Source organism: Mytilus galloprovincialis, chromosome 8 (assembly GCF_965363235.1).
Source record: "Mytilus galloprovincialis chromosome 8, xbMytGall1.hap1.1, whole genome shotgun sequence".
NCBI lineage: Eukaryota > Metazoa > Mollusca > Bivalvia > Mytilida > Mytilidae > Mytilus > Mytilus galloprovincialis.
In genome coordinates, this window is record NC_134845.1 from 9,484,494 (window position 1) to 9,542,044 (window position 57,551).

A 57,551-nucleotide genomic window follows, 5' to 3' on the forward strand; every position below is an offset into this window, starting at 1 on the left:
AGCATTGCACTTGGTTAAGGTGTTTGATAATTGATAATTACTATCTGTTCTTTTCATAAAAATCACGCGACAATTATTAGTAATATCAAATACTGTTCGCCTCAGTGATAATATGGTTTGTCCAAGAGAAGAATGACAAATCTTTCTATTTTCGTTGTCCTTGATACCTAGAAAATTAAGTGGTAGTTAAGTTCTAAGTAGTAAGTCACCATATCATCGTCACCAACAGATGAGGAAGACGAAGAATTGATGTATTTGGGATAGGAGTAAAAAAATACAACAATTTGGGATGTTTGTTTTTGACAATGTTCATTTAATGTGGTATGGGTGTCTTTCGCCATCTTTGATTGTAAATAACAGAAAAACGTATGTCTCTATTTTAAATCAAATAAGCAATACTTGATGAGGAATGCAGATAACTAACGTGAATTTCATTTAAAGGCTAAATTCATAATATTTTGATTATAAGAACTTAGTCTAGTATATTTACAAGCATAGATTATTTTTCTTGATTGAAATGTTTATTTAAATTGGCATTTAAAGAGGCAGTAGCTAACTCTGAATTAGTGCATTTTCTGAAAGAAACTATATAAAACTTTTACTATTTTGATTTTGGCGGAAGGGGGGGGGGATGTACGGTGACCCTATCTTGTCTTTTGATATTATCAATATATACTGCGTTTTGGCAAAGTGTGAACAACGCATTCTATTATTTTTAATTGATACTCAGATACCACCTTAACAAACCAGAGTGCACACGCTGAAATGTCTCGCCTTCTTTATTAATCATTGATATTATGTTGATAGTCCTAAGTATAAAGCTTTATTACAACTGTCACATAAACTAAACATTAACCAAGATAACTAAATAAAGACCAATGAACCATGAGAATGAGGTCGAGGTGAGATGAACCATGCCAGGCAGACATATACAGTTAACAATGCTTCCATACAACAATTATAGTTGACCTATTACTTATAGTTTAAGAAAAATAGACCAAAACACAAAAACTTAACACTGATCAATGAACCGTGAAAAGGAGGTCAAGGTCAAATAAAACCTGCGCCACTGACATATAGATCATAAAATATTTCTATACACCAAATATAGTTGACCTATGGCTTATAGTATTAGATAAAGAGACCAAAACTCAAAAACTTAACTTTGACCACTGAACCATGAAAATGAGGTCAAGGTCAGATGACATTTGCCCGTTTGACATGTACACCTTACAATCATTCCATACAACAAATATAGTAGACCTATTGCATAAAGTATGAGAAAAACAGACCAAAACACAAAAACTTAACTATAACCACTGAACCATGAAAATGAGGTCAAGGTCAGATGACACCTGCCAGTTGGACATGTACACCTTACAGTCCTTCCATACACCGAATATACCAGCCCTATTGCTTATAGTATCTGAGATATGGACTTGACCACCAAAACTTAACCTTGTTCACTGATCCATGAAATGAGGTCGAGGTCAAGTGAAAACTGTCTGACGGGCATGAAGACCTTGCAAGGTACGCACATACCAAATATAATTATCTTATTACTTATGATAAGAGAGAATTCAACATTACAAAAAATCTGAACTTTTTTTCAAGTGGTCACTGAACCATGAAAATGAGGTCAAGGACATTGGATATGTGACTGACGGAAACTTCGTAACATGAGGCATCTATATACAAAGTATGAAGCATCCAGGTCTTCCACCTTCTAAAATATAAAGCTTTTAAGAAGTTAGTTAACGCCGCCGCCGCCGCCGTAGCCGCCGCCGCCGGATCACTATCCCTATGTCGAGCTTTCTGCAACAAAAGTTGCAGGCTCGACAAAAATACACTTCAGGTGGTAATCATTCATGACTGAAAATATTTGAAATGTATTTCTACCTTTTTCGCTTTGGGCGTACTGGTAAATTTAAAATAAAAAACCAGGCTCTTTCGATGCATTAAAAATATCAAGACTAGTGTTGTTATTTTCTTGCATATACATTTTTTTACACATCTATATTTTTCATAAGGATAGATTTTTAAACACACAATATTAGAAGAATCGATGCCATTATCAACAAATATAAGAATGCAAATTTAACTCATTTAAGTAACTGTAGATAACACAGATTCTTTAATTCTATGGAAATATATCCCTTTCCGAACTCATTGTATAAAAAAAATCAACATGTGGTTGCCGGTGGTCTCAGAAGATGATTGACTGAGTCAAAGGGTCATCACCTTTCTCAGCTCCCTGAAATGATAAAAATGTTCTAACAGGTGTTAATGAAATTGACAACTTCGTGGAAAATGGTAGGCACTCGAAGGGGATTTTGGTATAGAAAAAAAGGAAAATTTTCTTTTAATCATAATAGAAACTGATTATTACATAGTAACGCGTAGATTATCGGATTTATCCACTCTCGATAGTAAATTATAAATATAAAAGTCCTCGCCGAGGCTCGGACTTTAAAATTGATAATTTAACTATCTCGATTGGATAAATCCGATAATCCACTTGTATCAATGTAATAATATATATGTATCTTTTTCTTAACAGATTTGTATCGTGTTCTTCAATAAAGAATGACAGCCTCAAAACAAAGTATTGAGTTAGATGTATAGTTTGTCAGAAGGATAAAGATCAAGGACCATATACATGTGAGTGAATAAATGCAAAACCAATGTAAATTTTTTCCCCATATATTTATAAATTATTATCCTGCAATTGGGTGTCCTACTTTACAGATACAGCCCTAGAGATATCGCTATGCTGTATACTATACAGATATCACTTTAAAGCTACGCCCACTGCCGGACTGAGTATTGTTTGAACCTGCGTGACCTCAGAATGTGTATTGCAGTCGCATTCCAATAACGTATTGTTTGACGTTATGCAAATTAACGATTACTTTTATACGTCTGTTTGTTTTCAAACATTTCTTTAGAGCAATAAGATTACACCAATTTTCTGATAACATACAGCAGTCTTTTCTACGATGACAATTGTCGATTTTAATACTTGAATGTGTATGATGGTGTAGCAAAATCAACTTTGTCAATTTGGGCATGCATGTTTAGTGAATGTCAAGTCTGAAGCGTAAGACAACTCGCACACTTCTGATTCAAATTGGACAATGTTTTGTTGTTTGTTTTTACTGTTGAAATTAGTTGTTATGTTAAAATAGATAATTATTTACCTTGAGCGATGCATTATTGTTGACCATTCGAGATTCTTTTTTTGTAAACCCGTCTTCAGCTGAATTTGTCATTTCAATATTACTACGCGGGCCTGAAGGGATTTCAAATCGATGATAAATGCAAAATATGTGAGTTTTTGTGTCTTTCAAAACACAAACAATATACAGAATTTGAAACAGGAGTAATAGCTCGCTAAAGCTCGCATTACACTTGTTTCTTAGCCTCGTACAAATACAGCTGATTATTTTTAAAAGACACTAAACAGTTATTGTCTATTTAATTGTTGTATTCGATGGTGCATTGTCAGTCTGATTTAATATAACCATCCAAACTATCCAAAGACGCTAGTGGATAGTGGGGACTGGTTTTAATCAGACTGTTGTTATATCTTTATGCTAATATAGATAGATATAGATTCTTACATTGATACCAGCGGATTATCGGATTTATCACATCGAGATAGTTAAATTATCAATTTAAAGTCCGAGCCTGGGCGATGACTTTAAAATTTATAATTAACTATCGAGATTGGATAAATCCGATAATCTACGAGTAACTTTTTGAGAATCTGTTTCTCTAATGATTAAAAAATAAATTGTCTATTTTTGTTGACCAAAAACTACCTTCAAGTAACTTCTACTTTTCACGAAGTTATCAATTTCATTAACACCTGTGAGCATATTTTAATTCATCCAGTAAGCTAAAAAGATTTTGACCCAATGATCTTTTGCGATCACCGGCAACCCGAGTAGTTAATTTTGTTATACAATGGGTTCGGTTCGGAAAGGGATAAATTTCCATAGAATTAGAGAAATTTATATATAAATATTTATTTGAAAGAAAAAAAAAATACATCTTGAATCTTATATTAGATAATTGTACAATTTAAAATTCATTTGTTCAATGCATGATTTACTAAAATAAAGGGGTCCAGTGGAATATTTCAATTTTCAACACAAACTATACTTAAACGTACAATGAAGGTATTGAAATCGACATTATCATCAATGAGAAATTGCTAAAAATGTTCAGGTTTTTAGTTGACTGTCAGGTCTATAACATATTGATAGCGCTTTTATACGCCCGTCAAAAAAATGACGGGACGTATTATGGTTTACAAATGTCCGGTGTCTGAATCCAGTTGTTGAACTCTCGGTTAAATTTTAACCCATGGTTATTTTCTGTTGTTCATCCTGTGGTTAAATTAAACCCGCTATTATATCCTTGGTTAAAGTAGACATATTTAACCCACCTTTAGGGGTTGGGTTAAATATTTAACCAAGGGTTAAAATTTTCAAAACAACTTATTTTCAATATTTTAAATTCTTATGTAAGAAAACCGCCAGAATTTCGGGGAGCAAGTAATCTCACCAACTTAACAGACTCTTCTCTATTATCAGTATATGGGCGTTTTTCAATAAAAGCGTGACTTTCAGACCTAAAAAAAAATGGAAAATCAACTTGTCTAAAATTTTATTTCAAAAGTTATTTTGAATACCTCTACTATAGACCTGTTTGTAAACAAAAAGTGCAATCTTAAATACTCTTTATTATCATAATTTGTGTACTGTTTCGTAGGGGACATTTGTCCACTACAAAACTGCTTCTAAACACACATCTTATTGCAATTTTAAATGTCTTCTATAGACATTCCAGTTTGTTTACTTTATATTCTAGAAAGATCTAATTTTTTTCTGAATTGGAGAACCATTTTTTATCGATAAAGATTAGACAGTACTTCACATATGAAGGTACAACTCATGTTACGTAGTGGACATTTTGATGCGTTTCGTAGTTGACAACTCCGTTTCGTAGTGGACAAAAATTTTCGTAGTTGACATCAACCCTATTCTATGCTAATAAAAACATACTAAAAATTACATGAAACTAACCTTTGTTATTTGTTTTGCACAAATATAGTTGAAAAAAAAGTAAAAAAACTGCATGGTAGTGGTAGTGTCCACTACAAAACGTTTTTCTCCCATACTAGTGTAACGTGTAACCGGGCGGGGACGTTTAGATGTTTTTATCCTCGGGTTCGTACCAGTTTCCTGGGATTTGAAGAGCAATTCAAAAGTTCTAAAGTCAATAAAAAGATTACACTATCACTATCAAATATGAAACAAATACTATTCTACATAAAACGAATTTCAACACCTATCAACTTAACCCGAACTTGTTGAATTAAAACTGTTTAAAACCCTTTCAGTCCAATAATGGTTAAAACCAACTGTTTGAATGTGTAGTTTGAAACCTAAATGTATAGAACTTGTTTGAAACATAAATGTATGAAACTGGTCTGAAACATAAATGTATGGAACGGTTTCGAAACCTAAATGTATGAAACTGGTCTGACGGTTTGGAACTATTGTCTGAAACCTAAATGTTTGGAAATGGTCTGAAACCTAAATGTTTGGAACTAGTCTAAAACCTTAATGTTTAAAACGGGACTATCAAACGGGCTGAACCGAAATGTATCAAACGGGCTGAAACCTGAATAAAACAAATGTATTGAAACTATTCAAACTGTTGTAACTTTCGACGTATAAAACTTTATTAAATAAACATGTCTATAACTGTCTGCACAACAGGGCAGCACTAAGGCATGGTATGTCAGCAAACACTCACTGCAATAGTGAGAGATGTGAGACGCAAAACCTTAGCACCAGCCCTGTTTGGACAATTTGTACCGAACCAACAGTCTCAGCCCCTTTCTATATTCTTTCCGCAGGTTCCAAGCACTTCACTTTACTTATACTAAACCGTATGCCTGCTATTTCACTACTTCCTTTCCAACCTATACGATGTTAACTGTCTGCTGTCTTCGGTACAAATGACGATTTGAACTGAATAGCTACCCACTATTTATACTTCTAACGCGGACCTCGAAGAGAGCACCCTAGTAACAACTGTACAGGTAAAGCGTCTGATAGCAACCAGGGATAAAGGGATGATTTTAGATACAGTTTTCAACGATAAAAAGATGATAAGGGAAACTAATAGAGATATCGGAAAATATATAACTGTAGAACTATTATAACCTTCTTAAACTCCAAATTCGTAACACTACCCACGCCTCCGATTTCATGCGTCCTCGCATGAGTTTTACAATTTTATACTGACTTAATCAAAACACAATCAAAACTGTTCTCGTTAAAACTAGCTGACACCATACCAAGGTTTTACTTTAAACCTCAATGTATCCACTCATTCCGCAGAATATCTCTCCCAGCAACTGTTTGTACACCGAGGGTTATACCATGATAACCAACTAATGGCTTTCCTACAACAATCTGTCGACAAGCGTACGTCAGACCTAGGGTACCTTAGCCTACTCACAGTTCCGGGGTTCCTGTCAGCCTCTTTCGACTAGCATGTTCTTTCTGTTTTGTAAGCTAAGTTTCTATTTTCCAAATACTAGTATCATACTTTTATTTACATTTGTACAAGCAACTGAATACTGAACTTAAATTCAATTTTGACCAGATAAAACCGTTTCAAATATTCTATTTTGAATACCACTTGAAAAGTTGTGTTGCCAAACGCAGGTTTAAAACAATTTTGCCTCACAACAGGCCACTTATGGACCCCTCAATAAGAGTTGTTGTAAAGGGTTCTTTAACGTGCACAATACGTGGTACTCCCTGAACACGGGACCTCGGATTTAACGTCCCTATCCGACGGACGGACAGTCATAGACAATCACAAAATGCTCAACAGGAATGCTCGACAAATCCCACCGCTGCCACCATTTGTAACGTGTAACCGGGCGGGGACGTTTAGATGTTTTTATCCTCGGGTTCGTACCAGTTTCCTGGGATTTGAAGAGCAATTCAAAAGTTCTAAAGTCAATAAAAAGATTACACTATCGCTATCAAATATGAAACAAATACTATTCTACATAAAACGAATTTCAACACCTATCAACTTAACCCGAACTTGTTGAATTAAAACTGTTTAAAACCCTTTCAGTCCAATAATGGTTAAAACCAACTGTTTGAATGTGTAGTTTGAAACCTAAATGTATGGAACTTGTTTGAAACATAAATGTATGAAACTGGTCTGAAACATAAATGTATGGAACGGTTTCGAAACCTAAATGTATGAAACTGGTCTGACGGTTTGGAACTATTGTCTGAAACCTAAATGTTTGGAAATGGTCTGAAACCTAAATGTTTGGAACTAGTCTAAAACCTTAATGTTTGAAACGGGACTATCAAACGGGCTGAACAGAAATGTATCAAACGGGCTGAAACCTGAATAAAACAAATGTATGGAAACTATTCAAACTGTTGTAACTTTCGACGTATAAAACTTTATTAATTAAACATGTCTATAACTGTCTGAACAACAGGGCAGCACTAAGGCATGGTATGTCAGCAAACACTCACTGCAATAGTGAGAGATGTGAGACGCAAAACCTTAGCACCAGCCCTGTTTGGACAATTTGTACCGAACCAACAGTCTCAGCCCTTTCTATATTCTTTCCGCAGGTTCCAAGCACTTCACTTTACTTATACTAAACCGTCTGCCTGCTATTTCACTACTTCCTTTCCAACCTATACGATGTTAACTGTCTGCTGTCTTCGGTACAAATGACGATTTGAACTGAATAGCTACCCACTATTTATACTTCTAACGCGGACCTCGAAGAGAGCACCCTAGTAACAACTGTACAGGTAAAGCGTCTGATAGCAACCAGGGATAAAGGGATGATTTTAGATACAGTTTTCAACGATAAAAAGATGATAAGGGAAACTAATAGAGATATCGGAAAATATATATAACTGTAGAACTATTATAACCTTCTTAAACTCCAAATTCGTAACACTAGTTACTAGGGTAGAACTGTCTTAAACTGTTCTGGGTAGAACTGTCCAAATCAGTTCTAACCGTAGAACTGTCAGCAGAACTGACTAAATCAGTCAGGACTTTAGAACAGTTCTAAATGACGTCACTGCAGTAAAGGCACTTTAGAATTTAGAAGAAAAAAAATCAGTTCCAATTTCTGTACTATATAATATAAGATTTTCTTTATTTTTTTGATAAGTCATGTAGTTAAATAATTTTGCTAAAACGACTCAGTCTGATATATCGAAAATACTGAAATTTGTTTACGATTCAATATTTTGAATAAAAAGAGGACATGCTGGTTCTTTTAATTGATATGAATTTTTGTAATTTATGTGTTTCAACATGTCCAATATTGCTGTCATTTGAATTATACAATCCATTGTGATATGTAACTGTTCCAGACCATATGAGTATTTGGACCGTACGCGTACGGTCCGGACCGTATACGTATACTCGTACGGTCCGACCATACGCGTACGGTCGGACCGTATAAGTATACGCGTATGGTCCAGTACGAGCTGACCATTCATGTTATTGGATCATATGGGTTAGATTTAAACAAACATTTATCACAATCTTTACTTTTAGTTTTACAAGTTGTTATTATTACAATTACTAGTAGATGGATAAAATGAACAAACGAACAATTGATATTAAATATTTGTTTAATTGTATATCTGAATCTTATTTCGGTACTCTCGCCCAAGGTGACACTTGCTTCCACAAGTAACGTTATATTTTTTTACGTTTACATGTTTGCAGTTCATGTATGTTCTTTTGCATTTGCATTTTTTTTGTAAAGTTGCTAAATATTCTAAAACAATTGTCCTTCCACATTATGTTTACCTACGATATCTTCGATTTCAGTGATCATAATTCAATTAATGTATTACTGATTGACATGCTAAATACAATAGATTAACAGAATTAATTAGCGTGAATTTTTGAAATAGTTCAAATATAAAGTTTTTATTTCAGTTACCGTTGAACTTTTTAAAATTAATTTTAGAGTTAAGTTATGTTGATCTGTTATATGCATTTGTATCTAATAAACCTGACCAACTTCCTAATATCAGTCAGACCGTACGCGTACGGTCCGACCGTATGAGTATTTTGAAAAAGTACGCATACGGTCCAGACCGTACGCATACGGTCCAAATACTCATACGGTCTGGAACATAACTATAAGTGATTTACTATGCGGCTATATATATATATTAAGATATCAAAACTACTGAAATTAGTTTACGATTCAAAATTTTGAATAAAAAGAGGACATGCTGGCACTATAAACTGATGCGAGCATACTTTTGTAGTCATTGTTTTCCAATATTACTTTCATTTATATTAAACAATCCATCCTGATATAAAAATAGAAGTGATTTACTTTGCGGCTATTAAGATTTACATTAGGTTCATAATAAAGTGCAAATATGGTCAGTTTTGGTTGATGCGGACAAATAATTTTTTTTATACCAGTCAGTCTGAGGTAAGAAAACTACTGATATTTGTTTATGATGCAATATTTTGAATAAAACGAGGACAGTCACACTCTAAATTGATGCAAACGAAATGAGGTAGCATTGTGTTCCAATGTTTCAATCATTTGTAAATTGTATTATACAATCCATCCTTACATAAAAATATTACAGATTTACTATGAGACTATAAGAGTTACATAAAAAGAGCAAATATGGTCAGTTTTGGTTGATGCGGTCAAATATGGTCAGTTTTGGTTGATGCTGTCAAATATGGTCAGGTTTGATTGATGCAGACAAATAATTTTGTTACATGAGTTAGTCTGAGGTTTGACAACTACTGATATTTGTTTCTGATGCGATATTTTGAATAAAAATGGGAAATGCTGGCACTCTCAATTGATGCGGAAAAAAACTTGTGGTCATTGATTTCCAATATTGCAGTTATTTGTATACTACAGAGCCTTTTGACCTAAAATTATAACTGAATTATTGTGAAGCTATATAGATTTACATAAAAAAAAGAAGCAAATATGGTCAGTTTTGGTTGATGCGGTCAAAAGATTTTATTACACGACTCAGTCTTTAGTATGAAAACTACTGATATTTGTTTACGATTAAATATTTTGAATAAAAAGAGGACATGCTGGCACTATAAATTGATGCATACAAAATTTTGTGGTCATTGTTTTCCAATATTGCTGTAACTTGTATATTACAGTCCCTCTTGACCTAAAATTATAACTGAATTACTGTGCAGCTATATAGATTTGCAGACAAAAAGAGCAAATAATGTCAGTTTAGATTGATGCGGTCAAAAGAGTTTTGTTAAACAGGTCCGTACGAGGTATGAAAACTACTCGTAAACAGATATCACATTTGTTTACGATTCAATACTTTGAATAAAAAGAGGACTTGCTAGTACTTTAAATTGAGTGCAAACAAAATTTTGAAGTGATTGTTTTCCAATAGATTGCTGTCATTTGTACAATACATCCTTGCATAAAAATATAACTGGACTACTGCAGTCTGCGGCTAAATGTATATGAATTTACATGATGAAGAGCAAATATGGTCAGTTTAAGTTTAATTTAAAAACATATCTATTTATAATAGTGGATTGGGAAACAAGTTATTTCATTTGGTTAATGAGGTCAGATAATTTTGTTATGTGAAACGAGCCATCCTGACTCCCGGAAGGACAAATGTAAAACAATTCAATTAATAATGCCCCCCCCCCTAAATAATACTGACTAACGGCCTAATTTATGTACAAAAAATGAACGAAAAACAAATAATTTATGTAACATATCAACAAAAGGAAATCACTGAATTGCATGCTACTGACTTGGAACAGGCACATATAGCAGAATATGGCGGGGTTAAACATGTTCTCTTGATTAAAAATCTGAAATAAAACCGGCAAAGTAGAAAAACTCTATATAATTTTGCCAAAGCCTTTATATATTTAGACAAATGGTTCTTAAAACTTATTTATCAATTCTAGCCGTAGAATTTATAAATCAATTCTAGCCGTAGAATTTGTAATCAATTCTAACCGTAGAACTGTTCTAGATATGCAGGTTGCAGTCTTGTAATTGTCTGCTCCATAGGCTTACATGCAAAACAGCTGATCTTTGAAAATATAAAAATAAAAAATGCTACATAGAAAAAAAAATTCATGTTCATATATATATATTATGTATGTACAAATGTGAAATTATGATTTAATCGAGACAAAAAGTGGGTCATGCCACGAAGAATAAAAAGTTACGTAAACTTATAGTCAAAACATTTTTTTTTCTACTTTCTGTTTGCTGTTTTTACTAGGCCGCACCACTTCCAGTAAACATGATATCCTTCCACTTTCCTGGATTGATATCCCCAAAAATATGCAAGATTTTTTTAAAGGCTATATATGTTTCAATTCAGCATAAACCTATAATCAAACAGAAAAAATTGAGTTCCGAAAAAAATTCCGAAAAAAATGAACTATTTTGTTTCCCTCCATGTTTTGAGTTGTAATACAAGACTGGTACCTAGAAGTAGAACTAGAAGAAGTAGAACTGACCAAAGATTTGGTCAGTTCTAGGTAGAACTGTCTTAACATGTCCTAGGGTAGAACTGTCAGGATCAGTTCTAGGTAGAACTGTCCAAATCAGTTCTAGGTAAAACTGACCAAATCAGTTCTACTAGGTTAGAACTGTTCTAGCTAGAACTGACTTAAAGGTGTCAGGCTAACAGTTCTACGTACTGTCCTAGAACAGTTCTCCTGACAGATTCTGACAAATCTAATGAGAGGTTAGAAGTGATCTCCACTGTACTTTTGAATTATTTAACGTATATTAAGTAAAAATAACATTTATTTCTACATTTTTTTTACGATATTTTAGAGTATGAATATTTGAACAGGTGGTCTAGGGACATGCCGTTTTGGATGTTTTGGACCATTCAGGAATCAATATCTTATCAATCCATCTAAAAAATAGATCGTTTCTTTGCTTAAAATGTTAAATCTTATTCAGTGTACTGACTGCACAAAAAATTACTTGTAAAGATCAAACACATTTTTGTGGCTGGGACAAGAAATCACGTTTTTATTGAAAAACGCCCATATATTCTTTTTGCAACTTTTTTCAGTTTAATCATTTATCTTTAACTTCTTTTTGAGTTCAGGATTGCGTTTTATTTGAGGATTATTTCTATTATTCTATCCGCTGGATAAATTTAGCCGGTACTTTTAGGCTGGTTAAGTTTTTGTCATTGCCAATTGGTTAAACACGGCATTGAGATTGATTTACAATGGGTGTTGCTAAACGGCGGAAACGGAAAACGGAACGGAAATTTTTTATATTAAAAGTTTTATCTATTTTTATATTTCAATATAACAGGCGAACATGCAAGCGAGAAAATTCGTCATAAAAGGTCGATAACTCCTGTAAGAAGTCATTTGACTGTTTTTCCGTGAATGGACATTAGGTAGAGCTCAACATTCTAATAAAATTGAGAATGAAAACGGGGAATATGTCAAAGAGGCAACAACCCGAACAAAGAGCAGACAACATCCGAAGGCCACCAATGGGTCTTCAACGCAGCGAGAAAAATCCCGCACCCGGAGGTGGTATCAGCTGGCCCCTAAATAAATTGTGTACTGGTTCAGTGAAAATGGGCGTCACACTAAACTCCAAAACATATAAATGAGATTAAATTAAAAATATATACAAGATTAACAAGATAAACAAAGGCCAGAGGTTCCTGCCTTTGGACAGGCGTAAAAATGCGGCGGGATTAAACATGTTTTTTGAGATCCCAACTCACCCATTATACCTCTAGCCAATGAAGAATAAAGAAACACATGTGAAGCATACACACAGTAAAACTCCTTTTAAAAGAAGTCCGAATCCGATGTCATGTTTTTCACATCAGGTTTTCGTTATCCATAGCGTTTCTCAATAGACAGCACTTGCATTTAATCCCTATGTTTTAATTTAAGCCATGTCGGCTAACTTGGCTGACAGACAGGTTTATCCAACACATTTTTTAAATTAGATACACCAATGGTAATTGTTGCAAAGTTTAACCAAAACTATCAGGCGACTCCCAAAAGACATATGTTCAATAACATTTGGCCCAGTATAGTTTCAGACTGAGAAATTTTGTAAAAGTTAACAAAGACGAAATCGGACGACGAACGCCAAGTGACGAGAAAAGCTCACTTGCTAGGGCCAGGTCAGATAAAAAAAAAGAACTCTCGCAAAGTATATCACTAAAGACTAAAGCAGGTCTTAGTACCAGCAGAAAACGACCATGACAGAGCAAAAACATTGAATGAACATTTCACTATAATTGTATCAACTAAATATGTACCACTAAATTAACCGTTACATCCAAAAATTATGGAAAGACACAATAACTCAAGTATGGGCGAGAACAAAATTAGAATATGGATATTGAATAAAAAAAGTATGAGGGACAGAAGAAATAGGCCATAGAAGACCTAAAAAATATAAAATGAATTAGCAGCTATCATATTTAATTCACCAATTTTTCAACAATCATCGATACCAGCTTGATACCTGATGAATAGATAACAGGAGACATTTGTGCATTTCCGCAAATTAAGTATCTCAAAGATGTATTCTCTTCAAGATGCTGCAGTATATAGTATAGTCCAACATAATGTGTTACCGTCTAGATTATTACAATATCATCAATGCTTTACGTCTTAGATGCATGATTCTTTTATAAGAGGTTAGTGGCTTTGAAATAGCTGTCAGTTAACTGCGAGTACACTCAGATTTGTACCTAGTGTCATTTTGTTATTGGGATGTACAAGTACCCGGCCACATCCACTTATATTTGTGTCCATCTGAGGAGTTACGCTTTTTTCAACGGATTTTTAAGTAAGTTATTATGTTGTAATTATATACCACTGTCCCAGGTTAGGGGGAGGGTTGGGATTCTGCTAACATGTTTAACCCCGACACATGATTCTGTATGTATGTGCCTGTCCCAAGTCAGACGGAGCCTGTAATTCAGTTCTTGTCGTTTGTTTATGTGTTACATAATTGTTTTTCGTTCGGTTTTTTTTGTACATAGATAAGGCCGTTAGTTTTCTCGTTTGAATTGTTTTAGATTGTCATTTCGGGGCCTTTTATATATAGCTACCTATGCAAAATTGAGAGGAATTGAATTTTCAGAGAAGAATTAAGCAGCATAATATTTGAAGCAGCGTAGACAATTTGATTTTGAAAACCTCATGACATGACTACGCCTAACTTGGTGAGGGCACTGTGTAAATCGTATATATCCATGTAGGCTACTAATTGTTCGCCACTTTTTGCACATCAATTCGTATTTATTGGTTTAAATTCTAGGAGATATAATGCTTTTCCTATGTAGATACCAAACAGCATACTTCAGTATTGCAAGGATTTACTATACAAATCCTTGAGTATTGTAAAAGGGTGAGAAAGGCTTTGTATAGTGAGAGATTTTGTCATTTTTTTCTCTCATAAAAATAAAGTATATACAGGTTTCTATTCTGGTTTCCATATTGGATTTTGTCCATACACCATTGTCCTATTAGGTTTCTTTCATACGTTTTCTGTCTATTATACCAGAAAAGATACAATGAAAATCACCAATGCAGAACAACGCAATAAGAAACACCATAACACTAACCTTGATTCAAGGCAAATAAAAAAGAAAAAAATGATGCAAAGGATTTCCCCAAAAGTTTATTACTTCACAACCTATTTATAGAATAGAGGGCGATTTAATCTTTTTTTATGCCTATAGGGATTTTTTTTTGTGTTGTTGGGTTGCTATCTTATTGACATTGATCAAACATTTTTTTTAAAGAAAAGTCGAACAGACTATCCTGTATCGCACGATCGACGTACACGTGACTTTATCAAATATTTCAAAAATATAGTCTCGATCATCATCTCCTGGTAATTATTTCCCAATACTTTATGCTTTAGAATCTGTTATTTAAATTCATTCCTCTGGGTTTTTTTTCTTGTGAACATGTGTTATACTATATAAAACATTTCTATGTAGATAAAATAACCAAAAAGAAAAGATGTTAATTCTTTCTGTTTCCGTTTTTCGTTTCCGTATTCCGTTTCGCTTTCCGTTTCCGCCGTTTAGCAACACCCATTTACAAGTTGTTTTTTTTCTTCTAAATTCAGATTTTCAAGTTTCAGATAATTTCAATGTTTATAAGTCGTCCACCTAAATATATTTCATGAATGGTATTTTGAACCCCATGAAAATTTGATCTTGGAGTAACCCCCCCCCCCCCCCCCCCCCAACTGTAACCAAATTCTTCTCTTTACTTCAATCGTATGTCGGACACAGTAAACACTCACTTGTGTCAAGTTGTGGTGTTGTTTTTGGTAACTATGATGTCAACAACCCATCATACATATATATTACACCCCAATTCTATTGTTATACTTCACTTATACTTGTTACGAATAACAATGGATTTTGACCACAGGCTGTGACGAGTGGGGTTTCTGGAAACCCTTGCTTCTACATCCCGCAAACAAAGTCCATTGTTATTCGTAACAATAGAAATTGATTATTCTTTAAATAGCATAAACATAAGAAATTACTAATAGTGTTCACATCAAATTGTTTCAAGATATTAGAAAAAAAAGAACCACTTTAGGAAATTCCAATAACGAAAAAAAATTAAACATCTATTTTGAATACAAAAATAATCCTTTAATTACTCCTTTGATAAAAGTAATATCTCTTATCCCAGTCATATGTCTTTATTCTAAAGCATTGATCTTTAAAAAAACAGGGGGGATTCTAACTCTCGGACCCCCCCCCCCCCCCCGATATCCAGTGGCCGATACGGGGAAGGGGTTTCGCGGACCCGATTTAAAAAGATCAATGTATTTGACTGATTGGAACCCCACCCCCTTTCTGTTGAGTTGGGACCTCAGCTGGATTAGCCCCTGCCCCCAAAAGAGAGAGTTACGAAATATTAAATCTGTATCTTTGTATGCTGAGCGTGTCTGTAGTCGGGTTTCTATTGCAGACACACTTATCCCTTTGTAGGTCCGAGTATGAATGTTTATTTATTCTGGAGAAAAAGGGGGCTTTTTTTCTATAGAATCGTAAGATCAAAAATATAGTTATGATTACCTTTTTTAAACTGATACAGGTAAGTACTTTGGGTTATGATATTGCCTTTATTTTTGGTCTTTTCTACCAAATCCAACGCTTGCAAAAAAATGTCGTCCGTCTAACACCCTTCCATATTGACAACTGCATACAAGGAGCATGACGTATTTTTTGTTTGTAATATGAATACACGATACGGTCAACCTTGACCTGCTGATCAATATTAACCCATGGATTTAATAGGAATATGCAAAACAGCCTTGACATTGGTCATTTGGTAAAATATACTCACTTGTCAAAGTTTGAACGAAGATAACCAAAAAAAGGTTACTAGTGGGGTTTCATGTAATAAAAAACTTATAAATCATCATGGTTTGATATTGTCAATAAAATACATGCTATTGGATTTTTTTTTCATTTAATAATCAATGTTAACAATATAAAGTTTTGAATGGGATGTAAATTATTAATTCGTATATTTTAATAAATTTGATTCGTCTAGGGATAGTCACATGTTAAACTATATTTTCGAAGGTAGAGAGAAAACGGCGGATAGCAAAAAGCATATTGACCGGCAAAAAGCATATTGCACGGTTATTTTTAGAATATCTAAAAACCGATATACTTTGTGACGTCATGTAATGAATTTCAGGATATTGTGTAACATTTTGAAACACATATCTGTGATCGATTATTTGACGAAAAAAATCTTCAAATACATAAGGTGTCAAAAAAAAAGTAAATGAAATAACATCTAATATGTTGTTATTGTCAAGGAGACAATGTAATATCTATAAAATTCCAACAAACCTAAATGACGATTTTGATACAAATATGGTCGGAAATTAATAATATAACAAGTATAGCCTTTGTATGAGGTCAATACAGGATATATCGACCCAAAGAAGTATATCGACCTCGGACTTCGTCCTCAGTCAATATACTTCTTTCAGGTCAATATATCCTTGTATCGACCTCATATAAAGGCTATATTTGTATAATACACCTCGGGATACGGCGTGTCTGGATAAGAAACCTCTCCGGCCTCCGGCCGACGGGGTTTCTTATTCAGACAAACCTTTCCCTCGGTGTATAACTATTACAGATATACATGTCAATTTTTAAATCAGTGTCATCTTTATTGACAAGTTGAAAGCAGTGTCCGGCTTCCATGGACGCTGATCTTTAATTAGCACCTTGCGATTATCAGTCCAGAAATTAATAAAAACAATACTTTATCAACATATAGAGGTAGTTGTTCATTACAATTGCACGCATTTAATATACAGGTAGGTACCTGTGATAGATCTAAAGTTGTACATATTATTATGAATCCATAGTTTCAATGTAACTACACGTTGCCATGCGTTCTATCAGGTTCGCGTTACTGTGAGGTATACAATAAGTGTTTCAACTCTGTACCCAGTACCTGCTTTGTTTTAAGGTTAAAATTTAAAACAAATCTATATTTCTAGGTTCTAAAAAACTATGATATTTCACTTTGCCATTGTTGATTTTGACCAACTTATAACACTTATTTTCAATTTAGTACGTGTTTTGATACCAAATACATGTATGTAGATTGTAGTAGCAGATTTAACTACATTGTAATATTAATTTCGCTATTGCTCTTGTATATTAAAACAGATGTACTGACACCTTTGTTTAAACTTATTGCTATAATTTACTTTTAGTTGGATGAAAGGGACCCAATGAATATTTCCCATAATATACTACCGGTAGTATAAGTGAATATAAAAAAGAAGATGAGGTATATAAATCTCCACAAGAGACCAAATGACACATACATTAACAGCTATATGTCACCATACGTTCTTTAACAATGAGTAAAGCCCATACCACATAGTCAGCTATAAAAGGCCCCGAAATATTTTATGTTAAATGAGAAAATTAATGGCGTTGTTGACGCCGACGCCAGAAACAGCATACCTATGTCTCACTTTTTGACTCCGCCAAGGCGAGACAATAAAATATCATGCATCTAAAACTAAATAAATGTGTTTTATCAGACTATCATGTTGGTCATAATTACTTTATGCCGAAAATACAATGAAACTGTTGTATATCACTTATGCATATATGCATAAAAGAACGCTTAAAGAAGGATTCCTGTTGAAAACACATGTATGTAATTGCAGTATGTTATGCATATTCAGGACAAAAACAAAATATGCCTTCAAGAATTGTAAGCACAAATATAAACTGGCTCTTTTGAAAGAGGCTGTGTTGAATGGGACAGAAATCTTGCCTTGCAACAGGCTAACGATCATTCAGACCACAAGGAGATATTTCAATGATTTTTTGCAGATATAACGATATTCGCCTGTCTGAGGCATTGGATTTAAGTTGATACGTATCTATACTTACAGCACAGCATATACATGTAGAAATATTAAAATGAAACTTGCGGAAGGTGAAGAAAAGTTCCCGTTACTTTTGACCGAAAATATTCTTTCAAATATAAAATTGTTCAATTTTTGGTAAGCACGCAATATTAAAGAAACAGGATTTCTTACATAAAAGTGTTTTGTTTTTGCCGATTATCGACTTAGTATATTATTCCGTATTTTCATACTATCGACTTTTTTTGTAGCCAACCACACGATATTGGTTGTTCATGTTTTTTAAGGTCGTATGGTGGCATATAGGTGTCAGACCACAAATTACTCCCTCCAATTTAGAAAGTAGGCCTACTCAGACAAAAAATAGTGCATTTGATGTCATTGTTTACTTAAACTTAACAACAAATTTGCAGAAATGAAACTTTTGGTGAAAGGGAGATATATTTAGACCATTTTGAGCCAAAATTCACTTGTCTATGAGTTTGCATAAAAAAAAAACCCAGGATTAATGCGCTACATATATATATATATAGCACACTTATTTAAGATTTACAGAAAACCGGGAGTTATTTTGGTAGTACCTGTGTTTTCAAGATCAGAAATTTCTTATAAGACTTTAAACATTGGTCGAAAATTGGCATGTTGAAAGGTGATACATGTACAATTCAGGATACATTTGTACCTGGTTTCCTTAAAGTTAAACTTAAGGTAAAATATTTAGAAAGCTGTGAAAATTGCAAAATTTGGTTGAACAGATAGGGATTTTAATTGGTTGTCTGACACCTATAGTATTATAATACTTGTAGATTCACCTACTAACGACAGATGAACCAAGATTCAGACAATTTCAATCGTTAAGGGATTTCAGTCATTAAATGTGCAATTTTTGGCTCGGAGAACTAGAACATTGTGTTCCTGAGAAGAAAACTTGATGAATTATGATTTACAAAGGACCTATATGCAAGTGTATATCTAAAAACAAATAGTTGTATGACCAATCTTTTCTTAATTTAGGAGCAATTGACATGTCAAAGTTTGCAGTTAATAATTAAAAAGTAAAATCACAAAAATACTCAATTCCGATGAAACTCAAAACAGAAAGTCCAAAATCAAATGGCAAAATCAAACGCTCAAACATATCAAACGAATGGATAACAACTGTGATATTCCTGACTTGGCACAGGCATTTTCTTCCTGGTTTTATAGCTAGCTAAACCTAACTTGTGTGACAGTGACATCAAATTCCATTATATTGACAACGATACAATCAGACATAATAGGTAAAATGTCAAATATACAGCAGTCAACAATTTTTTTCTTAATCTGAATCACTAAAATAACAAAATAATATGTAACAAATACGCACAAAATGGCATAAATTTGCCATAGTACAATAACACAATGACGGGATGTATAAGTACAGAGCCACGATAATATGTAACGAAGTAATATGAAAAGGCATATACAGACAAAGCAAACAATGAAAGACAAGCAACAAACAAATTTTACAATAACACACAAACAGGATGTATAAGCACAGATCCACGCCACATGCATACGAGAATATCTCAAACAATAATGACAGGACGAACGAGTACAAATCACAACAAAAACAAACAAATTTTTAACAAAGAAGCACAAAAAAGCATATATCAAGCATAACAACCACACCCATCGCTTTCCCATTTTTAATCTGCAGGTAATATGCCAAATCCACCCATAAACGACTGAAAGTCTTAAAGTACTGGCCCCAAATAAACTTAATGTGACTTTTTTCCTTTTGATAATGGTTATGTCAAGCATAACTTATTACTGTCAATTGTTGACATATCAAGTTCAATAGTTTAAGAAATATCTAGTATAATGTAAAATATCCAAATAAAAAGAATGTACTGTGGACCAATTAATTGTCAAATATTTATATCCCCTGCCTACAAATAGTTGAATATGATACAAAACATGACTAAAGATTGACTAAAGATGACAAATACCACTAATGGACCCCTTTGTCTTCTTAATAAGGGATTTTTTGGTCCATTTAAACCTCTCATTTCCTCAAAACTTCAATTTCTTAGGAATTTTTAGTCTTCAACAGTCGGTTTTGATTCGAGCGACACTGATGAGTCTTTTGTAGACGAAACGCAAATACAAAAAATCTAATCCTGGTATCTATGATGAGTTTATTTCACCTTTTTATTTTACATACAGTGCATGCGTGTAATCTTTAGTAACCAGGTTACATCTCGTTTCCAAAATACTCTATGAACACCCCCATGCTGATGTTTTATAGGAAGATGGGGTATGAGTGCCTATGAGACAACCCTCCATCCAAGTAACAATTTATAAAAGTAAACCATTATAGGTTATTTGTAGATTTTGTAGATGTTTGGGTTAATTAAACCGTTTTACCTGTTTTACTGTATATAATTCAATAGTTATCAAAGGTACAAGGATTATAATTTAATACGCCAGACGCGTGTTTCGTCTACATCAGACTCATCAGTGACGCTCAGATAAAAAAAAGTTATAAAGCCAACCAGAAGTTGAAGAGCATTAAGGAACCAAAATTTTATAAAATGCCAAATAATTTTTTTTTTTAAAGCAAATAAGCAGCTCAAATATTCGACTTATGTCCGGTTTTGAATTTTAAAATGTTCTATATTTATCAATTCATTGGTGATGTATACATAAAGCATGGATCGATAAAATATGTACATAATAGTAACTGTTGGTTTCTGTAACTATTTGTCTTAAAATATGTACATAATAGTAACTGTTGGTTTCTGTAACTATTTGTCTTAAGAAATTTATGGGTTTTGAGGTGTTAGTACTTCGCGTTGTGTTCGTTTAGGTTTTTGCTCTCAATAATTACAAGCAAGTGTATGTTTCAAGAATCATAAGTACAATATACATGGTAACGCAACGTCACATCGTTAGTGGCGACGGCACACATACGAACACATAACGTTCCCGCAATCCTCGACATCCTGGGGGCCACCGAAATGGAAATTACTAAAGAAAAATGATAAAATTTACAGTCACAAAGAGTACAAACAGATTTTACCTTTACTGTCTCTGTAATTTACGATACTTAAAATTACTCCTGAAAACTACTTTAACTAATTAACAATTGTCTTTCAATTTGCCCCTCCGTCATTGAATGTAATTGATACGTAAAAGTCCATTTTTGTTTACTTTAGCGGGAACGAAGTGAATAGTACGTTTTACAATTTTCACTATTTGGTCCTTGTAATTCCAACAGATATAATTTAACAATTGGTCGGTTTGTTATACCAGTATCTTGATGATAGCAGTGCGGATAAATCCATCTTATGCACGAATTAACTCCTTCACGACGACTAACCTCCACATAAGTCTATTGGATTCGTTGTGAACTTGAACGATGTCTCCTACTTCAATAGTTTGAACGTTATTACCAGTTGCACGGTGGAATTCTCGTAAAGATGTCAAATATTCATTCTAATGCAACAACGTTTGTAACGTTCATTTTGATTGGATAACGTCACTTTCTTACATGGCATCAATTGACAATTGATGCTATGGGACGTACGCGCAAGCGCAGACGGCATATGACAGATTTTAAATACATGTTTTAACGTTGTTTTCTGTCAGTTTCATTAGAATGGAGATAACAATATTGTATTTTAAGCTCCGACGGCATCAATTTGTGATTTGATGGTCGCAAATACCCGTTTACTGTCTCCGCTAACGCGTCGCCAGTAAACTTAATTTGCGACCATCAAATCCCCAATTGATGCCGTCGGAGCTTAAAATACAATACAGTTATCTCCTAATTCCTCCAACGTGTACGGAAATGTTCAATTAGTTGATGTTGTTTCTGAAGTTTTTTGTTACAAGACGAATGGTTAGAATAGTGAAAGTTTGAAATATCATCCATTTGATGTGGTAGCGAATCCAATCTCCTTCCGTTTAGTAAGTATGATGGTGGCGTAAGTGGTTGTGGGTCGGTTAGGTCTGTTGATATATACGTAATCGGACGATTATTTAGCATACTTTCAATTTCTGTCACTATATAGTTCGAAGCATGCCAATAGTAACAAATGATCGACCTAATACTTTTTAATAGCATTTTTTGGTAAGTCCTATAAGTCTTTCCCACCATCCACCAAACCATTGGGCTCTATTTGGGATAAATTTCCATTCGGTTCCGCGCTCCATCCCTTTTTGTTGAATTGATTCGGCTGCAGCTTTAAATGTATTAGCATTATCTGACATCATTATTCTTGGAAGTGAACGACGTGCCACAAATCTCCTAAAAGCTAACATAAATGACTCTTCTTTCATATCCGGTACAATTTCTAGATGTACTGCTCGTGTTGCTGCACATGTAAACAGGCAAATATAAGTTTTGCAGTCAATGTTATTTTGTCCTTTCGTACAAAAAGCGCCTGTAAAGTCAACACCTGTAACAAAAAAAGGGTGTTAATTCATCGTTAAGTCTATCTTTCGGAAGCGGCGGTGGCTCAGGTGCGCGGTAAGGTTTTCCTGTTACTTTATTGCACAGTGAGCATTTTCTAAGGTGGTATTTCACACATTGACGAATTCTCGGGATCCAAAACTTCTGCTGAATATGAGCAATTGTGCTGTTTAGTCCAGAGTGCAGATTTTTGTGATGCATGCCTCTAATTATCAACGACGTAAAATGGTGTTTCTTGGTAACAAAATTGGAGTATTATAATCTAATGGTGCGTTGTTTAGTCTTCCTCCGCAGCGCAATAATCCGTTGTCGTCCAAATAAAGTCTAAGTTGTCTTACTATAGCAATTTTATGTTTCGATGATGGGTTCAAACTATCAATCTCGAGTTCAAATGTCGTCCGCTGAACATTAAGAATAAGTGTATTCTCGGCTTCTCAGATTTCTCGAATGCTGAGTATTCCAATCGTTCGCTCGCTTTTAAGGGTCTTCAGATTACGAATAAATGTTAACACGTATGCTGTTATTCTAACCAATTTACTAAACGAACTATATTTTTCAATTTGAATACAACTTGTCTTTGGTACATGTATCTCAGCGTCCATAGATTCATCTGAAATTGTTGAAAATGTGTTTCAGTTTTCCACATTTCTTATCCAGTTTGGCCCCTTTATCCAAAGTGCACTATTCATCAGCTGTTTTGCCGTAATTCCGCGTGTAAGATAATCTGCTGGGTTTTGGTCTGTAGGGCAATATCTCCAATCACTGTTTTTGGCCAATTTTCTAATTTCTTTGAGACGATTAGATACAAATGTAGGTATTAACGTTTTTGATAACGATATCAAACTCAACACTATTTGACTGTCACTCCAAAAATATGTCTTCTGTGTGTCAATAAATCCTACTGAATAGTTCGCTAATCTGGCGCCAATCAGCGCACCCATTAATTCCAAACGTGGCAAAGTTATAGTTTTTACCGGAGCGACTCTGTTTTTATGTTATGATTAGACTAGATGTGTTCCCTTTAACCAAATAGGCACACGCGCCGTATGCGTGTTGACTGACGTATGTAAATATATGAAGTTCAGTCTCCTCTTGCGCATCAGATTCAGGTGTTATTTGGCGGGACATTTCTGTTTTTGTTGCCTCTTTTATTTCCATATATAGCGATCGATTTCCACTCTTCTTTTAAAGTACACCTAAATAGTTCGTCCCAATTTAACTCCTCTTTCGATAATTTTTGCATAAAGAGTTTTGATGTCACAGTGACTGGTGATATAAATCCAAGCGGATTAAAGATTATTGACGACTGACGCAACAATTATCGTTTTGTTAATGGTATATCATCATTTTCTGTCAAAGAAAGTTGATTAAACAAAATGTTCTCAGATTTTGTGTTCCAGTGCATTCCAAGTATTTTAACTGTCTGGTCCTCGTCTCCCGCCTTTTCCTGTATTGCTCTATTTCGTAAGTTTTCATTGTAAGAATTCCATGATCTCAAGTTAAAACCGGCATCGTGTAATAATGTGCGAGATTCTGCATAAAACTTGAGTAGAGTTGTCTAGTCAGGAAAGTTCGTTAGAATGTTATCTACATATATGTTCCTTTGCAGTTCTGAGGATGTGTTAGATGGGTTTTCTCTAAAGTGTGTCATCAATGTAGCAAAAGAAAGGGTAACAGGTTGCATCAAACAGTACTACTCTGAACCTGTAAGTTATTAATGGACTGTTCGGATTGTTTGGGTTCTGTAACCAAAAGGAATATCGTAACATCTCTGTCATTTTCGTCTAATTCTACGTGTAGAAATGCTTTCTCTATATCAGCTGTCACTGCATATTTCTCCATTCTAAAGCGTGTCAAAATTGTAGTCGTTCATCATAGGCGGGTATTCTGCAAAACAATCGTTGAGACTAGCGCTGTAATAATTTGCTTAACATCTACAGTTATAAACTATTCGTATAGGCGTGGTTGTGGAATCCTTCTTAACAGCGTGATGTGGTATATAATGGATTAGATTTTCAGTAAGAGTCTCATCGCTTACCTTTTCGATGAAACCTCTTCGTTCTTGGTCAGATATAATATCTCCATACATTCGGAACATTTCTTTGTCTTTTGAAATACGACGTATTACATTTTCTGTTCTTCTTTTGACGATCTCTTTGTTTGTTGGTAACTCCGGGCAGTTTTCTTTCCATGGTAGTTTGGACACATATTTCCCATTTTGTTTTGTAATGGACGATTCGGCAAAGGTTTCTATGACATCTATCAATTGCGTATCAACTTCCTTTACGTCAATTCCTAAAGACTCCAGTTTCCAAAATTTCTCTAAATCGCAAGTTTCCTGTTTATGAGATAAGATATCAAAACATTCATCATTGAAGTTGACTGGTTATTATTCTTGACTGGAACTGGGCCTGACAACAAATATCCGAGTTTAGAGCTTACAGCTGGGATTTTCATTGTGTTCATATATTTTTTTCTTATAAAAAGGAAAGCAACATTGTTTTCCCTATCATGTGAAATAGAAATACATCAAGCAGGTGACAGCATACAAAGATGTTCACGCTACAATGCAATGTCTAAATATTTGTCGGTCAGCAGCTAGGCCATAAAAAAATGGTGCATTTTGATTTGATTGGACTAGAACTCCGCCGGCCATAACAAATATTTGGAACTCTGATTTTAAGAGGTGGTACTTCACCCTACCGTGATGTTCCCATTTTATTCTATTTTTGTATATATCTGTCAGTGATTGTCAAATACGTTCAATATAATATTGGATCTTGAATCACGGATGTTTCTAAAATGCGGAAATCATAGCATTAAAAATATGCAGTCAGTTGAAATTACTTCTAGCATCAGATAAAATCAAATTAAATTTGTTTTTGAAATTATAGTCAATTCTTTAAATAACATAGATGTATCTGTAAACAAAATCGTTTTAATTGGCAATATTGGCTTCCACTAATATCTAGAGCCGGCAAAATAGCTTCTGCCTTATAAAAACTCCAATTGGGACAGAGAAACAGAGTGTGATAATTAATGGGCTTATAAGTACCCGTTTTTATCTACGTGTAGGTACAACTATATTCATTATTCCTAATAAAATATATATTTTATATTCTCTTACATTGTGTATTGTGTAACATTCCAAACACAAAATTTACCGTTCATGACATGAAATTATTTTATTACTCTTGGTTTGCCTCCGCCCGTCCGTCCAAATTATGTATCTACATCTCCTCAGTAAGTAACTTCGGAGGGGGGGGGGGAGTATGTTTGAGTTCAAATGCAGGACAATGAACAGAATTAAAACCTACTTGAAAACCACGATGAGACTTAGACCGGTTCTCAGCGCTTGCTATACTACACATTTATAGAGACAAACAGGATTGCATCTCTTTAGGGAAGGAAGCTGGACTTTTTCTGTTGGAACTATTCTGTTAGTATTTTAAGATATAGTATGAAATATCAAGAACTTCTTGTCTATTTTCTTAGACCTCGGCGTTTTATAGTCTTAAATGTTTCTGGTGAAAAGAATATTTTGCACCGGGTAAACCTCTGAACAAAGTTTTCTTTGCTTGATAATATTAAGCATGAAATGGGTTGCAAAAGGGTTTCGTAATGTGTATGGTGGCCGTGCTGTGAATTGTGCTTTTCAAAATATCTGACGTTTGCATTTTATGTCCCCATACATTTTTCGGAAGGTATTATAGTTTTCCCCTTATTATCTTACTACATATTCTGCATAATTTGCATTGCATCACAATTACAAATATAGCTAGACTTGGTGGTTTTTGTTAATAATTGAATGTTTATAATATATCGTGTTACTAATAAACATTATATATTGTAATAACTGGAACAAATATAGCATTAAATAATTTTTACAACCTGGAATTTACCATGCTGACAGAAGAAATAAGTCAACTACAGATGGATGTAAACTTTAATTGGCGATAACCTGCAACAGAAATATTATTGACTGATGAACGTTTATTTGAATTGGACATATTGTAACATTTGCAACTTTTTAACTTTAGGCATTTTTTTGGCAAGTGTCCTTCCACTTGTTTACCAAACTCGTTTTACTTGATAACATATTTTTCATAGATTGTAAGGTGTCTGGCCCAAATATGCATATACCTGAAATTGTATGTCAACCCATCATAAGTCCTAAAAGTGTCTCAGTAACTTAGGAAATATTTAAGTTTTACTATCGGTCCAAAGCATTTTTGTTGTTTCTCATTTTACAGGTCATGTGACCGCAGTAAGAAATATTTTTGTCGTTGTCATTATATATTTAAAATGTCTTAAGTATTCTATAAGAGTAAGAAATAAGTCATTACATTAATAGTTTTATTAAGGCTACATTATTTATATCTGTTAAAGATTAGTTTTTAGGGATTATATCGTAAACAGTTTACCGCTGGAATTTAATATCAGTTCTCCCGGCGTCTGCTAGTCCTACGCACGGCTACTGAGAAATTGGAAACAAGTCTAGTTACGAAGTTTTAAGCTTCTTTCGATTTTAAATAAAGGAAAAGTTAGGACTTTTGCCCATTTGTATTATAATTAAAGAACAGGCATTTTACTGTCCATTTTACGTGGGATTTTTAAATGTGCAGGTTTTCCTGTCAAGCCCCTATTTTATAGGACATTTTCGATTGGCTTTCAGGGATCTCAAAAGTATATAAATAAGGTTACACTCAGTGAAATGGCGGATAACTTGTAAGCTCAAGACTAACTAGTAGCTTAACAACAAAATAGTTTGAAAGTTTATCTTTACCAGAGAAAAGCCAAGCAGGTTAATATGCTTTAATTTAATATAAGATGAAGTATTTTTAAAGAAAAGTAAATATAGCGGCAGTTATCCCCCACCACACTGAGTGACCTAAATGTCCCGAAAACTGATTACTGATTGAGCGTCTGCATGTCTGCATTTGTCCGTGTATATATGAACATGTAATAATAAATATAATATACGTTCGAACTTATAGTTTATGGAGTAATATGAGTGCATTGCCTGGCATCCAGTCGTCTTCAGAGGTAGAAAAAGGAGAGACCCCAAGATGCAGAATATCCCTGACGAGAGCCCCAAAACTTGTCAACAGACCCTTCCACAATTACTTGGCCTGTGGCGGCGGTTTGTTACAATATATATAGATATTAATTTTGACAAGTAACAATATTGTATTATTCCGGAAATATCGGAATTGCCATATCACATGCTGTAGAAATGGAAACCACCATTCATCTCTCCATAGAACTTTCTTCTATTGTTGACAAAGCCTCCTTTACCTTCCCAACGACGTCCAAAACAAGCCTCAACTGAACGCAGAATTTTGGAATTTTGCCGTGGCAGCGAAAGGGTTAAAAATGAGGATTTGCTATTCCATTTAAAATAAGATTCTGCAGGTATAATCTTTTGCAAAACTTTTGTTTTTCTATTCGATGTTACATTCTTTATATTTACAGAAGAGCAATTTATAATCCTGCTATCATAATGTTTTTGTTTGTTCATTGTTGAAGTATACATCTGCTTTGGTTTTTTTTCACCTTTTGTCATTTTGGGCTCTTTCTAGCTTAGTATGTACAGCATCTGTAGGGGTCTTCTTATTGATGTAGGAATCGCCTGTTATTATTCACATGTTTTTATTTGAAATTAATAAATACTTGAATCATAGACAACCTTTCCAAATATCTTTATTTGTATATGCATTGTATTCATATATAGGAATTACATTATTGTTTCAGATTTAAGAAAATGCATCATTCACAGATTGAAAATTACACTTACCAAACATACAGATCTACACGATGCAGGTTTTGGGAAGCTATTCCACATTACTTATCGAGACCAATAACCAGACAAACTTTATTTAAGAATAATAAAAAAATCAGGCATGGCATTCATTCAGTGACAACAAGCGACGAATTAGTATTACGTAAACGGAAAAAAAACCCAAAGGTTTGTGATTTTCTAACATATGCATTACAATTCAATTTTATGTTTTTTTTAAGTGGATTAAAGGGAGTCGATAAATTTTACTTTTGCCGTTTTTGTGAATTTAATTATGTTTTTGGTATTTTGACAGCAATTAAAGACAGTAATGAGTACAATACACATATGGCAACAAAAATCTAAATTGTTTAATTTCAAACCCCGATCTTTACATTATATATGCAACGATATGGTAAATTATCTGGCAAATATTTAACTGTTTCGTCTTGTTTTTCAATTAATTTTTATTTTTATATTTTGAGTTGGCTGTCATAATACATTATGAAAATATTAAGATTACAAAATGTATGAGTTACAGTGCACAATATTTTAATTTTTTCGAACATCCCTTAAAATGGAGAGAAACCGGCATAAATCGACACTATCAACGTATTCATCTTTCTGTTAGGCTCGACCTTCATACATCATTGCTGAACGCCTTAAAGTTATTATCAAATTTATAAAAAAATAATTGGCACTACTAAGTAGTAAATAATTCACGGTAACGATAGATTTGTTGGACGTTAGTTTTTCGAAAAAAATAAAGTTTTGACAACAGGAAATTTATCAAAATGACCATATAATTGATATTCATGTCAACACCGAAGTGCTGACAACTGGGCTGATGCGTAACTAAGAAGTGATTGATTTGATTTGATTTTTAGTGTTTTAACGCCACTTTTAAGCATTGCATTTAGGCTATTTCGTGGCGGCCAGTTTTTATTGATGGAGGAAGCCGGAGTGCCGAGAGAAACCACCGACCTTTAATAGGAAAACTGACAATGCTAGTCAATTAAGGTTGGAGTCGAGTGCACCCGCACGTGCGGGGTTCAAACTCACAACCTCAGCGTTGACTGGCTAGTGATTAAAGTAGACTGTAAGTACTTAGACCACTCGGCCACCGAGGCCCCAAGGAAGAAGTGAGACATCTTAGTGACATACTGAAATCCAAATCAAAATTGTGCAAAAAATGCAAGGAATAGAAAATCAATCTACACCTACATCAAAAAAATCCGGACTTAAGGCGTATATATAACGGAAAACTTTCGGCTTAAGTTTTTATTCGTATGACGTCACGTGATGGCATCACGTAAATGCGACAAGAGCATTCATGAAATTTAGCGGAATTCTGTTTTGTTTTATTATCTTCGTTTTTTAAGCTCTAGCATTCGTAATTGTAATGCATTAGAATAAGAACAACGATTCTGTAGTTTAGTTTTCATTTTCAATTAGAACACAAGGAAGTCGTGTTTTCACATACTATAGGCTACGATACAAGAGGATTTACATAGAAGGTAATAAGTATTACGCCCATCAATATATATGAGTCTGCGCTAATTATATATAGTCTAGTATATCGATAATTTTGTCACGCTGTTGTTTACAAAGCGGAAGAAGCACGTCATATTAGGATATCAAATTAGATCAGACACATTAACCAATATCCTATAGTATGAAGTATCTCTGACTGTAACTTACCGTGTTTCAACATGACAAGCAAGACTAATGAGTTATTTATTGCCTTTATTTGATTAAAAAAGCTTTATGCCGAATTTCACTTATTGCCCCTAACATACACACCATATCGTTTTTAATATAAAAAAAAAGTTGTCTAAGTCCTTAGTTTACGGATAAATAGTATATCTGATTTATGTTACTTTTATTTACAGAAGAAGTTCGGTACTATCGGAACACAGAAACAAGATAGGCACTTAAGTCATTCAAAACTAGTTATTGATACGTATGACAAAAAGAAAGATGACGTAACTAATGAAAAGAAGCTAACCTTTGAGAATTTAGCCCTTACGAAAACTACGTCAGACAATGCAGTGAGACAGGGAGATGAAATTTTACCGTTATACATCAAGTATAATGGGAAATATATTTGTATAAATGTTAGTTCCAAACTAAACAATATTATCATTGCCAAAGTGACAGCAGTGCTAAGAATTCCAATCGATCTTCTTATGATAGTCATTGATGGGAAGGTACTTCGTCGCCATTCACAACAGTTTCTAAGTCCACACGATACACTGCATGTTATAGTTAAGGCAAAAGGAGGAATGCAGGCAGGTAAAGTATTAATACATTAGTAGATCCTGTAATTGTATATATGATTAAGCTTTACATATACATCATGGTCATGATTTCCAAAGTATAAGGATGCGACAATGATGGTCTTAGCATAAGGAAATCAACATTTTGAGGCCCAAACATCTTACAAGATCGACTAAAGAAACAACGTTAAAAAATGTATCCCTAAAAAATACAAAAGAAGCGATACAGGAAATTTGACATAAATACAAATATATTATCTTTGAGTGCCAATTCGTGTCATAGAAAGTATTAAATACGACACAAAACTTTAAACTCGCTTTGGTTTAACTTTCAAGACGTTGGTTTTCACTTTTAATGCGTTAGATTCACCTTTTTACGTGATTAGACGTAATTCATACAGATGAAAACTCAACGCGTAAGTTAATTCCAATTCTGTATTTTAATTGGATGAGGGTCATGTCATTTTTCAAAACTTGAATGGTCCTGAATGCTCTTCAACTTCGTACTTTATTTGGCATTTTTAACATTTTTTTTTATCGAGCGTCACTGATGAGTCTTTTGTAGACGAAACGCGCTTCTGGCGTAAATATAAAAATACAATCCTGGGGCCGTGTCATCGAAGGTGGCTTTATAAATATTTTGATATGAGCGTCACTGATGAGTCTTATGTAGACGAAACGCGCGTCTGGCGTACTAAATTATAATCCTGGTACCTTTGATAACTAATTAGGACTAAGATATGTACTAAGATCATCTTAGGATGTTTTTTTTTTGCTGTTAGCCGAGGTATTTGCTAGCAAGTACCATGGAAGATGGGGAATGTCATTTCTAAAAATTACCCAATGAATTAATCATATTTTAATAGGACACATTTGTAGTCATTCTTATTTTTGGTCCCAAATGATGAATATTTATGATAAGAAACATCATTATTGAATTTGGAGCGTATAACATAAGAATATATATATACGGTCAGTAACTATACATAACAAGAATGTGTCCTCAGTACACGAATGCCCCACTCGCACTATCATTTTCCATGTTCAGTGGAACGTGAAATTGGGGTAAAAACTCTAATTTGGCATTAACATTAGAAAGATCATATCATAGGGAACATGTGTACAAAGTTTGAAAGCGGGACAGACAGAAGGACGGACGAACGGACGGACGGACGGACGCACGGACGAACGGACGCACAGACCAGAAAAATAATGCCCCTCTACTATCGTAGGTGGGGCATAAAAAACGATCAGAAATGATTATACTGCAATTGCAACTTGCCTGCGAAAAAAGCACAGCTGCATATATAAAAAATAAACATTCAATATAAAAATCCATATGATACCTGATTACAATAAACTTTATGAGGTCAAGATGGATACAAATATAAAAAAGAAGATGAGGTATGAATGCCAATGAGACAACTGTCCACAAGAGATCAAAATGAACATTCGGTGGAATTAAACAAGTATATCATTCTGATAAGGGAATTATAAACATTTTCAATCAAACTTCACTGTATTATATATTATAGATCTTTACAAAAATAATTACACCAAAACACAATATCAACTCATAAGTCGTTATGAGAAGTATATAGAATCATATTCAAAACAGTGTGGTTGTGGCCATTGATTGACGACCTAAATTATCCAATTGACTAGGACAGATTAGGTGAACGTTTGTCTGTAACGACCACTGCTCACTACTTACTTATTATAGAATTTCAACTGTGGGGTCACCAAAGGTTCTTAACGCCTTCAATAATGAAATAATTCGGAAAATTAACCAGGAATAACCTTTTTGTTTTGATTTATATTATTGATATAAACCAAAACCTCCTGTTATTCCTGATTAGTTTTTTTGAATTACTTTATTTAGGTGTTAAGAAGCCTTGGTGACCCACAGTTTAAGTGTCTTTAACAAGTATATAGTAAGCAGTGATCGTTACAGACAAACGTTCACATAATCTGCCCCAGTGAATGGGATAATTTAGGTCGTCAATCAATGGCCACAACCACACTGTTTTGAATATGATTCTATGATGTAGATAAAATACTAAATATTGAACATGTGTCGGCATCAATATGGGCACAAACTTTGCGCCTCTGCCTGCCAAGTCAGAATTCCTTCAGACGCTTGTCAAAAACAAAAAAAAAGATATAAGAAGCCAGATGTTGAATTTCACATTCAGTTATACTGATGATGTTCTTTCAAATAACAATCCAAACATTTCTGATTGAGTCCCATTAATACATCCTCCAGAACTAGAAATTAAAGAAACAACAAACACGGCTTCCTCTGTTTCATTATAAGACTTATTCGTCGAACATAAGAAATAAAATAGGATGTGAATCCTTATATATATGTATGTTTTCTGATTGATGCGACTCTTACGATGTCTATACTTGCTTTCATCAATTTCATTTGAACTGTGTTGGACGTTAGAGACAACAATAAAGAAGATACATAAGGAATGGATCACTCATAACTCTAGGCCGACGAAAAATAAATATACGTAACAATATAATGATAGAGCAACAAGAGTCTTACTTAAACCGAGGTGAATTCAGAAGTACAAGATGAATACTTATGTCATGCTATCGTGTTCGTGAAGATTATAACCGTCTTGTTAAGCATTTTATTCTTTTTTCAAGCAAAATATATGTTAATATAATTTGTATGCAGGTGTTATAAGATCTATGCTGCATGTTTATGTATTGTCATTCGGAATCCACATAATTTAAGTAGACCGAATAATAGTACATTCATTGTTTTGTGTGTGTGTGTGTGTGTGTGTGTGTGTGTGTGTGTGTGTGTGTGTGTGTGTGTGTGTGTGTGTGTGTGTGTGTGTGTGTGTGTGTGTGTGTGTGTGTGTGTGTGTGTGTGTGTGTGTGTGTGAAAATGGTTTAGTAAATTTAGACACTTTTAAACACCAGCACAATACATGTATAGCTAAACTATATTTTTTTTAGCTGCGCCATTTCATGTACAAAATAATAGTTCATGTGAAGAAATACAAGATTGGCTGATTAACGAAGTAAACATTACAGAACAAGATATAGAGAAAAGTCCAGGAATAGGATTTCTCGATGGAGAAACATTATACAATTATTCTATTGAAAACGTTGTTTCTTTCAAGGAGTTTCTCGATGTGCCTGTAGGCCTTGCTAGAAGAATTTTGTTATTCAAAGACAAAGAACAGTATGTAGATATCATAAGTTTAGAAGCATCTTCTTGGACACCAGAAATTGTTTCAAAGTTTTTAGAAAACAACTTTCCAGGCCAGAATGTTATTAAAGAAATTTGTAAATTTATTGAAGAACACAAAATTGATGGCTTTTGTTTTATGTCATACAAAAATCCAGAAGAAATGAAGGAAGAATTTCCAGTTGAACTTAAAAAAATAGGAATTCTTTTTCATCAAATAATAAAAAAACGCAACGAGAAGTTCACTGAAAACGAGTGCATCAAGGAAAATTATAATATTAAAGTTGAAACTTTTTCAGCGGTAGAAAATGAAATATTTAGTTTTTTAGAAACGAAAACTTGTTTACAACATTCGGACTTGGAGGTATCAAAACAATGCAAATTGCAAATAATTCATAGCAACTGGGGAAAAGGAAATGAACTAGATAAACGAATATTATTTCTTATTCTTTGCAATGAAAATGACTATGAAGATAAACAGTCACATAATGGTTTATGGGATAAAATTCGGAATAATGTGCATAATTGGAGAACAGCATGTACACAAGCCTTTCAGAAAACCCTCTCAGAGTCATCGAAGGACACACATTTGTATTGTAAAAATTCAAAACAGCAGATTTCACTCACTCAAAGACCAGTAAAAATGCGATACGTTATGGAGAAGAAAATAGGTGAGCTGAACAGCTTCGAAAATGTTTTTTTACTTATTAGCAACGACCTATTAGATTTTCAAAAACCAATTTATGGTTTCAAATTCCAAAAGCCAGTAGAAAATAAAGTTAAAAGAACATATTTTTCGTTTTCAATAAACAACAGTAAACAAGTTTGGATATTTCATCCTGATGATTATTCTAAAGGATTTATCTGTACTCAATATGGCGCGAAAGACAAAACAGACGAAGAAACAAATGCTCATAACAGTGATAACACAATGATCGTGAAATCAACAGCGTCGCATTCAGACGAAATTCAAAAAAAATCAGGTATTGAACCTTTTAACAAACAATCAACAATTGTTGATACGAAAATGATATTAAAACCACCAAGTACAATTCAATCAAAAGAAAGAGAAAACGCAGCCGAACATCAAGATACATTCACAGAAATGCAATTGTCTGACAGAAAAGACACTGTAGTAAACACTACTGATTCGGATACCACGAAACTAAATATTGATACAAACGCAGTCCAAGAAATTTTAGTAGATAAACAAAGTTTAAAGATCGCATCAGACATTCAGAAGCCCAGACCTTTTCGTGAATCTGAGTCTGCATTCCTATATCACAAACATCTTGTTATGGAGACTGGTGAGCATGACGGTGCCGTAGGATATCGGTGTTTTGAATTTAAATATTTTGCCTCAAATGAATTACAAAGAGAAGCTAGTGCAATTAATAAATTTTTGTTAGAAACCTTAAGATTTGCATGTGGTTGTCTCAATGCAAGAAAGAATGGTACAATTATGTTTGGTATTGCTGACAGTGTAGATCAGAAACTTCAGTTAAGACACGGAGAGGTTATCGGTTTTAACTTACCAACTAAAACATTTAAACAAAGTGCAACAGACTTATTGATAAAATTTCAGAAATTATGTTTCGATGAACGGACAGAAATGATTGTCAAGTACTGTATTGGAAATCCAGTATTTATTCCAGTTCTTTGTAAAAATACCGATGTATTGCTTTACGTAATGGAGGTTGACGTCGAACCAGCTTCTTATCGTTGTTCCAACAACTTCTTTCTTTTAAATAGAGGCAAAATACAAGGTATAAATGCTAAGAAGGTTGAAAAAGAATTTACACTTTTCGTAAGAGAGGGATCCTCCACCGTATCCAAACATAAATTAGAAAAGACGCTTTTTATCGAAAATATTTTAAAACAAAACATAACAGAAAGAGAAAAATATGAGTCGTTGGAGCTCAGTTATCATATTAAGTCAGTTGAATTACCAATGGCGAAATTACGACTTCTGCTATGCAAAGGAACTGACAGGCTGAATAAGTCTATGTGGCCACTACTGGTACTTAATAAACCAACTGAAAATCAAAAACAGGATCCTCATTTTACACAAAGTTTAAGGTTTTTACGTCATATACATTTTCATGCTGTCTTTGATTTTGACGACAGAACAGATGAAAATGGAATATCAAAACTATATAGAAACGTTGAAAAATCTGCAGTGTACACTGATGAAGTATTCAAGGATAATGCAGGAAAACAGGCTGATCTTGAAAAAATACTAGGAATACCTATCGCAATGAAAACTATCTGGATTTTTGCAAATGGAAGGCATGACATGCATGAACCAATGCCTCATTTAAATAGAATTGACTGGTCGGAAACATATAGCACTGGAATAAAGGATGCTGTTACTTTTTTCGGAAATTTAATTTCAAATGGACGGTTATTAGTCGTTTTCATGTTGTTCTCGAATGACTTCAGTGGGATACTCGAAACCTTTTACGAGTGTACAACTCGGTTTGGTTGGAAACAATTAGTTGTTATATCAGCTGATGAGGAAATTATTAATAACTTCAGGCAACTTATTGTGACTGAACAGAAAGGAACTGAAGACAATATTAACATGTGCAGTGTTGCGGGAGAGGGAACTACATGGGAACACGTGTGTTGTACATTTCTAGAGGTTACCAACAATGATGATGTAGCTAGTATCTCCTTGCCAACAAGGAGTGGTGCATACGTTGAAGTTGATCCCTTCATTATTCAGAATATGTCCGATTTAAAAATATTAAGCGCAAAGCAATGTGAAAGTAAATCTCACTCTAAACTCGTTTTACAGCAGATGAGAATAAAGTATGAAGAAGATTTTTATAAAGGCAATAGAGTTCATTGGTACAACTTTTACTTTGAAAATCAAGTGCTGAAAAGACATTGCTTGGAAAATTTGCTTGATATTATCAATGAACTACTAACTTCAACGGACAAAGGTGGCAAAAGAGTTGCCGTTGTAACTATAAAACATGAGCCAGGTTCCGGAGGTACAACTTTAGCGCATAACATATTATGGCTATATCGAAAAAAGTATCGCTGTGCAACTATTGTACAAATAACGGAAAGGACCACCCAGAATATAATGACTCTTTTGAAATATGAGGAAAAGGATAAACCGAAACCACTATTATTACTAATAGATGACCTAGCTCAATCTGATTGTATTTATGAAGATTTAATTTGGAATATAAATAAAGAGTTTCGCACAACTCAAAGTAAAGATGGCATTGTATGCTGTCTCTTGGTATGCCAAAGAGAAACTGGAATTACCAAAACCGATCAGCATCCATCAAACTCATTTAAGGACATTAATGAATACGTTTTTCAGTTGTGTCAACAACTGACAAAGGAAGAACAGCTATGGATGGAGAGTAAATACAAAGACATTGAACAAAGGGATCCTAATGGACATCCAGAACATTTGATATCATTTATGATCTTACGAAATGGTTTCAATGAAAACTATATTACAGAAACAATAACTCAGTTTCTTAAATTAATCGATAGCAAGTCAAATGAATTTGAATTACTTGAATATGCATCACTTATATCAGCCTATGCACCTACATCACTAAGGGGACCAACGGTATTTATTCCGGTTGAATGCTGCGACCAACTTTTAGGTAAATCATTTAAAAAGACGAACCTTTGGTATATATGGGAAAAATTATTATCTCATTACCTGAAGATTTTCCTTGTGATTAGTGAGAGGGAAGAAACCTCTGGCATGGAAATTCGTATGTCTCATCCTTTGCTAGCCGTACCAGTTTTATCTAAAATTTTGGAAGTCAGGGGAGAAAAACTGAGCAAGCTTATAATACGATTTTTAAAATCATCTTTATTCACATGTTCTACTTACGGCAAAAACATATTAATCCAACTGTCGAAAGAAATGTTAACGAGACGTCTCAAGGAAGAATATAACGATAATAAAAATACATATTTTTCTCCCTTAATCGTAAGAGTCGAAGAAGACGAAGAATGGCGAGCAGCTGCACATGTTTTGGAAATCGGAATAGAAATATTTCAAGATTGTTACATGTGTCAAACTTTAGCACGTTTATTTTCTAAAAAAATTGAACATGACAAGGCCGAGGAGTGGTCAAGGTATGCTGAACAATTCATATCCAATGCGATGGAAAAAGGATCTTGGCATCATAATTTGGGCTCTATTTTACGTGACAAATTTCTTTCTGTATCAAGCTCTGCAATTCCTAATGATTCAGATACAGATACAATGATAAGCATGATACTCGAAGCTATTCAGCATTTTGTATTTGCTAGGGAGATGCTTGGGAAAAGCAGTGAGATTCGACTATTGTATACAAGCCAGGACGTGATAAAAACAATAAATCTTTGTGCAAAGTTTGTTACCGAAAATGACATTTTTTCCTCCTCAATCGACATTAAGAAACTTCTTACGGACAAAGATTACATACCGGAAGAACTGAGTGACAGATGGAGGATAGATTTTAAACCTCTATTTACACAGTTCATTAAGTATGCAGATGAATCTTTTGAATGCATAGAATCATATTTATGCTACAATTCGATATTCTATGCACATAATCCAAGCAAACTGCATCGTTTTCACTCTCAGCTGCACTACTTTTTCCCTAGTGTTCGTAATGAATTTGCTCGGTACCTTGGAGAAGAAAACGATATTGAACCAGAGTCACACACACCATCAGATTTAGACATTTTTCACAGAAGACGTTTGATACATTTACAAGGTAACACGTATATGAACATGTATGATATACTACTGCAAGTAAAGAAAAGGGAGTTGATTCCTGCTGATGCAATTGAAAAGTGTTTAAAGATTAAACACCATTTAAATGGTTTATGTATATGCCAACCTAGAGATAAGATCAACCTTGTTGCTGTAAATTTTTTAATAGGGTTGCTAAATGGTAGAAATCGGGATTCCTGGAGTGTTGTTTTAGATTACTGCAAAGAAGTTATAAGCAATTCTAGTGGTTATCATTCCCAAGCATACTTATTCATCAGTATGCTACTCTGGCCTACTGAGAGAATGGATGTAGAATATGACGATGTATTGTTTTATTCTGCTCTGAATTACCTTAGCAAGTACAAACAAAAACGACACAGAGCTCGAGGTGTTACAAACACCAATTTGGTGTTAAAAGAAGAGCGAAATATAACCAAACCAACAGCTCAATTCTTTTTAGCAAAAACTGGTCAGAAACAGAAAGTGTGCCATCGTTTTGATATATTCAACCGGAGTAAACCTGATGCAGATGAAGACTTTGACAAAAAAGGAATGTGGAAAAGATCGCAAATTAGAAATACGTTAAAGCGTTTAAATGGGAGAATTAGAAATAAAGATAACCGAACATGTGTTGTTATGCGTAATGAAAAATCAGGAACAGAAATCGAAATTAATAAAATTCGAGGTGGCAATATATCTTCAGAGGAAGATGTTTATTTTTATTTAGGCTTTAGTATAGCAGGCTTAATGGCATATAATGTCCAAGCAAAAAGACAGGATGACTCTGATGCAAGCGATTATGGGTTTGATTTGGATGATAAATTAGACAGTTTTTTGAAAGAATCAGTAAAGAGCTTGCAAGATAAGTTAAACAGCATACCAAATATTCAGGGTAAACTTCGAGCAGGAAGAGAACTTAAAGAAAGGGAGGTATGTTTTCTTGTAAATTCATAATTAATTCATGCACTTATTCTTTTGGTTAATTGAATTTTGAACATCGTTGTGAGGTTTTTTTCTGAATCATTTTTTTTTATATTTGGTTTTATGTTGTGTTACATGATCATTAGCAGTCATCTCAGTGTCTAATTAGTCGTTGTCTTATTCTTTTATACGCATGGTTTTCCTCTGCTTCACCTCAATACCATGCTCTGTTTTATTGTATTTCGTGAAGAATGTTTGTTAACTGTAAATATTTAAGTGTGTTATAAACCAAATTAAAGAATTGGGATTTTATAAACAATAAAATTTGCAACAGATGCCCCCTTAAGCAGACCTGACCTGAAGGGTCTAGATCGCTTTGCTCATCACATGGCGTCGGTCGCCCGGCGTTCACTTAAAAAAAAATATTTTCTCCTGAAATGCTGGGTCAAATTTAACGACACTTTGCCTCAACCATCATTTGGATATCTTGTTTAAAAAATGTGCCCAATTATCCTGACTGCCAACATGGCTGAAAAAAAACATATGTGATTGGATAACGCAAGTTTTGTCTTTTATTTTGATTTAAAACCGTTATAAATAGAGAAAATCTGACAAGTGCAAAAATGTTTTGAATGATGAGCTCTACCCCTTGTTGATATATATGATAAATTTGTCAGACAAATTATAAGAGTTATTGACTATTTATGACAATTTTTTCCAATTTTTTTTCTGCATTTTTTTTAATTATGCCTATTCAATAGAAAACTATGACAGAGAATGATAAACTTTAAATTGCAGAAATAACCACCAAGACAAGTTCTACAAATACGTCCCATGGTCAAAATCGTCCAACGACCTCTTGTTAGATTTTTTGCCCTATAATGACGAGTTTCACATATTTTTTGCGTTTTACCTTATTATGTCAAAATCATAAAATGATCAAATAGACGATTTCTACTAGCAAGTCAAATTTTGACGATACAGTTAGAATGCTATCACTCTGTGAAGGAGTGATTGTCCGTATATGAGGATTTATTTTACCCTTTTATGTGTTTTAAACCAAAAAACTTAAGAAGATAGAAAGAAACTAAACAGACCTAATAATCAGCGTTACAAGATCAACAAAACAGCGATTTTTGTCATTTTGTCATGTAGTCTTTTTTCGTCTTCAATGTGGGAGAGTGTCTTTTGTTGAAAATGCACGTAGACCAAGGTGAGAGACACATGCTTTTAAGGGCCGCAAGTTGATAATATTATAATAATGATACGGCTAGTCTAATGTGAGTTAAAAAAAACAATTCATATTGAGAATATGTTTTGGACAAACAAATATATGATAATTCACAATTTTTTAAGTCATGATATGTTTGAATAACTATACCCATGTCAAAATGAAATAAAATTCGTTATTTCGCTTACTTAGTGCATTTTACATTTATTTCAGAAAGCCTTGCTTAAAGATGAAAGCATTATAAGACAAGCTCTCGAAATCAAAAGCGACGATTCTCCATGTTACTGACTATAAAAATTACCGTTCTTTGATTTATATACCTAAATATAAAATTTTATGTATTATTCTAAACTTTTGGAAAACGAATAAATACCTGCAATACCAACAATTAACAGACGAAAATATAGAACCTATTTTGTGTCATCACTAACCACAAGTGGACCAACGAAATAATAACCACTAACTGTTCAGGATTACTACTTTCACGTATGCTTGATTCTTTCAGGATGTTGTTGTGCTTTTTGAGAACTTGCATATTATGATATGTTTCATATTGAGTCAGTTTTTTTTTCAAACACTTACAGCTATTTTCGAAATAAACACAGTTGTAAAGGAAAGACAAAAATTGTAAAGATGTAAATTGTTCTATAACAACTATTTTATGTAGTTTTTTTTCAAATGATAAATTTAATTTGATATTTTCCATAGCACATCTAGTTTTTATGCAACAAACGCTGCGTGGGGTTGAGTACTTTTGCTTAACGTTTTTACAGCACTCTAGATTTTAAGATATCAAATGTGTTAACAAAAGATAAAACTCTAAGGTAAATTCAAACGAGGATGTCAATACAATATGAAAAAACAAAACACTCAAGGAAATTAAAACTGTTACCATATTACGGCAAAAATGGCGGATTAAATCTTGTTTTATAGCTAGCTGAACCTTCCACCTGAAGTATCCGATACAAAATTGTGAAGTGTATGCATATCATATAGCTATATTGATGTGTAAATGACTTACAGATAGTATAACAACAATTATTAAATCAGCGGCCATCAATTGTGGACGTGTAGTTTGTCATGAAAGACTTTAATGATAAAATGCCGAACTGCATTAGCGCGAATTGATTTCAAAGTTGATATCACACAATTTTACAAATATATAAATCGTGTACCACAAGGCTTCATTTAATACTTTATTTTGCAGTAATGGTATGGTTAATTTAATGTCGATATTTTTGAGTTTTTGTGATGTTATTTTTTATGTGTCTTAAGTGTACAAACTATAATTTATCTCTATTTAAATCGGTGCTATTAGCTACATGTAACTTCTGTATATCATTATATTGACCAAGGTTTATCAGAATAAAGCGCTTCATTTATTCTGATTAACTTTGGTCCATACAAATTAGGTGTATACAAATTATGATATGCAGAAGAAAATAAAGAAAAAAACATATTGTGTACACTATTTAAATATAAATGATTTGACTCAGCCTTTAAAAACACACACATGAATTTTTATGCCTTATAAATGTATATAGCCTTTTCGCAAATTTGACGATTTTCTGTCATATCCATTTTTAAATAGTTATGTTCTTTCTGTAGCCATGCATTTAACATAATATAATTCATCTCAAAGATCTTTCAAATCTCGCTGAATAATTAATACTAACATTGGTAATCAATGTGTCGTCGATCTCCAAGGTTTTATCAAATCTTTGTTTGAAATTAAACAAAAGATACATTTGGCTTTATTATAATGTTTAAATTATTCAAACCATGCTCACGTAGCTTTATATATCATTATTAAACCCCAAAAAATGGATCGTATCATAATTATCAGAGTTGTCTCTCCTTTGACATTAGACGATGATAAAATGTTTTACTATTACTATGAGTTGATAACAGTTTTCTAAGTTTTTACAGGGCGGGTAGTTTTTGGTATATTCTGACAAATCAAGGTACTTTTTCTAAAAGCTAAAATATTTTTATACAAAGACATAACAAATGACCTGTTTTTATTTACTGTAAATTCAGAAATTATTGCAATTTTTGAAAAAACGAACCGAAATACGAGATTAACTATTTCAATGTCAGGGAAATCTGAATATTATACAGATATATATATGTATCATATATCAGAATGAGAGTTCTTTAAACTGCGATACTCACCCAATCGCATTATTCGCATTAATAAAAAAAATATTGCCATAAATTCTGAAATTACAGTATACCATACAATACTGTTTTTTGTTCTAACTTGATTTGTTATTGATATTTTCTACTCACCTTAGGTAGCCAACACTTCAGCCTAGATCAAACTGTGTATATATTGGTTGTTTATTATGAATAAAGTTTTAGATAATTGGGTTTATCTTTTTTCAGTATATTTTGTCTATCAATGTTGATTGCAATTTCATGTTTGATTCAACATCTATAAAATAATTCGTGGTTCTTATTACCAAGACCAATTGTGAGATATCTCACCGATATCAAAAAGAGAAATCCGTGGATAATTATAAATTATAATACAGAAAACTTATCTAGTCTGAGAATGGAGTCAAATGGAAGCATAATCAAAACATTTTTTTTCAAATATGTCAAATATGGTTTGTATGTTTTAATGATGCATCATCAGCACTTTATTTGAATCACCAAAAAAGTGGACTGCATAACAATAAATCACACATTCCACCATCATTCGCTTTTTCATCGAAAATAAAGAATACAAGCAAAGACCAACAGCACGAACAATACATACATAACGGTGGGTTAAACCTGGTTGGATAGCTGATTAACTTATCACCTGTCCCGGGTCGCCTGTATGACTAGCTTGCTTAACCCCACGCATGTGTGACTTTTCTTAATAGTTCCATTATACTGACAAAATTTGGTGAGTAACTGAAACATAAATGGTAAATGATACAATAATTAGGATCCAATACCTAAAACTGTGCAAACATACATCACAGACATGCAACTCAACTGACTAAAACGAAACCAATAATACAAATAAATTCTAACAAGGAATAAGAACAAAAACATAAGAAAGATTATTCAAAATGTACTCACTACTACAGGAAGAATCTACGGCAGTTAAGATGATTTTTTAAGTAATTCCAACCAAGAAAAAATTAAAATTAAACTCTATAACGCCAGGTTCTCACCACTATTTTCTACATAAGGAAATACCTGTGTCAAGTGAGGAATATGACACCTGATTTCAGTTAGATGATGTGTTTGTGGTTTCGAATTTTTTAAATCATAAAAGACTTTCAGTTTTAAATTTTCCTTCGAGTACGTTGCTTTTGCTATTTTACGTTTTCCTAATGTGTTACATGTATGAAGCTTTTCCGGGTTTGGGAATACTTTTGGTCCTTTTCGAGTATCATCCGTTTCCAACGGTTTTATTAGTTAAAAGTGTTCAAAGATCTTTATCATATCACTTAATAAAAGACATGAAGAGAAATATCGTCCAATTATATTTGTTTTAACTTAAACGTTATCTTTACAGACAATAAACTAATGACGGCTCAGGTTTTTGGTTAGGTTCGTGTTGCTTAATCTTTAGTTTTTCCATGTTGTGTCCTCTGTACTTTTATTTTTCTGTTTGTCTTTTTATGGCCCCGCAACGAAGTTATACGGACTTTTTTTTTTTTAGCTCACCTGACCTAAAAGGTCAAGTGAGTTTTTCTCATCACTTGGCATCCGTCGTCCGTCGTCCGGCGTCCGTCGTCCGTCGTCCGTAAACTTTTACAAAATCTTCTCTGAAACTACTGGACCAAATTTAACCAAACTTGGCCACAATCATCATTGAATATCTATTTGAAAAAATGTGTGGCGTGACCCGGCCAACCAACCAAGATGGCCGCCATGGTTAAAAATAAATCATAGGGGTAAAATGTAGTTTTTGGCTTATAACTCTGAAACCAAAGCATTTAGAGCAAATCTGACACGGGGTTAAATTGTCTATTAGGTCAAGATCTATCTGCCCTGAAGTTTTCAGACAAATCGAACAACCCGTTGTTGGGTTGCTGCCCCGCAATAAGTAATTTGAAGGAAATTTTGCAGATTTTGGTTATAATCTTGAATATTATTATAGAAAGAGATAAACTATAAACAGCATTCTAATATGACGTGCTTCTTTAGCTTTGTAAAGAAACCATACTTCATTATCCCATAAAATTAGTTTGCACATGAGTATATTGACTACGGCAGAAAAATAAATTTCGTTAAATTGGTATGCATTTATTGTATTTCCTTAAATTAAAACACTTTCAAACACTAAAATGATACACATTTTGTTACTAATACTTTTACAATGGCAACAATGTGTTACAATTCGTAATTGACATATTTGACCTAGATACCACAACTTTCATGTTGGCTGTTCTAATTTCAAAACCCCTCCCTCTGAAAAACACGTTTCATCTCTCCCGTTAAAAAGGCATGTCATTGTATATAATAATTTCATTGAAACATATGTTCCGACGATAAAATATAAAATAAAGTATAGGTTATTATTACTGTTGTACTGAAATGACAAAATTGTTTCATATTTCTGATAAAATGGATTGGCCCTAGCAGGGAATCGAACCCCATTCTCCTATAAAAATCAAAGAGCTGAATAGCTCTGAGGGGAAAGACGGTCCTTGTTTCTATTTCATTTGGGGGGGGGGGGGGGGAGGGGGTTATCTTTTGATAGTCTTCACATAAAGAATGAAAAAAAAGAACAGCTAGAACATGTGGAAGGTTGACACTATTAGAATCAATTGTTGTTTAATGTAATTTCGTTTCTTTAGTTTAGGATTCAATTAAGACCATTGGAAGAGAACTCCATCTTCTAAAACTAAACATTCAATTAAAGTTGATAGTTATTTATCTAAAATTCAACTAGTTGAATTCTGTCATTTAACAACAACTACAATTATTTTTGAAATCTTAATAGTGTACGACTGAACTGCAGGCTAGGGCCATTTTCCATTTTTTGTGACAGTACTCTTAAGATTTTAATTTTTTGTCTTAAGAATGTTAGGACTGAAAAATCTATTCAGTTTTAAATTTCCATTGATAAAGTTCCCAGTTACATCTCTCATCACAGGGATACAGGTACTAATAAAAATAACAATATGATTGATGTAAACTGTGTGAAGCTTGTTTCCAAATCCTACATTTTGAAATATTTGTAAAATTTCATGAATAAATAGGTTTAAACTACAAAATGCAACATTTGTAATTTTTTTGTAACAATTACAATGATTATGTTTATACACAAAATTTAGTTTTAATGGAAGACTACTTATCATATACTAAATGTCACATTAGTCCGGCCGATTGGTGCAGATATAGAGCAGAATTGCTCACTTGATGAGGAAAGCATGACACTTTGCATAGTAATTCTTGGTTATATACCCTTTGATTTCAGCTATAGACCCACTCTGAAAAATCCAATATGGCTGCCATTTTCAAGATGGCGGAAAAACGGTATAAAATTCAAGATTGTCCTAAAGGTATTCTACATAATTTTGGAAATTAAAGTAATGATTCTTTAAAAATGAACTTCATGTTCTTGAATTTGTTATCAATTAATTCTAAAGTATAAAACAAATGATTTGGGTATTTCTATATCACATAAGTTGCAAATATGGCTGCATATACAAAAACAAATAATGAAATTCAAAATGTTAATCAATATGTTACATGTTATTGTAATTGTTCTTTAAACGCTTTCATTTTTAATGGTTGGAATGAAATAGTTTGAAATAAGTCGATTGACGTTAATATAGGTCGGTTAAATGTGGTGGAATAGTAGGTAACTCATCTGAACTTTGAGATGTAATCAATAGGTGTACCTTTCTTCAGGCGGATTAGACGATTGCCATCATTTAAAATGGTTATGGGGCAACTATTTCCTTTTCCAACTACGTGCAACATTTCAGCGAGCGTGGTCCTAAAATGCACTTCTGGTCAGCACTTTTATTAGTTTTAATGGTAACAGTCATGTTTGAATTTGGCAGAAGTGTGATGGTTCGTTTTATGCAACCTAGCTGAGTTAAAATCTCGTTTCCACTATTAGCAAATGGCGCATTTATCACTTCATTGTTGACGGTCATTGTGGGAGTACTCAGGTTTATCACTGCGATCAGTGTGTCCAAAATAACTAGCCTAAGTATGTTAATGGCTCTTAGCACACATCCCATTGTATGTTTACTCTATTAATGTCGAGAGGCGTTCCTTATAATCTTCCCAATAACAAGCCGTTAACCCAAACCACGTAGCGTTACGTTCTCCAAATCTCCATTTTCTGCCGGAATTAATTTCTCATTTACTAATGTTATCATTGCAGCAGTTTCCACAATCATGCTCACATTCTGGTCATGTATAGTACCTCGTACTACTAAGCTCTTTCAAATGGTTCGTCTGATGACAATATTGGACGAGGCAGTGGGCCTCTGTTCGATTTTGTGATAAGGTGATGTTTCATGGCCAATAGACTTTGGAATCTGAGTTGTCCTACTGGCCCGACTCTTTGCTCCATTGTTGGGGTTACACTTTGATTTGCTCCGTATCCTGGTGAAGGTGACCGTTGTCTGAAATTGTCGGAATTTCTGGAGTTTGTCGTGGAGATGCTAACCGTTGTCTTTAGGGACTATATGATCTCTAGCTTAGTGGGGGTGTTGCTGATCGATAGGCATTAAGCTTGGGTGTACTTCTATCTGCCGATTTACCGCGATTGTATTGCTCAAGAGATCTTCCACGTTTATATTGATCAGGTGATCTTCCATTGAACTGGTGATCTTCCATTGATCTGGTGATCTTCCATGATTTTTTTATCAGAAGAACCGAGATTATATTGATAGGCCAATCCAAAGTTATGCTGATTAGTTGAAAGCATAACATCAGCTAGTTTTGTGACAATTTGTGTGAGGTTATGCAACTCATAATCCAAAGGACTGCTCATATTTTCTTTATCGGTCGGTGATACTGCGCCATCAGCAAAGTAGACTTGTCGATGGTCATAATTGGCACTTTTGTATCTATATATCGCCATCTGGTTTGCTTTTGAGGTTTTCAATTGTTTTAACGCCTTGTTGTTTCTGGGTTCCTCTCTATCACATGCCTTGAAGAATCTTTGTCTTTACATCCTCGACGGAATATTTTGGTTCCAATCTGGTTTGATCGCCTTTCTTGCTGAAGCGGTGCTCCAAATGAATGCTTTTTTAAGGCCTTGGAATCATCTGTGTTTACCATGCGAGCGCACTCAAGGCCAATATCGGCCTGGCAATCTGGGGCCTACACAAATTTTTCCTGATTTCCCTTTGTCATCTACCGGCAGTTCGTTCAAATTGGTAAATGAACGCCTCCCAAGTGATGGATCCTCTTCAATTAAGTTTTTGCATTTTTGGCAGCTGTGGGCTTCGGCTCCGGTCCCTTGCACAAAGATTTTCTTGCCATCGGGTATATTCTCTCTCCAGTGAGGAGTCTGAAGAAGAGGTGTTGCCACACTCTTTTTGTTTCCTCTGCCATTTCCTGGATCAGTCAAGGAGTCAACTTGCTGTTATGGGAAGCATATTAGAGCTCCAGAAGCGGACGAGGTTGTAATAATTGGAGTGATAAATGTTGGATTTGACATTGACTATACGGGGATGATACCGTAAGTAGGCACTGCATTCAGCATTGGAGAAACTTGATAGAATCCACTTGCAGCCAATTGTTTCTGTAATGGTGTGCTGATCTGAACCAAATATTATTGACTCATAGTAGATGGTTAGTGTGCGTAAGAAGACACATAAGCCTTTTGCTGGTATCCTTGATTAGTACTAGAGGTTTTCTACTATAGTATGTTCTTAAATGGAGATTGTTGTTGAATAATTTGAACTGTCTCATGCAGGGCCAAGGGTCCTGACATAGGACTTTTGACTTAAGGTGAAGACACCTTCAACATAGTTGGCGCGGTTTATGGTTCATGCGAACAACAATTGGGGAAAGACCCACGGCATGGATTTTGTTGTGTACTTTTGGTAAACTTGCGTTGTACTGGCTAAGGTCAAATTTTGGCTTAGATGATGTGTCCATTGCAGAAATATTAACTTCTTTATTTCGATTGCCCACTGATTCATTTACAACAGATGCCAGTTGTTGGAAGGTACCCTGCTGTTTAAATGCACTTTTAAATAGAACTGTGTCTCCTTCCTCAGTTATTGTCAGCTTGTCCATTCGTCTCACCACAACATTAATAAATATCTTATTGGTCTGACCATCAATTCCGCCAAGCAATTTTTACTAGCCTTGTGGTCTATCCTGTCTTCAGACTGCTGAAGTTGCTGAGATATTGCTTTCATCTGTTTGTTATTAATAGTCATTGCCTCTTTCTGTTCAGCTTGAAACGTAATGAGACCAACACATATTTTGTATATTCGCGCTTCGCTCTGTTTTATATTGCGGTAAATCTCAGCTGTTCTTTGAGCATTTGTTTTCTATCTGCTAAATATTCTTGGTACAATTGTTTAATAGTCATTTCTGAGCTGTCCTCTGTTAAAGCATCTTCAGCTGTGGGTTTCTCCATATCCTCAAGTGATTCAGTTTCTGCCATTTCAATTACCTTGTCCTTGTTGTCCTCTGTTAGAGCGTCTTCAGCTGTGGGTTTCTCCATATCCCCAAGTGATTCAGTTTCTGCCATTTCAATGTCCTTGTCCTTGTTGTCCTCAATTCCTGCCATTTCACTGATATGTGTTTAACTGATTCTCAATTCACAGTTTAATGTCTCAAATTGCAAAATATTGCGACCCAAGAGATAAGATAGGCACTAAATAATATCTTAAGGCAGATAAATACCAAATCACAGCTTTTATGTGTGACCCAAGACAACAAATAGTGCAGCTTTTAATGAAAGCTACTACTGCAGCTTTTTATGAAAGCTACTTCTTTGTGTATGAAATGACAAGCAAGGCAAAATCAGAAAGGACAGAACTGGGACAGATACCAAATGACACTATACATCAATAAAATGCTTATATTCAGGTCAATTCTCAATAATGAATATTTGCCTATTTCTCAAGGCGGCCATTTTGAAAATTGCCGCCATTTTGTATTTCAAAAATTGATCAAAACAAAATCTTGCTAAGTACACCAAGTCATTCAAATATGTTGATTTTTGTGCACCCAGCATCAAATCCACTGTGGTTTGTGCAATACTGGAAAATATTTTAGAACGTACGGCAGCCATCTTGAAATAAGCCGCCATATTGAATTTTGAGGGTGGGTCCATAGCTAATATTGCTCAGTACACAAAAATGTACCATCATGCAAAAATTGGTGCTTTCCTCATTATTTGAGCAATTTTTTCACCGATCGGCCGGACTACATTGTAAGTGTTTATTTTAGTGGATAATTAGCTCATAAATTGAGGTGCTCCTGAATTGGAGGAAGATTCTCAAAACAGAGTTTTACAGAAAAAAAATGGAAAAGATCGTTTCTCTCCCCGATTTCATGTAGCCCCTCGGACTTCCTGTTTACTTTGAAAGTTGTTGACCTACAAATTAAAGTATTGCATGTTGATGTGTGAATCATCTACAGCAAACATCATTATGTTTTAATTTAACAAATACTTTTTTTAATAAGTGTACAATCTTTGAGAATGATTTAAATAACCAGTGAAGGATATCCCTGCTGATGCGTGGTGTGGCATTCCAACAATCACTGGTATTAACGAGATAATAGTAACTGCAATTACGATTATCCCAATATGGCGACGGTAGATATAGGTAAAATCTTTACAGTCGTTTTTCTTAAATGTAGCATGTTTTTGTCAATAGTTACTCAGCTGCAAGGTTTATCTATACCATTACATCATATTTGAATCGTAACGGTGCACTGGAATTGTCTAAGAGCTGTGAAAATAGCCGTTGAAAAATTCGGGATGATAATCGTAACTCTATGGTATTTTTCTTCTTTGATAATCGTAATTTTCTTTATATGATAATAGTAACTGAAACATGATAAATGTGTCTTTCAGCATTTCAATGGTATTTTGTGTGTTAAAAATGTAAATGCCCAGTTAAACGATGACATTAACGCATATAAAAATAAATGAAGAAACTTACAGGTTAATATCTAGGATAAATTTACCTATATATCTCTAATTGATGAGAAAAAGGATGGATTAGCTATATCCCATATTCCAAAAGTGCAATCCTTTCAATTCATTGCTCAAAATGAAAGTCACGTATACCACATTTTCATATGTCAAAAAAGATATATGCCTGTTTCATTGATTCCAGGAAGGCATTTGATACTATTAATAGAGATGCCCTCTTTTACAAATTGTCTTATTACAACATAGATGGTCCCTTTTTTTAGTATAATGAAAGATATGTATAAAGAGGTTTTGTACTTGGTAAAGATCTCGGTAGGTATCACTGATTTTTTTAATTCCTCAGTTGGGGTAAAACAAGGGTGTATTTTAAGCCCTACATTATTTTCTTTATATATTAATGATTTACCATCTATTTTTGACTCAACATGTGAACCACCCAAGTTAAATGATAATGATATATCATATCTGTTATACGCTGATGATTTAGTTCTTATCAATAAATTCAGTCGTCCATATTTTTCCTTTGGATTCACTTTTTTCTATTTTATACTGATATATGATTTTAAAAATTAAATTCAAATGTTTTGATCAAATTCCCATGTATTTTAGGACGTTTCTTTAAACAGTGTGGATGGTAAAGGATCTAGAATAGTTACCAGTTTATTGTTACTATTGTTTATTGTCACTTTTGTTTTTTGTTACTTTTGTTTATTGTTACTTTTGTTTATTGTTACTTTTATTTTTTGTTTTTATTAGCCTTACCTATAGTCTTACGAAGCATTTGACAGACGAAAAAAAACACAAATATGTATATTGATAAATTACATCAAAGGGCCAAACATGTAGATTATCACAGTCGGAACTGGTTTAATTACAAAGATTTTTATAGATTTTAAAACAAATAGTTTGTGCTTCAGAAAAATGCATGAAAATTAGGAAAGGCTAATTTATGTTTTCATTTAATAGAAAAGTACTAATTATATGGCAAGTATGCAAATACAAAAATGTTCCTTGTTTAGTACCTTCAATATTTTTCTCTACAATATCTTCCATGCATATGTATGCAGCATACTTTTCATATACCGAGTATTTATGAATTTTTAATAAGTTTGTTTCTTATTTTGCGGAATATGCGTTATTTTATTCTCATCTTTGCAGTCATTCTTTGAATAAGTATTTCTTGTAAGAAAATTTAAAGCTACATCAATTTTATTTTTTGATTTTCGGGCTTTTGGCCAAACTATAAAAGAACACAAATCCATGTTTGTCAATGAACTCCACGTTACTTAATTTCATAATACACAAAGAATCCCATTTAGGGCCAAACATTCTCTAGTCTTATATAGCATTAAATGTTTTAAGGATGTCATATTATCATAATTCAAAATTGAATTTGTGTTGTTTATAGTTTATATCTGAGATACTGCAGTGACAGTCATGAAGTAGCTAATATGAATAAAAAGATGTGGTATGTTTGCCAATGAGACAACTTTCCACAAGAGACCAACATGACTCAGAAATTAACAAATATAGGTCACCGTACGGTCTTCAACAATGAACAAAGCCCATACCGCATAGTCAGCTATAAAAGAAATGACACTGTAAAACACTTTTCAAAGTTATCCCTTGTTCATCATAACTTTTAAGTTGTGATATCATCCATGAAAAATGATCGAAGTGACATGAAAACTGTAGCCACTAATTTCTCGTCAAACGGTTTTTGACGAATACTAAATGTCTTTCCTACTTCGTTATGGCATAATAGGGTATGTTCTAGAATTAAATCAGCAGTGGCTTCCCGGGGGCAGAAATAGCACATATAACCACCTACAACAAAATAATTTAAACAATATTAACTATATTTACTATTTACTTCAGGATAAATTATTTTTTGTTTACTGTCTTAATCAGAAATCTGATGTAAGGTGACACATGCCTGACAATTATTGTCATGTATCATAATTTCCATCGCTCATTCACATATTTTGTGGCATACCTAGTTTAATAAATTTCTGTATATTAACAAAGTTCGTGTTTTCCCATTTCCAAATTTCTTGAAGCTTGTTCACCCTTCCAATTTTATAATATACTAGTATGTAGCTGTTTTCATAAGAACAATTAATTATATATGCATAAAAAGAAATGTCATAAGATGTTGGGACGTTTCGTAAATAATTCATCGCCATAATTTCATAATATGCTATCAGATATACGTTTTTAGTGTCAATATCAATAAAACAGTTTCCAGTTACGATTATCTTTTTTATTTTTAAATACCATAATTACGATTATCTTTTTTCCGAGTTACGATTATCATCCCGAATTTTTCAACGGCTATTTTCAAAGCGCTTAGACAATTCCAGTGCACCGTTACGATTCAAATATGATGAAATAGTATAGATAAACCTTGCAGCTGAGTAACTATTGACAAAAACATGCTACAATTAAGAAAAATGAGTGTAAAGATTTTACCTATATCTACCGTCGCCATATTGGGATAATCGTAATTGCAGTTACGATTATCTCTTTAATACCAGTGAACAATGACGTCACTATAAAATATAATGTAGGTTGGATATATTCAGAATATCTCGTCATACTGTTTTTTCCGGATTGTAAAAGAAACGTAAATAGTGTAAAGGAGAGCTCAATATACGATAATTTCGAGAGAAACAGAAGGGAAATGTGTAAAAAAGTGTTTAAAGTCAATTTATTCATTTGTGTCTCCCCATCTCATCATTCTCAGTAAGATTTGTTTGGGGGGGGGGGGGGGGGGTTTGCACACTATAAAAACAAAATGAATGATGTGAGGGAATGTCACTCTGGTCAACCCCATTGGGGATTGACAGCATGAAGCCGTCTTCCCCAAAAATAGGCGTAATTACCAATATACCACCAAGGTTTCCAATCCATTTTACAAATGTAACAAGATTGCCACCCAGTATTAATTTTAATCATCATGTAATACAGCATTTGAAATCGTCAGATGCACAAAGGTGTGCCCTTTGGCTTTGATCAACTTTACAAGGTGTAGCCACCGCAAATATAAATGGATCTCTGTCAAAGGGCCCCTCCTGCCAAGTCTCGAATGTCAGCACAACTTTATCAAGAAATCCTCTATCAGATATGAACATATTTACCAATGCTACAATATTAACCGGCGGAATGTTTACGATTAATTTAGTAAATAAAGACCTACCCGATTCTCCTTGTGCGTCCACCGCCATTGACAACTGACTTGAAAATGTGCGTGTCAGAAATTGACCTCAAAGGAAAAGACTGTTGTAATATAACTTTTCTGTTATATTGTGACACAAATATTGTTTTAGTTAATAAATTAATTTGTTAATTTCTGTTTCAATTTTGAATTTTAGAAATACAACTTTGCGAAATTAAACTGGTTTGAACTAGTTGGATAACAATCGACAGGAAGGTTGATGGAAGAGCCTACACAAATACGGTATACTTATGAACTTTGCGAACATAGAAATTGCCGTCATTGTCCTAATCAGAATCGAAATAATTTTTAGCAAAGTAAGATCTACAAATAAGTCAAATGACCAAAGTTGTCAGTTGATTCCTTAAGGACTAATGGCCTTTTATACTCAATTTTTAACCATTTTTCAAAAAAAATTGTATTCTTTTATAAAAATCTTCTCCTCTGAAACTACTGGGCCAAATTTAACCAAACTTGGCCACAATCATCATTGGGGTAACTAGTTTTTAAAAAATGTGTGGCGTGATCCGGCCAACCAACCAAGATGGCCGCCATGGCTAAAAATAGGACATAGGGGTAAAATGTAGATTTTGGCTTATAACTCTGAAAGCAAAGCATTAAGAGCAAGTCTGACATCGAGTAAAATTGTTTATCAGGACAAGATATATCTGTGCAGAAATTTTTAAACAAATCAGACAACCCGTTGTTGTGTTGCTACCCTGAAATAAGTAATTTGAAGGAAAGTTTGCAGATTTTGGTTATTATCTTGAATATATTAGAGATAGAGATAAACTGTAAACAGCAATAATGTTCAGCAAAGTAAGATCTACAAATTAGTTAACATGACCAATATTGTCAATTGACCCCTTAAGGAGTTATTTAGGAGATAACTTTTGTATTTTAAGCTCCGACGGCATCAATTGGGGATTTGATGGTCGCAAATTGAGTTTACTGGCGACGCGTTAGCGGAGACAGTAAACGGGTATTTGCGACCATCAAATCCCAAATTGATGCCGTCGGAGCTCAAAATACAATATTGTTATCTCCATTCTAATGAAACTGACAGAAAACAACGTTAAAACGTGTATTTAAAATATGTCATATGCCGTTTGCGCTTGCGCGTACGTCCCATAGCATCAATTGTCAATTGATGCCATGTAAGAAAGTGACGTTATCCAATCAAAATAAACGTTACAAACGTTGTTGCATTAGAATGCCCTTTATAATCAATTTTTAACAAGTTTCATAAATTTTTTGTACATTTTTTTTAATTTTTAGAAAATATTTTCCACTGTAATTACTGGGCCAAGTTCATTATAGATAGAGATAATTGTAGCAACAAGAATATTCAGTAAAGAAAGATCTAGAAACACATCACCATCACCAAAACACAATTTTGTCATGGATTTATCTGTGTCCATTGTTACATATGCACATAGACCAAGGTGAGCGACACAGGCTCTTGAGAGCCTCTAGTTTCTAAACGCTTTTAGATATTGGGATGATTTTTGACATGTGAGTTTACCAAGATGACTTACAGATCAAGTTTAAGTTTTTTTCTTGTCGGCTCATTTTTGCCGAAATTACAGGCTATGGACTTTGATTAATTGTTGAAAATAACAGATATACGGACTTTTTTTCTAAACGCTTCCAGATATTGGGATGAATTGTGGTATGTGAGTTACTCATGATGAGTTAGAGATCAAGTTTAAGTTTTGTTCCGCTCCGCTAATTTTTGTCAAAATTAAGGCTTTACAACTTTGAAAATTGTCAAGAATTACAGTTATACGGACTTTTTTTCTATACATATTCAGATTTTGAGCTGATTTTTTATATGTGAGACTACTATCATGTTTATGTCCTCATGTGTGTTTGAAATTGCAGACTTTTCAACGTTTTGAGACGGGGCCGTTCGTGTCGCTTTGACACATTTAGTTATTTTTAGCCATAGCGTTGTCAGTTTTTTTTTCAATCTATGAGTTTGACTGTCCCTCTGGTTTCGTTCGTCTCTTTTCTGTAAACATATTCACAAGAAGTTAACTTATGTCCAGTTCTTGTAATTCGATTATAAAAACAAATCAAAGCAACAAGCTACAACACAGGGAATCGCAAAATGAGCAAGATTTGATGCGTGGACAGGACTAAGGTGTGCACTATTACGCATGCATCCACCGCCATTTGAATCCACACTCAAAATACCAAAATAGAAAAATGGTAAAACTAAAGATCAGACGACTATTCTGTTATCTTACCATTTTGTGTAAAACTAATTCAAAGCGTATGCCCACAGAAAACAAAATCAATGAGCGAGTTTTATGAATATTATTGGTGACATGTGATTATCATCATAAATATCAGTTATATATCTTGTTTTTATTTATAGTTTGACTCGTTACATGTACCTTATATTAGAGGTCGGTCATTTAAAGACGTATCAACGGTATCATATACGTTGACGTATCAACGGTATCATATACATGTACGTTGACGTATCCGCATTAATCTATAATATTATCTTTTCATTCATAGATATGCATTGTTACTTATAAAACTATCCACAAAAGTCAGAATGAAGGAGATTTAAGAAATTGTAGGTCATCATATGGCCTTCAATAATGATCGTAACCATAGCATTACGTGAATATATGCATTAGCTTAAGGGTCATCAAATGGCCTTCAACAATGATCGTAACCATACCATTAAGTGAATATATGCATTAGCTTAAGGGTCATCAAATGGCCTTCAACAATGATCGTAACCATACCATTAAGTGAATATATGCATTAGCTTAAGGGTCACCATATGGCCTTCAACAATGATCGTAACCATACCATTAAGTGAATATATGCATTAGCTTAAAGGTCACCATATGGCCTTCAACAATCATCGTAACCATACCATTAAGTGAATATATGCATAAGCTTAAGGGTCACCATATGGCCTTCAACAATGATCGTAGCCATATCATTAAGTGAATATATGCATTAGCTTAAGGGTCGCCATATGGCCTTCAACAATGATCGTAACCATACCATTAAGTGAATATATGCATTAACTTAAGGGTCATCA

At 33.8% G+C, this 57,551-nt stretch overlaps 1 protein-coding gene across 1 annotated transcript; it reads left to right on the forward strand.

The window, feature by feature from the left end:
- The first annotated feature begins 2,555 nt into the window (after positions 1-2,555).
- Positions 2,556-43,537, forward strand: LOC143085024 (sterile alpha motif domain-containing protein 9-like). The gene is made up of 5 exons (XM_076261154.1): positions 2,556-2,661; positions 28,755-28,968; positions 30,672-31,074; positions 34,035-39,943; positions 41,379-43,537. The coding sequence occupies exons 2-5, from the start codon at positions 28,765-28,767 to the stop codon at positions 41,451-41,453; spliced, it is 6,591 nt and encodes a 2,196-aa protein (XP_076117269.1). The 5' UTR covers positions 2,556-2,661; positions 28,755-28,764; the 3' UTR covers positions 41,454-43,537.
- The last annotated feature ends 14,014 nt before the right edge of the window (positions 43,538-57,551 follow it).

What these genes read in the sequence shown, in the direction of transcription:
- LOC143085024 (XM_076261154.1), top strand. Translation starts at nt 28,765, where the DNA reads ATGCATCATTCACAGATTGAAAATTACACTTACCAAACATACAGATCT. An exon ending in AACGGAAAAAAAACCCAAAG is followed by an intron (nt 28,969 to 30,671) that starts GTTTGTGATTTT and finishes TTTTATTTACAG; the next exon opens with AAGAAGTTCGGTACTATCGG. An exon ending in AAAAGGAGGAATGCAGGCAG is followed by an intron (nt 31,075 to 34,034) that starts GTAAAGTATTAA and finishes TATTTTTTTTAG; the next exon opens with CTGCGCCATTTCATGTACAA.